Raw genomic sequence first — 72089 nt, 5'->3', positions numbered from 1 at the left:
GATAACAGTGGTCAAGCAGCAGCGCTAGTCCTGAATGTGTCCTGAAAACTGTTGTGCCTCTGAATTGTGGAAGTCTTGGGCTAGGGCACCCCGTTTAGTTGAAAAGATGCTTTTCTTGCACCTATAATCCCCTTGTGCTGGATAGTGAATGGTTCCAGGCCTGGATAAGCTGTGCTTAGAGACCTACAAGCCCACAAAACATTTAGGAACGTCACAGGACTGCAAGGCCCTGTGATACCTCCTTCCAGATACCTCTCAATTCAGCCCCAACTCCTACATCGCAACAACTATATCTTAGAGAATGTAAAGAAAGAGCTTTGATGTATAGATGCCCTACACCTGCATAAAACTACAGGTAGTAGGAAGTCTTGAAGTGATGCAATTCAAAGCATAGTCAAAGGTTACCCACTTTACTTTCTATGATCTAATAAAACAGAATTAAAATGAAGTATTATAAATAAAAAATGCGTGCGCCTGGATGAATAGAATGACATTTTTAAAAGGACAAAGGATTCTTCTGAATAGTATTTAAAGTTTAGTATTGCAAATTACTTGAATTAATAAAAATGACATTTTTAAAAGGTCAGAAATTGCTTTAAAATCGTATCTAATATTTAAAGCTGAGTAAAGGAACCTGCTTCTAACAATCACGGCTTTGCTGGCCCTGTGTGGGACTTGCTCAGAGCTGGGCTCTGGGAAGGAGGGTCTGCCTCTCTACCTGCAGGCTAAGCTGCCCCAGCTGCAGGGCAGCGCCTTCCACATCCTTCTCACTAGCGTAATGACTTGGTGAATTACTGATCAACTGTTGTTGATTTAGTGGTTTTGAAAAATCCACTGCTACTCTAAGGAATGAAAAGAGGGAAAATCATGGTCGCTGGTCTCTCCCTTGGGTTTTCTCTCACTTTATGGCTGGCTGTCTTTCCAAGAGTGCAGGATGTGTTGCAGCTGAGTGGGACTGTTACAAGGTTGGGGGGAAAAGCAGAGACCATCCTGGAGCAGATAGAATAGGATGGCTTGGAGCCCAAGACATCTTCCTTTTATGGCTCAGCATCTCTTACACATTAAATTTACATCTTGAATACTCTGCCTGTTTCCATTCATATACTTAAAAATATTTTCTGTATGTGGTGCTGTAGACAACTGGGTTTTATGCTGCCATATTAAGTTAGCTCTCTTGCATGACACTTCTTTAAAGCCTTACTGATTGAAGCAAATTGCTAATTGAGTTTAGGAGGGTGAAGTCTGGGAGACAGAAACGTGACCTTACAGAAGACCTTTAGTGGATGAAGTCATATTTTAAGTAGCCTTTTGACTTGGATTCTACGATTAGTGGGAATGTACCAGACCATTGGATGCGTAGCATTATGTTCATTTTGAAAAATACAACAAGGAAGAATCAAGGCAGGAACACAGCTCTCACAGAAAGCTGATTCATACTCTTCTGTCCCATCTTGTTGCCAAGGAGAGCAGGGCAATGGGGAACAATCTTTAGCTATAACTTATATAGGATTAAGCAAGGACCATGGGAGCATTAATGTTTCCTGTTTGGAAGAAGATTGTACCAGCTTCTGAGTCATTCTGGCAGAGAGGTGTTTCGTCTGAGACTCAGGCTTCCCAACACAAGATCTCCGCCTTTCTTGGCTCATATTTTGTTCTTTACATGGTAAATGATCGCCTATCTAGCAGAATCTACATAGGCTACAGTGGCCCTTTGCTTAGTGTTATCTCTTTATTATGTTATTGAAATTTTAGGAGACGGTTACAAGTGAAAACTCAATCATAATATTGCTTTAATGCCTGTTAAGTAATTATAGTTACAGAGATGGTATCAGCCTCAGTTGCTGTAAAGCTATTACAGTAGCAAGGCTGTCTTATCATCACCATCCTTTTTTTTGATAAGCTATCTTATCTTTAGATTAGTGCTGACTCTAAAGACACTTTTTGTGATAGCTAAATGTCTTGCACACTGAGCAGGCCTGGTCTGCATGTCTCTCTCTTGATGGAGAGTTGCTGTGAAATGTGGCTGGTCAGGCTGTGAAGCTGCAGTGACGAGAAACTCAGCAATCTGGGAAGACTTTGCACGGGCTTTTTGGCAAATTAGGCAAAATAGTCTTTGTGGCCTGATTGAAACAGCAGTTTTCACAGTGCCAGTGAACTTCCCTTTCACGAACTGATTAGAAAATTGCAATTTTCCTTGTAATTTTGAAGGCTTTCCCTTCTTTCCACCATCTACTGTTGTTTCTCTCTGGTTTTGGAGAGCTTGGCCATTATTGCCAGTATTTCTAAATAAAACAGTCTCAGCAACACATCAAAAATATTATTTGGAAAGTTGTTCTGTAAAGAGTTAAAATCAAGTCAGACTCAAGCTTTTATGGCAAATGTGTGTGTGGTGGTGGTGGGGGTAGTGGCAAACAAAACAAGAAAAGCATGGGAATGTACCTAAAACTCAGATTTTTTGGCCAGCTTCTCATGTGTCAAGCAAACATAGGCAAGCTGACCTTGGTACTCATCTTGAATGTTGACCCGATGTCAGGAAAATGACTAAAACTCACTTGCTGTTCTCACCCTGTGCTGACTGAGAAAAGTGAATTTGAGGTCATTGCATAATGCAGTAAGGCAGACTTTTTTTTTTTTCCTCTCTCTCCTCTTCCTCCTCCTTGCAATGACAACTTCTTTTTTTTATGTTCAGCTGCTGAAATGCATTGCTAGTGGCAAGTGTGAAAGTATACACAGCAATCTAGGGCTTTCACAAATCTTTGGTCCCACTCAGTGGAGGTTCAACAACAGTGAGTTCAATCCTGAGGATGTATTAGCAGAAGATCTAGTTAGATCAATTGCTAAACTGATCAGTTAATCTAGATGTCTTGTACACTGACCCAGGAACAGACGTACAAATTGGTGGCTTGTTTGTGAAGTAGCATCAAGGACTGATTTTTGTCTTCTGCAGACAGGTCTTAGATGAAGCACCCAAGTTTTGGGTTGCTCTATGTGTATGTTGTGCTGCAATTCTGGCTGGGACCCGCCAGTGCATGAGGAAAATATGAGGAAAATATGAGGAAAATATGAGTAAAGAGTTTAGTCCTGCTGATTATAGCTTTTTTGGGAATATCTTGTTGGGCTTGTTGGAATGCAGGCAACTTTGCATGGAGATGTGTGTGCCTGTGCAGGGATAGTGCTGATGTGGGGGAGCAGGGAGATCCCCTCGGGGATGCAGGCAGCTTGGGGACCCTGTTAAACCCCTCTCTGCCCTCAGCTGTCACTAGTCTCATCAGGGGGATAAGTCAGCATGTTTTTAATAGCACCTTCTGTACTGCAAGGTCTGTCTGTTGCTGAAGTGCCAGACACCCTTCGGTAAGTCTGGATTACTGGTGCGTGTTTGCTCTTGGGCTTTTCCAGAGTTGCAGAGGAGGAGTAAGTGGCTTTCATCCTACTTTAGATGTGCTGATGCAGCACAGTGCTGCATCGCTGCAGTGTCTGTGAGCACAAAGTCTGTGGCAGCCTAAAAGGCTTTGGGCTGTTGCAGTTTTGCCCTCTCCATGTTCCTCACAGCAACTTCCCCTCCCTCCCTGTGCCCAAACACCAGTTGTTCTCAGAAATTATCTGTCTGGAAATAAATAACCAGCTTTCCAGCAGCCTGGTGGCTGTGACACATCAGATTTGCATCAGTAAACATGCATGTAAAGGAAACTTCACAAACGCTTGCTGCCCAAAGGACCATATAAACTACCTGATATACAAACTATGCCCACAGCACAAGCATCCTGTCTCCCTGAGCATCCTTGTCCAGTATATGGATGAAGGTTTAGATGGAGCTAGCTGCAGTATAGCTATTTTCCATGAAAAGAGAAAAAAGAATAAGCTGCAGAAACAAGAGAACCTCCAGGAATTGGGAATTACTCCAGTGTGATCAAAAGCTAGGCCTGAGCTACCCAACCCCTTCAGCTCACGGAGGTTATCACCCAAATGGTTAAGTACATATTTTGTTAATGTTTTCTTGTGATGGAAAATGGGGGAGAGGGAGAAATTATACAAACTTTAGAATTCAGAGTTTGAGTGACATTTGGTAAATGCTAAATTAATTTTCAAGAGCTACCTGAGTGTTTTGGTGGGGGCAGAGGAGGAGGAGGAAAGTCAAAGGTTCCGCATCTGGTTAACACCGAGTGTGTGCATGTAAACAAAGTCCCTCAAGAGATCATGAATACATTTCTGCAGTTTCCAGTCTTTTATCAGTTAATGAATAATTTCTACATCTGACTTATTAAATAAAAAGCATTGTAGTCTAAGCTTGGAGGTGGAAAGGAAGCAAAACATTTAAAATATACCCAGACTTCAAGAGTTTAGAAAACTTGAACTCTCACAATATTATTTTCTTTTCCAAAAAGAAGAAACTAAAACAGCCCTAATCCTGTATTTTTGTTGACAGTATGAGCTCACTATTGCCTTGTGTGACTACAAGATCAGTGCTTACAAAGAAGGGAAGTTCAGAAAGAAAGAAAAATTGAAAGAGAAATTAGTATAGGCTAATTGCTGTGAATACCCTTAGCAGCCTTGTGTTTGGGTGCAGACCCTTGCACTCCATAGGCAATACGTATGAGACATCAAAGAGCCTACTCACTGGTTGCTCTTTCAACAAGAGGCCGTGTCTTGATGATAGTTCAACAGAAGCAAAGTCCTGGCACCACTGGCCCTTGAGGATCCCCGTGCTGGGGTCCCACTCCAAGGACTCTTGCCATGGAGCAGTCTCCCATGGTGCTGCTTGGCCACAGGCACTCTGGCATTTAAACAAGTGCAGCAGTGAAGGGTTTCTGAAGCAGAACATCTCAATTGCCACAGTGCTCCCATCCCTGGGAATGTGCTGAATATGATGCCTTCAGGAAGGATTAGCACCCAGTAATCTGTCATGCAGGAGAAAAGGAACGCTTGCCAAGCATCAACAAGGTAGTTTAGGCCTATTTTTCTTCCCTCTCTTTAAATCCTTCGCAAAATTACAAAAGCAGACTCAAGCAATCTCACGGTGGCTCAGCTGTAGAGCTATAGGCAATACATATTGCAGATTAAATGTACAATTGATAATATCACTGTACTGCTCCGTGAAAAAAAAAAAAAAGACTCATTTCCTGTTTGCTGTATGCAAAATACTGTAGGCAAAGATTTGCATCCAGACAACAGTTGCAAGGGGAGAATGGGGACAACAGCCATCCTCAGAAATGCTGAGACCAGCCCCTCAGTGTCCAGTTCTAGCAGTAAAATGATCTTTGCTGCATTGCATGTCGCATCAGGGAGGGAAGCTGTGCACAAAACCAGGATGGGACTGGATGTTTGTGCAGAGCTAATACGCAATGAAGGGAATGGAAGTTTTTCACTTCCAGCTTTTTTTTTTTTTTTTTTTTTTTTTGCCTGGAAATGTTATGACCACTGTATTTTTAATCTGGAACCCACACAAAGTTACAGTAACTGCAGGTGCTCTTCCTGTTCATTTAAGCATTTAATTAGTGTAAATCTTTGTGAACTATTCAGTGTTAGAGTAATGAATTCTAAAGAATGATATGTTAATTATAGCATTGCATTTACAGCTATTGCTTACTAGTGTGATTATGTTTGAATTGAATGCTCTCTGTTCTCTTGTTACGGGGCAAAATAAATAGGAGTGTCTGGTCTGCTCTGCATCTCTATACTATCTTTTTAAGGCACTGTCACAGTAACAAATGCTATGAAGGTGATTTTCAAATCCTTTCTTTTGTGCTAACTAAATAATATTGTATGAATTCCTGATTCCTTTTAAACTCAAAAGTAGAATTCAGATAAACTGCAGAAGAGCCAGGAGATCTCCTTCACAGTCCTGAAAGCTTCTTCCTGCTGTTCAGTTGTTGTGTTCCTCACATCTTCTGGCATACTCGGGATTTCCTGTGCCCTACTGAGGTGAGGTTATGAGTCTACTTTCTTCAGAGTGAAAGTACCATCTCCTGCTTTTCCTATGCCAGCTCATGTCTCTCGCCTGTTGATTAGGTATCAATGTTTTTGCATTTACTTTCCCCCAAAAAGAAGAATATAAAGATCTTGTGTATTTTTCAACCCTTTTATCTTTATTTTTCACTTTGTCTAACATGGCAAATTCTTGCTAGAACAGACAATGTGAAGCCATGCGGAACATGGCTTTGCTCTTCAAAGTGTTTTTTTTTGTTTGTTTGTTTTTTTTTTTTTTTTTTTTAGCCAATGAAAGGCTGTCGAATTACGTTTCTAAAGCATCAAGTCCTCAACTTTTCATTACATGGCATCAGGGGTGAAGAATCCAATATTTCTGATGGTAATCCCCTCCAGTAGCTAGAATCACATTTATATAGTGAAAGTGTTGACCTGATTGTAGACCTTGGCTTTATACTATGGTATTCAGGTATGCCTTGCCTCACTAAACTTAACTTTCTGGCACTGTGTTCTTAGCAGTGCCAGAAATTGTAAACTTGTTCTTGCTGTAAGCAAACTAGAATTATCTTTAAGTTCCTTAACATAGGAGACTTGCTTCAATCCTCAGATTTTTTGGGGGTCTCTGCTCACAGCCTTTCCAGTTTGTTCAAACATTTTTTTGAAAAAAAAAAAGATGTGATATTCTCCTCTCTGTCCTTACTATTTTGTATAGAGAACTACTGAACAAACACTTATTCCTTTTCACTGATATTCTGTGATCAGTGAAAGGGATCACAGGTATCACCAAAGGGATCTCCTGATCTCACTTTGGATGCTCAAGCAATCTTTTTTTTTTTAATTAGTGAGAATGATAATTAGTCTGTTTTCCAGCCATGGGGCCACCACACAGTATTGGTGGATTTATGAGGACTTGTAAGAGACTTGGAGACAGGGGTGGGAGCGGGTAGGGGTGGTTGGTTATGGGAAATCCCAAAATGGGAGAGAGGAAGAGGGGTTAGTATGCCAAGGTGTCATGCTGCAGCCCTGCTGGTAGCTGTAGGCTGCAGTAAACAAAATTTCCTGGGAGTCTGTTTCTACTAGAAATTCCTTTTTGTTCTCTCCTTTTGCACAAAGCTTTAAAGGACTTAAAAGAAGCTTTAAGATAGAAATGCCATTTCTGCCTCTACTTGCAGGTAGGGGACATAAAATAGCATGAACCATAAATCACTTTAATAGATAACAGCAGACGTTTCACAAATCCTTGTGATTCAAACTTCAGAAGAGGCTAATGTGGCAGCTCAGAAGTGGAGGACTGGAACACAGTTGTGGTACTCTTTGTGCTGCTAAGTGATTGAAAAGCTCATGAACTGAACTTGGCTAATCACCTAAGGGATGCCAGCCATTTGAACCGTGGTTATATATTTAAAGGGATTAGTGACTCTGTTGGTGAATGTCCTGTAACTTGGTAATTACCCTTGAGTTAATTATCTGAGCTACATTAGCTTTATGAAGCAGGGGTGGAGATGTAGGTGGCTTTTGTGCTTTGTACACCATATAAAGATTAACATCTATTGCTATATCATGAATCTTAAAGAGTGTGCTTCAGGGGAAGTGCTTTTATGTTGAAACTCACCTTTTGCTTGCATCTCCTGGCCAAAAAGCAAAGCACACTGTGAGCACACTGTGTCTTTTATCCGAAAGCCTTTCTTTATTAAAGAGAGAGATTGCAGAAGCTGTGTGGCTGTGGCCTTAGCCATAAGGTTGGCACAAGTGTGAGGGCAGTACCCCGGTGTGCAGCTGGCAGAGGTACCCAAACTAGCTCCATGTGTGCACGAGTGCAGCGTGTGGCCCATGACTTCTTGCCATACAGGCACAAAGGAAGCACAGAAAGGGTCACCCAATAATAAAGGGTTTGGATGTGGTTTTGAATCACAAGTACCTTGTTGGATGGGCTCTTTCCAGCCCCTTTTCTTCTCTCCAGATTGGGAGTTTAGACTGTAGCCACTTACCTGCTCCCCTCTAAGATCTGATGCCCCCAGGGGCTGCAGCTTTGCTTGCTGAGTGCGGAGAGGTGGCTCATCAGAGACCCTCCAAAGCCTCCACAAAGGCTCTGGCAACTGTGAGACTTCAAACCAGCTTTCAAAAGTTCATGGCTTTTGGTCACAGTCTGGGGCTATGGTAGGAAGTCTTACCGCGTTTCAGACATTTTGTGTATCAGGATCTCTGAAGCAGGGGAACCCCAACAGAGCTCTGATTTAGATGAGAGAGAGGCCTACCTTTACATTGCCTGTAACCTGTAGAGGTGGTGACTCTAAGCATACTTAGTCAGCCAGAAATGACATTATAACAGTGTTCAGACCATAAAAGTATAAAGACCATGCAATGTGAAGTCGATGTAATGTTCTTGGAGTACTCTGGGCCTCCACAGTGTTCTTGACTAGACTGTGTTTCCAGAGCATTTCATCTGTCACATGTGTTGCCATTTTATGCTCTTCCTGTCTGTAGTGTAATTAAAATCCATTAAACTTTTACTGGCTACCAGAGAAGTCTTTCAAGATATAAGAATGGCTTGTGCTTATAAAAAAGATGAAATCTTTTCTTTTTTCTTCTATCATCTTTCTGCCATGCATTTAAGCAATACCTCCTGGCCATTTTGTTGTTGTTGTTGTTTTTCTAGGTAATTCTGTGTCAATGCATGTTATTTTCTCTTAGATTTTGCTTCGGTGACCTGAAAAAAAAAATCTGCAATCTGGGTTTTAAATGTCAGTTTGATTTGAGATGGCAGTTAAATCAGTTCAATGCTGACTGAAATGGTGAGTGTACGCACGGTAACAAGGCCTCGTGTGCTCTTCTAGAACAGAGCCCAAAAAGCTGCTATTGAAACCAGAAAGAAGGGTCCTTCTGACTTGTAAGAGGCTTGGACTGGTCAAATAATATTTATTCATAACCACAAAGGCCTCCTCTGTCAAGGCATATTGAGATTCATGCTGCTTGATCCCCTTTTTTTAATAATTTTTTTTAATAAAAATTTTGAATTTTTTTACTCAAAAAAAAAGGAGGTGGGAAGGATATATGACTTAATTATAGGGACTTAATTGCTGTCAGGCTCTTGCAAAGTGTCCAGAGGGGAAGAATACTAATCTTTCATAACTATTTAAATAATAAAATTATAATTATATATGTTTTCTGATGGCTGTTTCCAGTTCAAAACAGCTCCCATGCATATTCCTTGGTAAACCGATGTAGAACTGGGGGATGTGGGGTGTGTGTCTACACCCATACATGTATACACCTTCTACAGAAGGTGATAAAGCTGTGCTGAGATGCGTGAGCCTAGATTTTGGCTTAGAATATAAAATAAGTTCAAATGTGTAACTTTGGGTTCCCGAAGGACTGTGATATTTCACTGAGGCCTTGTAGTAGCCTTATCAGCCATGTGTCTCCATACACTGCTAATTAGGCATCTCACCCAGGTCTTTGGGATTTGAAAGGAATATTTACTGTGGTGAAACCATATGTTGTGCTGTCATGAGTACTCCCATCAAAGAGTGCTCTTGTAGAAAGATGAGATAGGGTTCTGTTACTGCTTTTCACTCTTGGATGAAAGTACTGTGTAATAAATTTCACTTTTTTTTGAGTTCAGATGTTTTTTTCCAACCTTGCTGTGAAGTTGCAGCCCATGTGAAAGCCTTGGCATGGAAGAGAATACAGATGGAGAAAGAGGGGATCAGGCAGAGGTGGGAGAGTGAACTGGCTCCTGATCTCCAGGTGTTTAGAATTTGATGAAATTAAAGTCAAATCTTTGCTTAAATGTGTTCCTTAACCACCAGGCCATGGCTATGGTGAAGTTTCTTCCTCTTCCATTAGATCTGTAAGATTTTGTTTGCATATGAGAATCTTTAAAAACAAATTTCTTCTCAAAAGTAATTTCCAGTGTAACAATTTCAGCTTGACAATGCAGCTTCCCAAATGACTTTGCTCTCTGTAGCATGTGAACTAGCACAGCAGCAGGGTGTTCTCTGGACCAAATATTTAGAAGAATTGACTAGTATTCCTCAAAGAGTGACTACATTTGCCTTTTCCTGTAACTGATCTTTCATCCATGACACCTTGTAGGTACTCCTAAGCAGAATCACTTTTAGACTATTATTTAGGCAGCATATCAAAATTGAACACACTTCTGCCACCTATCTTATATCCACATAGATCAGCAATTCCCTTGTCCGTATTTTTAAAAACATTCTGTTAAAGTAATCCTTCTCTCTGAAATGAGGAGATTATGTCATGAGCGTTGAACGGGACTTCGTGGTATTTTCCTATTTCATCACTTTAAAGCCTTTTCTCTCTGTTAGGATCATAAGGTACCTTTTAGCTTTTAGTATTATCAAGGGACCCTTACTACTTTTAATTTTCTATGTAATGTATCTTAAGGGACCACAATCCTTTAAGTCAAGGACAGCTTGCTAATTTGTGGTAACATGTACTTTTTTCCCTTTGATAATAGTCCATACTGCCCAGGAGGTGCCATTTTCCAGACAGGTAGTGCATAAATGTCAGATTACTCCATCTTAATGACTTCTCTGTAAAACCAGATACATATGTGATTTAATACAACGGCAAGCTGTGTGGTGGCAAGTCAGTAGTATGAGCACCAGGTGACATCCTATTCTGTGAGACCCAACACTGCAAGTCATGGAATCCTGAGCGGTAAGGAAGGAAATAGGATTATACTTCAAAGAATAATGCTTGTGTAATTCTGCAGTTACCAGTTTTGGTTCCAGCCTGATAGTCTGCAGATAAGGAATGAAAGGTCAGTTGTTAGTTTGTAGCTTTCTAAAACCTGTGATGTGTCTTGGTAGGCTGGAAATAGGAGGGTCATGTGTGTACCCAAAGTCTTGCTTGTTTTCCTTATGATATCAGTCTAAAAAGATATTACCTCTCCAAAGAGCTGTTCCCCATTCACGTTCTTCATGATGAGGCCATGGATTTGTGTAGGTGTTACCATACCAGTTAAGGTAACTACCATGTCATTTTGTACCTGGCAGAAGCCATTTTGTACACCTAATGAGGGGTACCACAGGAGGCACCAGTAATGAGATGTTGACGTATCTGGTGATCTTTAGGTAGGATTCACTTCAGCTCTGGAGGAAATGCAGTTCTAACATATCTATATTCTGCATTTCTGTGTGTTGTCTTGTGCTGAATTGTCAAGTCCTTCTCCTTGGTTTATTGTTGTAGACTTGAGGTGGGACATCCACATGACATTGAGGACTTGCAGATTGTCCCAGCAGGGATCTCCTTACTGCACTGTTGTGATGGAAAAAGCATGGTCACTAGCATGATTCAAAAGGAGAGGGACTAACCTCCTCCTCTCACTGCCTTCACGCAAAAAGCTGCTGCCGAAGGTCTTTCTGTGCCTTGTGCTTAGACCTCAATAGATAGCACCAATGCAACTTAAAAGGGCTCTGTTTCCATAAAAGCTTGTTCCTAACCAACACAATGAAATTGCTAAATCTCATAAATTTATTATTCAAATTTAATCACAGTAAGTTTATTCTTTGGTGTGTGGGAGATAGTGTTGCAACACTATCACATTTTAAGTAGTTCTCTCCCCTCCCTCCTTCCCAGCAGCAGTAATAGCCAGCAGTATTATCTGTCTTCATCTTTTGTGATACCAATCCCATCAAGCCAAATTCTCAGATACTTCTGCTTCTTCTGTTTTGCGTTGTGTGGAGCAGTCTCCACAGGGGTTCACAATGACACTAACATGGTCCTAGCTCTTCAGTTAGATACGTACATGTGTTGGGATCATGTTAGCTCCCCATCGCCCCCCCACTTCCCAATGCTGTCAATAACCAGGCATCCTCTGATCTGTGAACACATTCAAGTCTTTCTCCTCCTCAGACATTTCCAACTACTGAGCTCCCAGTTTATTTATTTATTTTTTTTTTTGTAATTGATGGAATTAAATATTAGCACACAATATGGTATCTTTCATCACATTTCTGAAGATTATCCAGTTCTTTCTGTGGTGTTCAGTCTGTATTCATTTATACTGGTTTGATTAAATTTGTCAAATTTTAGCCCATTTTAATTTGCCTCACTTCTGTCTAAATTAACAGTTAAGCTTCTAATTATGTACCGCTCTAACCACCACAAGACAAGGAATCAACAGTGTCTATTTGTAAATTTATGTCTATGTTTGTGTGCTTAACCTTCTACCTCCTTATTTTATGAGTACTTAGAATGAGCTGCCATCTAAACATGACAAAAGATTATCTGATGAACCATTCAGCTATAATGCTTATCTAAATTGAATGCTGTGTAAAATAAATTGCAGTTTGCTATAGAAAGTGAAATGTATTTTACCTTGCAGTAAAAATTGCATTTACTCCCAAAATCAATCATGTTTGAAAAGGTTGATGAATATACTAAGTTCTCAGCCACTATAAGCAGCAGTTTTTTTATTAGAAGATAGAGGCAACTTTTTGGTAGTTCATTTTCAGTGGAGTGATTCCTCACTTGAGCAAAGGCTCCTGTACCAATGATGTATATATACATTCTTTGCTGTGCTTTTTGTAACATCCTTTTGTATCTTTTTTGTTCTCATCAAGTCTGTTCTCATCATTATCTCAAGATACTTGATAATTAATCAAGTTACTAATTATCAAATGATAATTAATCAAGTTATCCTACTAATTATCAAATACTTGATAATGGCTCGAGGATTACCTGCAGTCTGTGATGGGTAATGTACAATTCAGCAGGCAGAGCTGAATTCTTGAAGTTCTTGTGCAAAACACTTCTGTACAAGCAGCATAGGCAGTACTTTTTAAAAGGGCTCATAATTTGGGGCATATTGCCAGAAATAGGATCTTCAAGAAGCTTTTCTTAGGTATTTCAGATTGGTACTACCCTAAAGCTCTCTTCTCTTGAGAAATTCCCTGCCAAAGTGCCTTTGAAAATGTTCTTTTTTTTCCAAGTCATTTGTTCCTGTGCTCTCAGTAGGATCCCATTTTTTTTTCCATTTTGCTTTTGTAAAGGCAAGTAAATAATGTAAGAAATCTTAATAATCTTAAGGCTTTCTTTTATTCAAATAGGAGAGGTTAAACTAAATGAGTACTAGATTTGCTTATGCTTTCCCTGTTTCTGCAGCCTTCTTAGAGCCTGCTATCAGGACACATTTGCTACTTGCAATACTTGCATTTTTAAAACAAAATGCTACGTGACACAGCAAACTAAATGACAACACAGCAAAGGGAAAAGTCAGTATTCAAAGGAGTCACCCCAAAAACACCACTAGAAGCACAGTGCATACAGGGATTATGACCCTGGGTGCCTCCCCTAGCCAGTCAACAGCTGAGATGAGAAGCTACCCCTGGTTAGACAGCCCATGTGGGATGTATGTAGGATCAAACCAGTAAAAGAGTATGGAAGACTGGACTGTTTGCGCTCTGGATTGCACAGTTAGCTGCCCCACCTGCTATATTTCTTGACTGATCATACCTGCACCTCTGATCTACAGCATGCAGGAGGATGCAAAGTGCCTCCAGAGGCTGCGGCTTTGTTATTCTTCCATGGTTATAATATTGGATAAAATAACAAAATCACTAGAGTCTACCTACTCTAGGGCTTGAACACTTGATTTCATTGTCCTTCATTATTTTCAAAGTAAAAATAATAAATTTCAATGACAAAACTAGCCTTGCACTTTTAGTAACAGATGGAAATCTGACTAAGAGAGCTGGATTTTTAATTATGTCTGAAAATGTGCAAGAGCAGGTTAAAATAGCTTTTCCATTCAGATTTTATTGGCACCTGTCACAGAAAGCACACACTTTCTGTTCTCTTGAATTAATGTATATTACTTTGAAAAGTATCATAAAATTGTGCTGTTTGATGGGACTGGGAGTTATAACACTTATGTCTCTTCTACAGAGTATCTGATGTCTCGTGTATGACCAGGCAGCATCTTATGTCCAAACAGGCTGTGTGCAAGCAGTTATGGTGGCTGAAGGAATGTCAGAGGGGTAGATACGTCTTGAAATGCTGTAACTGATGAGAAATGAAGCTTACTTTGGGGACTCTCACAGGCCAGGCCCTTAGATGCCCCCTTTTTGTCATGTTCATAGTTTCTCTCGGCAGTCTCCTCCTGAGATTGACGTTTGCTGCTTCTCCCGTGGGAGAGGTTTTTGGCAAAACTCATCTTAGTCTCCTTCTTTCTACTTAGCGCGCTCTAGAATACAATGAAAATATGGGAGAACATAAGAACCTAGTCAAGTCCCATCTCCCACACAGTAAGAGGGGGAAGAAAACATGGTAAACTAATGTATATATAACTGCTTGGAAGGGATTAGGGCACAAGTGATGTGGCACCATTTAAAGTGAAAATTCCCTATAGGAAGAAGAGCATTCCAATTAGAGTCTCAGGAAAAATATAAAAAAACATGAAAATGATGCATAGTACAATAATGGTTGAAACAAAATGACTGTTTCTTTGAAAATGGTAAGAGTTTCACCTAAGGCAACAGTCATCTGCATATGCTTAATTGACAATTTTAATTCATGTGCTGACCCACCTGAATAATGTGTGTGAGCTTTAGAGAGGTTGAGGGCATGTTAAGTTTGCCAATCAAAGTGCTGCTAAAAATATTATACATATGTTTTTAAGATATTAAACCTATGAACTCTATTAGCTATTTAAATATGGACAGACAATGTATTTGTATTAGATGAAACAGTATGAGGCTTAAACTAAGATGTCCATTGGGAAAGTGATAAGATGCCAGCAAGGAAGAGAAGAGTCTTCTAGTGCTTACATGGAGTTTATCCAGTGTGGCAGTTGAGAAGCGTGGTGTAGATTCATGGTTTTAATTAATTTTGTACTAAAATTTATATATAACAATAATAGCAGGAGAAACCTTACTGATTTTTCTGAGAACATAAAGCCTCATAATCTTATCTCTCTCTTATTTAGAAAGAAAGATTGTTGTAATATAGATAACTAAATAAATTTTATTCAGTTCTTGTTTTGCAGGGAACAAACTCACTGTAAAGGATAATAATATAGAAAACCCATCTGAAACAGATTCTGCCCATGTAATAATGCAAAGCTTGCAGCAAGAGACTAGAGCAGAACATTTTAAATATTAGAAGATTATTATAATGCAGAGAGTAATACAGCTGGTTAGAGCATATTATCATGCAGACACTTTAACTTGCAAATAAACATTGAAATTGGTATAATTCACCCGCGTGCTAAACCTGTGTGAGTTCATTTCACTGTGGCAGGAGGATCCCCCGTGAGCACAGGGAAGAGAATACCCAGCTGGTGGGGGCACCAAAGTCTTGGCCCAGTGCCTGTGCTCTGTGGGCCCTAAGAATGAGTATATCACTGGGTCATTAAAAATAAATTTCTCATAAATACAATCTGAAATTTTCAATTTCACTTAGGCCTTTCTCTACCTCTTAGGTTCTCTGAAGACCTGTGTCATTTGCAATCATGATTATAGCGACATAGCGACATTTATTATGCAGGGTGTAGAACAATAAAATAATGATTGCTGGCCAAAACAGCAGCTTTAATTCCCTTGGGAAGTATGTGGACAGCAGCACTTACGGAAAAAGCATTAGTGATGCACAGGGTCAAGCAGGGAATTAAGTCCCTCTACAAGCAAGCAAGGCACCCTGCAAATGCAAACAGTGTGTGTATGTGTGTGCTCTTAATGTGCATTGACTGGTTAAAATCTGAGCCCTGAATGACAGGGAAGAGCTGAAGAGAAGGGCAGGAAGGGCCAGGTGTGAGCAATGGGGAAGGGCAGGAAGGACCAGGTGTGAGCAATGCTGCTGTGCACGGCCAGGGTGATGGGCAGCTCTCCTCGGCCACCATGAGGGCCGGGTCCCCCAAAAGGTTCCTCAGATCTTTGCTCTGGGAATCTCTGCACCACGGGGCTTGGTAAGGGTTGGTGAACAGTTTGGTAGCACAGTAGCCTAGAGAAAAGTAATTCCTGGGGTGTCGAAGGACAGTGCTGCAGGGGAGATGTGGTGCTGCAGATGCACCAAGGCCAGGTGGCAGAGACATCCTGCAAGGACAGAGGAGCTGGTGTCGGCTGCATGGTGGGGCTGGGAGGTGAGCAGGGCAGTTGTCCAGCCCTTTATTCCTTTTTTTTTCTCCAAGCACAGCAGTGTGGGTGGTGGTGTATGAAAACAAGACAAGATCATTGAGCCATGGTGGTGTGCAGGGAAAAGCACCAACGTTTTCCTTTTAGCTGGGGCTCTTCCACTGTCATGAGTCTTAAATCCTCCTTACCAGTTACTTGAGCAATGCAGAGTAGTAGATGGCTTTGAGAGGCCCCTTAAAAACAGAGGGCAGATTTGACAAGGCTCTGTTTACACTGGTGTTTGGCATGTGTGTGTTGTACGGCTTGTTTGAGAACAGGGAGCCAAAGGAGCTGTCAAAAACCATGCAAACCCTGCGTGCGGAGTGTGGCCACGCAGGGGGGACATCGCCGAAGCCAGGGTGCCACCAAAACGCTTGTGCTGCGGAGCAGGGAGGAGGCTGCTCCTCCCCATAGGTGCCTGTGCCACGTTCACCCACACCAGGCTTTGGAGGGGGCACCGCTCTGCCCGTCACTGCTCCCGGCGTGACCCTGGGGACAGCGTGCAGAGGGGACCGCGCTAGATGTATTCCGGTTTGGAGAGGACCTGCATCTCCTGCCCTGCTTCGCTTCTGTCTCGGAAAGTCCCCTCTAGCCTTCTTGACCTTCTTTCCCTAAGGAAAATAAGGAAAGTCAGAATTAAGACATGCAAAAAAAAAGGATAAGTAGTTGCTATAAGAGTCAAATAACAACTGTATTTATGTGCCTCCCCCCGCCCCAATCCCTTCTTAGAGGATAACAGCAGTGGTAGTAGAGGAGCAGTACTCGAAAGGAGGGCAGAGCCGGTTGCTGAAGATGCAGTATATGAGGGGATTGATGGCACTGTTTAAGGCCGGCAGGTTCTGGATGATCACAGAGGCATAGAAGCGTTCCTTGGTCTCGGGAAGTATGTTGAAGTTGTCCAAAATATCAAAGAGAAAGTAGGGGCTCCAACAGAGAACAAAGGCTGCAGTAGAGAGAATGAGAGAGCCATGGGAAAAGCTCGATGTTAGCTGCTGTGGCAATTTAGGGAGGTAATCACAACATGCACACACGACTGTCATAACACATATATATTTGTTCACACAAGAAATATCTCTTTCCTAGTCAGGGTCTTGTTTAAGGGAATAGTTATTAGAATATGTTTTTTTATTTGTCTTTATTTTTATTTTAATGCCCATAAAACATATTATGTGTTCTCCTTTAAGTGTTTAAAGTGCTCCCTGTAGGCATATCAAGGCACTTTTGAGCACTGCACAACTCATAAACTCATAAAGGGTAAATAGGTAGCCAGTTAAAGCATCATCAGTTATAGCGAAGAGCTCTTTTAATGGTCCCCCGAGTGAAGAGCCAGCCTAAATGTGCGCGGCACCAAAGTGCCGCTCTGTGGCAGTGCTGCCTGGAGCAGCGACCTGTTAACAAAATGCTCTGAAGCACCGAGCAGCAAGAAACCACCCTCTGGAGCAAGAAACCACACTCCTTCACACCAAACTGCAGCCAGCTGACAAGCAACTTTGCATGCTGGTTGCAGGCTGGGTATAGACGGAGCGTGCAGGAGGGTGCCCGAGTTGCTGTACTGTAGCTTGAGAAAAGAACTTAGGGAAGGGAAAAGACGACTGGGCTGTTCATAACCCTTGCTTCTGTTTGGAGGTGGCAGGTATGAAGAGGCCACCTTTGTCTACAGGCATAGAGAATGAATTTATGACTCGTGAGTTGTTGATCCTTTCACAAAGACTGTTACATAGAAACTCTGGGATGGAGAGCTGTAAGTCCACCTCACTTAACCAGTAAGCTCAGGAGTTGCAGATTACCTTTGAAATCAAGCATACAATCTCTCTGGGATCCAGCTGAGACAGCAGAATGACCCCATGTTTTATTTCTTGTTACCTTGAACAACAGTTCTGAGCTGGCAGTTAACTGGATGCTCAATGAACATGCAAGGAAGCAAACTACCCAAGAATGATAGGTACCATAATCTATTTACATGCCAGGAGATATGGAGCGCCTAATACGCTCAAGGACCTCTCAAGTGTTCAGCATGCAGCTGAGCTTTTGACATCTGATGGCATGGTGGCAGTAATCGCTCGTGACATGAGCTTGCTGTGATTGCTGCGTGGGAAAGCTCTGTCGTGTGCTTCGTCCTCTGAGAAGTGTGAACTATGCTGGTGGCTCTCGTGCTGCTAAACAGGGACCTAGGCACCTCACCGGCAGCTATTATCACAAAATCAATCCAAGTTCTGTGCAGAATGGGAGGCTGTTTTTTAATGGCAGGCAATGGCTGGCAGCCCCAGGGAGCAAGTTGCTTCGGTTGCCTTCCTGTGCGTCTCTGGTAGCTCATCATGAGCCCTGCGTGATGCTGCCTTTATTTATCGAGGCATAATGTCAGCCTCCTAATTCCATCAGGATAATGTCATCTCCCTGGGAGACAGGACACCTGCACTGAGTCATCTGCTGCCCTGTTTGGAAAGGAGAGCTCCTGCTTCCCACCGAGGCAAGCAGCGTCAAATGCAACTGCTCTGCAACCCCTGCCCCATTTCCTTTCCGTTTTCCCACCCTAGATGCTAATATGCCATATATATCTGTATATATATTCTCTGAATATAAAAGGCAGCTCAGTTGCAGAGTCTTTTGTCAGCCTGGGTTACAAGGAGACAGCCCCCTCCTTTGTTCCTTTTTTTTAGTAATGCCTGATCCTTTATTCTCCTGCATGCACACAATGGGCTGCTCGTATCACTTCCACCAAGATACATCAGATGCCTGAATTAGGAGCCTGTCAGGCAGCGGGGAGAGTGGGATGAGCTCAGGAGACAAGTCAGTGGTCTGAATAAAGCGTCTCCTCCAAGTCGTGCCCTGTACTTTGCATCCCTCCCGATGCTGGAGGGAGCGAGGGAAGGCTGCCCGCCTGGCTCCAGCATCCCCACCGGCGCCGGCTGCAGGGATGTTCACTCACCAAGAATGATGACGATGCTGTACTTGATCGCCTTCACCTTCGCCTTGGATATGAAGCCACGGTTGGTGTAGCTGGCAGAGATTTGGCCATCTGGGGACAGAACAGTTCATCTGGTGAAAGTGTCGGGGTGATGCAGAGCTCCATCAGTGCTACGGTTAGGACAGTGGCTCAGCGCTTTCCCAAACTGCAGATGCCTGCAGGTCTTCTCAGGCTGGATGCTCGCAAAGCTGAGCCATCCAAACTCAGAAGTGGCAGGGGAGGCAAGGCAAGTCTTCCTGCAGTGCTGGGGCACTGCGATCTTGGCACTCGGGCACACACTCAGCACAAACAGTGCTTCCGTGCCCAGCAATATCAGTTCATCTATGAAAATAATGAGCTGGCGAGCACAGCTACCAACATGTTACCACAGGGGTAGCCTAAGACCATTTTGATAAAGGAATTGACAGCTCTAATGATGGAAACGTAAGAAATAACCTGGCCAAATGGACTACCTGTTCACTTTAAATGCATCTCAATTAAAAAGATTTTAAAAGCTTCATGCTCCATTCCTTTAACCTTCCACACTTTTTGATGCTTTAGATAATCAATTGAGCATTTTACTCTTCATGTCGGCTCAGTAATGAAATAAGAAACGCTTTTAGACCAGCTTTTCAGAAATGAAGTGTGTATTGAATTGAGAAGGAAATGCTATTCTGTCTCACACCAAGGCTGGTTGATCTCATTTCGTTTGAAGTCGCATTAATGTTTCTGAGAATCAAGTTCTGTATTTGAATAACAGTACTAGTGTGATTGTAATAATATGCTTGAGTTCACAATTAATGTCAATATTCTGTTCGTGTTGCTATGTTAGAATAATGAGGTTCACCATAGTAAATATGCAAGAAGGTCATATTTATCAAAACATCTCTAAACTCCCATAATCCCAATTTAGGACTGGAATTTTGATGAATATCATCAGAAATAACCCTGTGTACGTAATTTTTTGCACCTCTTATATAAACAGTGCATCAAGGCTGTGTGATACGTGAGAAGAAAATATAAATAAGGTTAAGGAGAGCTTTTTGCCAGTGAAACGCCCCTCTAAATGCTTAAAAATAGTCCATTCTTCATATTCCTGGAAATTATTTCATGGCTCACAGACTAGAATACACCATTTGGGTGAGAAGACTGATTTGTTTTCAGGCCTTCTTGATACTGTTTGTGTCATCAAGGCAGGGTATTTAGAAATTAGTCCTGCTCAAGAATAGAGGAGTAGATTTTTGCAAGATTATAATTGACATTATATGTCAGATATGTATCAGGTTATGATGCATGGATACCTGAGGAGGTGCAGCATTACGTCAGGTTGTTTTATTCTCTAAAAGACATCCTACTAAAGGCACATAACAGCAGCAGAGTCATCACAGTTTGATTCATTATCACTCATCATTTAGGTAAAGTACTTGGTTGTCTGCACTGTCCTCTTAAAGTAAAATGCATTATTGTAACGAAACATACTCTTCTTTGCAGCTTCAAGTGTTCAGGAACATGGGACAAGGTTAGTTAACATGGTTCATTTGAGTAACTGTTACAACTCTGTTGTCTGTATTGTCTATTTGTGATTGCAGAACACCTTTTTGCATGAGTAAGGGTAGGAAAGACAGGTGTCAAGTGAGGCTCTTGAACTTGTTAGTGGTCTGTATTCAGATCCTCTAACTCATAAGTTTATGGTCTTAGGATGGAAATTATGTTTTGTTTTATTTATTTATATTTTTAGCATTCAGGAATTTGCTGTCTTGACCAAAATCCGCAGTTGCAAGGGCATGTAAAAGTAGAGCAAATTATCTAAATGCTTACTAAGCATCTGCTGAAATTTCTGTCTCTAGAAATGGGCAAATATTTTAGGCAGAGTGAAGATTTTTATCTTTCAATTCTTTTCTTGCAAATATTTTCAAAAGGGGTTTTAGTGTCAAAAGAAATAGATTAAACATGGTAGAAAAGAACCGTGGAACCAAGGAACAGTTACAGAAAACCTCTCCGCACTGCAGTGAGACCTGGGCCCGATGCAATATCAGGTATTCAGTGGTTCCCAGATTTGGTGGCACAGTCCCCATTGGCTTCACGGCTCGTGACCACATACGTGCTGAGACTCACCAGGGCAGCTAGATATGATGACAGCCTGAGCTTTGCTCTTCATCCAGATCGTTCGAATCACAATTGAGTATATGACACTGCAGTAAGGAAAGAGCCATTGATATTATGAAGCACAGAAAAACTCAGCTAACATCCCAGTCATTCATGCTCTGTGAACACGCGTATTTATCTGTACAGAGCTCATGGAGGTGACAGGACTCCATGTCGACAACAACAATAACAAACTAAATGTGACTCCCCTCTAGTACTTTGCACAAGCAAACCTGAAATGTTTTCACAGTGGGGGTTGTTATCGTTGTCCTGGCTTTACGGTTGTCACATCTGAGGCATGGGGAAATGGAACAACTGAGTCCTGCTCCCAGAGATGTTGTCTGTTGGCAGTTTCTAGCTCGCTGCAGACTAGACTAGGCACCCAATTTCTGCACAGAGCTACAAGTTTGTGCTGGGAGGGACAAGGGGGAAAATAGTCCTGAAATAGGGGATGCAAGCTGAGTGGCCACTGGCATTGGGAAGCCTGCTGTGGGTGGATATGAAGGTCTCTCCTGTAATTGCTTTGTGAATAGGAGTCTAAAGAATAAATCTGTACCTTGACTGAAGGAAATAAGACAGTAGTGGCATCTTCTAATGGATCTTGTAGTGCTCAGGTTTTGGATTAAGGTCCTGGGAGCAAATTTGAGGAGGTCAGAAGTAGCAGGTGGGTGAGAGGAGTTAGATGATACATGGCAGTTTAAGGTGATATATTAAGGCTTTTAGGATTTAGGTGATATATTAAGGTGATAAGATTAAGGCTTTTAATGATGAAAAGTGCTCCAGTCCACAGCAACCTTGAACAGCCATGGCCTTTTCCTGAGTGGTGAGAACTGCAGAATCATATGTATTTACTACAGAATGGGTGAAACTAATTCCTTTCAGCTCAAGATCTTTTTGATCCTACATCCTGGATGTTTTGTGTCCCTTTTGCCCTACAGCTTTGGACAGTGTACAGGTAAAATCACTAAGCAAAACATAATTTTGGATGGTGATTTTCTTTTTAGCTTGGTAAGGAAGAAAAAAAATATTTTGAAACATTTCAGCTAATGCATTGGGCTGCCATACATTCCCAGTCTGAAAAAACAAGGTCGTAGCAGAACATGGGCAGTTTTGCACTACGCTGTGGTGCTTGGCTGGTCATAGGGAAACCTGAGTATTTTTATAAATTTTAGTGGTGAGTCTGTGAAAAAGATGCAGCTCTGGAGGCTAATTTTAGATGTTCTGCAGAGACTAAGAGGTGTCCTATTATCATATGGCATTATTCTTATTGTTATTACGATATTCTTAGGAGGTTTCCAGGAACAGTAATTGAGAGCTGAAGGTTTAATGTGATGTCCAGACTGTGCAGCCAGTCCATAGCATACTTGCCCTGGCAGGATTTTGCAAGCATCTACATGGAAAAAGGTATGACAGTAGGAAATTCACTTGCTGTTTGGCAAGATGACATGTTTTTCCATTAGAATCCTTAATTTTCTGAAGTCCGGGGCAAAGTTAATCCGTGATTTAATCAAAATAGTTTGTTGCTGACATAGTAGATTTGTTTTGGTGTTTTTGCCTCAGTTCTCCCTTCTTTTCTCTTACAGCAGCTGGGATCTGCTTGGAGCCAGCCTTGCTGGGAGGAACCCAGCAGAGGTGGACACTGCTGAGTGTTGGGGAGAGGGGAGTCACTTGTCCCTCTAGGGACACTGCTCAGGGGCTGCTTTGCCAGTTGTAGTTGTGCCCTGATGCCTTCATCTCTCCAGGACTCCAGATCTCATTAGTGCCTAATCTTTTCTCCAGCTGTTGTGGCATGGAGCTAAAAGACTGGAGCTCCTACAAATGCTTCAGTTAAAGTTTAAGGTCATAGAAGGCATTTCTTTATGTATTTCAAAGGCATGATAGAGAGTAAACATTTAGGGAGGAAGAGTTGTATTTTGCTTTCAAGGGAAAAAGCAGTTTTCTCGCTGAATGTGCTTGCAGATGCTTTTCTTTCTTTAAAAGCTGAATAGAGTGGTGAGAGGTGGTTTGTGACATCTCAAAGGGTGGAGGGAAATTCCTGCTGATGGAAAATAAAATGGTAGGTCGACAAAGAATATAAAGGTGGACAGATGAGGTTGGTACTCAGATGGAGAGGAGTGTGTTCAGCAGCTGCATATACCTTTCTATCCCCTCAAAAATCATTTTTTTTCCTTTTAGCATCAAGTTACTTAGTATTTACTGTCAAGAGATAAAAGCATGCCATAGACACGTGTGGCAGGCCTATAATTGTAACAAAGCTCATTTTCTAACACACAGACTTCATAGTATGACTGTGCACCCTTTGTTGGATAGATTCCTGTTGGCATGGGAGATTTATGTATAGTTTGTTACATCCAGATTTTATCAGGTTTATTTGTTTTTGTATGTGACTAGTGCACTGCTCCTCAAGCCCTAGGTATGGATTCTTAGGGGCTATATGAACATGAGTTTAACACCATAGTGTTAAAATAATATCTGTGTTGTTATGGCCTATTATTTGTAGCTGAGGAGAATTTAAAAAAAAAAAAAAAAAAAGTAGGAAAGAGCTCAGGAAATAGTCAAATCTGACTGAAAATTATTCCAAACCTTTTTGTGAAGGAGCTGACAGAGCAGAAAGGACAAGCTCTTGATGTCAAAATACAGGGATTTTTTTCTAGCCTTGAGAAGATCATTATGCATAATGATGGTAGACAAATATAAGAATACACTTCAGACTGTGGATGTAACTCAGCAAATTGAATTCATTGCATCTCCAAAAGCAATTTAGCTTGATCCAGATTCTGAAGGACTGAGATACTTGTTCGTTGTAGCATATTATTAATTAATGACGTTGCTTAATTTGACTGCATCAGCAATTACAGCATCCTTGTCTCTGTAAATAAACAGCTAACTATTGTTTAGTCATGCAAGTCCTACTGTGAGTATTCCTAATCTATCTTTTATAGATATGTGTATATATATGTAGATGTATATAATTTTTAGATAAAGTGCTTGCTGGTTAAGCTAAGTATTGTTAAGAAATATTAATCTGTGCATTCTTTCAACATAGACATTTTTAAAATTCTACATTAACTGATTGCATTATGATAGTATTCCATTCAGCCTCAACATTTAATAGTAAAGTGAGCCTTTACAACAAGCCCAAAAGTATGCTTAAGCTCCCTACTAATTGTGTTTATCATCCAGCATTGATTATGATTCCTTGTATTTTATTTGTATAAAGCCATGCAATTCTGTTATGTTTTACGGTAATATACAGAATCATTTATCCAAGATAAAAATAACACATAAATTTATCTAGACAAATGATTGTAGGCCTGTATAAGAGATGAGTGATTAGATAGCCACGTATGTTCAAGACTGAGGCTTTTATTTGTAAGTGGAAATTGCAGGCAAAAATTAGAGGCACTAGTTAAATCAAGCTCAAAAATACTTTTTATATTTTTATTATTTTATTTGTATTCTTATTTAATGCAAAAGGCTGTCGTTTATTTCATCGCCTCTGAAGTGCATTGTTTTGAAGTCTGTATTTTTTCTTTTACATTTTTATGTTTTTTTTCCCCTTCTAGTTATTTTCCTCTGCTCCGATGCAAACATTCTCTTTAGAAATTTGATTTTTAAATGGTAGATGGAGTAGAACCTGAAGATCTATAGAACTCAGACTGATTCAGCCCATATATAACTTGTGTTCAGTAATGCCCCAGAGGTATTTAGCCTCAGAGATTTGCTTGGCATTTCTCAGTGCAGGTTAGAGCTGATGATACTTGTCCAAGCATGGGAGAATAAATTATTGTGGATTGCATAGTTCATTTTTCTGATCTTTTTGGTAGGATGACAGTGTGAACTGTAGAGTAAGTGGTAGTTTAGTCTAACCAAGAGGGTAGGGAGGGAGGAACAGGCCAAATCTTTAGATGCTTTTAGTGCAATAAGTAAAAAATAAATGATGTAGGTTATTTGGCTCTACACAACACCAAGGAAGGTGGTCAGCTTTTACATGAAAAGAGTTAATACTCTCTCCTCCTTTTCTCAATGATGCAACTACTGGGGTTAAAAATTTAATCAGAGCTTTTTGTTATCTTTTTGTTATTCACATCTTGTTCATTTTTATTATAGTCAGACATAACATTTGCCTCAGAACCATAAACCCATGATAAGTGATGGCTGAGACCCTGGTTGTGAAGACAAGGTAGGAACAAGTCTTCCTACAGTACAAGTCTTTCAACATAGGTTTTTTGTTTGGTTGGTTGTTTTTTATATCCTTTTTGTTAGGTAAATAAATAAAATGAATTAAAAGGAGCAAGAGACAGATTGTGGTTTTCTTATGGTTCACATTTTGGGGAAATGTAGAGGGTTTGCTCACATTGCGCCTGGGGGATTATCTCCTAAGTGGAAGGATTTTTTGCAATAAGCGTGAAGGTTATCAGCTAAGCAATTCATTTCATGTGCCTGCATATTATGAATGACCCAAGTTCCTGTGAATTAGCTGAGTGCTGTGTCAGGAGCACAGGGAATCAACTCTGCTAGGGGTGAGTGGCTGGGTGAGATGCTAGTACCTGGACTGCAGCAAGTGAAAACTGCTCAAAGTGGCATATTTAATGTACCATTAAGTTTGGCACCTTAAAAGTAAATTTTCTCTCTTTTCTGTGCTTTGGATGGGCTTCACCTGAAGAAAAAGTCCCGTCGTCAGTAAACTACTCAGCTTTGGACTGAAGAAGCTTCCTGCAGAACTAATTTAGCACTAATTCTAGCAGATGGTGGCCCAAACTGTGTCATGTACCGGCAGCGGAGTTAAGTGAGGATGCTGTGGGAAGAGGAAAGAAAGTAGCTGAGCAGACAAACCGAATGGGTACAGAAAAGGTCTGACTCTTTTTCGAGGTGCTACCTCCACTACGAAGCTTCACTTCCTCAGTAAGTGTAGTGCATGTTCTGACTACTACTTTGCTCTTATTTGCTGCTTCTTAGATATTGTTCCTTGATTTTCATGTGTAAATTTTTTGACTGCATCCCCATTGCTATGTTACGGAATTTTTAATAGAATCCTCAGGTAAATGCCATTAAGTTCAGCAACCACAAAATACTTTCTTTAATTTACTAAATAACACATTCCCTTTTTCTAGCTACCTTTCAGTAGAATAGCTCATAACCAGATTTTAGCTGGTATCTCTCTCACCCTTTAGGAACAGTGTCCTATTTGTAATCAAATTCACTAAGCATCTGAAAGAATTAAGCTGAACTGCAGCTTTGAGGAGAAATAGAGTTCCTGAATGTCAGCAGCCATTCCAGACCTACTTTAAAAGCAAACTGCCTGCCGGAGCATTTACATGCTGCAACCAGATGTCATGGATTAGTTTTAAACTCCAGGATTTTCCAACATTTTTAAAGGAATAGATGATGTGCCTTGGGGCTAGGCTGAAAAAATGTTTTACAGATGCATCAGCTGGGCGGTTGCAGGCTTCATTTGCATGCTTGGAAATTCAGAACTTGAAAACATGGCTTTGAAAGATTGCTGATTGTTTTAGATTGTATGGCATTTGTTGTTCTGCTGATTCTGTCCTGATTATAATTCTCTTTTTAAATGGTCTTAGTGCTCTCTATTCTGAAGAAAGAAAAAGAAAAACAAAAAAACACCACAGTATCACTGACATCTAGAGATAGATGGGCACAATAATCCTTCCATGATCCCCACTTCCCTGCTCCCAGTGCCCAGCACCACTTAGGGCATGCTAAGAGTTTGGCTTCACCTTGTTGAACTCAAAAACATGTTCAAGTAGATGACGAGCAGTGCTCTGCCCTCTTCTTTAAGTTCCCATCCTGCCATAAACTTCATGTGTGAAAGTCACTTAAGGTTACAGCTAAGGTTACAACCACAAAAATTTTAAGACGTTTTATTCATGTCTCAGCTGTCAGGGCAAATTCATGAAAACTTGCAGTTCCCTGAATTTGCCTTCCCCTCGTGTCACCATCGCCTTCCCGCTCCTGGGGACTTACTGTGAAATAAGTCACGGTGCTGATCTGGTTTGAATATCTCCTTTTGGCAGGGAGGATGGGAGTAATGTAATGTCAGCTTGAAAATCTGAAATATCGGTTGCTTGCCTTTCATTGCCACATAAAAGAGAGTGGCTCATCTGTAGTGACAAGTGTGCAAATCTGCAAGTTTTGGGGATGAAAGAGAGATTTTTATGCATCTGTGGAATGACCAATGAACTGATGGGCTATAGGCCTTTTTCCCTGAAATATTTTAAAATAATGTTTGCATTTGTTAATTGTTAGCCATTTAGGGAAATTCTGAACAAGACTCCTACTCAAATAGTTGCCGGCCTCAAGTTTTTCTAGAGTCATTTGTTGCACGCACTTAAGTTATTTTTGTCTCTTTTCCATGTTTATTCTTTCTACTGGTAAAAGTGGACTATGGGTTTACCCATATTCATCTGTTCCCCAAATTAATTTTTGTTTTATTTAAAACAAGGCTAACTTTAAGATACAGGCTAACCTAAGGAGAGGAATGATCCTGTCTAGGAAAGAGGAGCAATTGGATAATCTGGGAGGAACTTTCTTTGTATTGATATGATGCCCTTTGTTTAAGAATTTCTCATTTTTTAAATTGTTTGTATCTCTGCAATCTGATAGAAAAAAAAAAAGGGAAGTTTTAGCAAATTAATGTGTTATGAATAAAGTAGCAAAGTTGTCTCTTCACTCTAGGCAGCAGCACTGCTCAGTGCTCAGTATCAAAAAGTCAGGTAGCCACCCAAGTTTTATTCCTCCAGCGTTTTTGGTTCTACTAGAAATAAACGAGCTTCCTTCAGAAGCATCAGATTAAACGGTAAGAAACTTCAAGGCAGAAGTCACTTGAAAAGAAATGCACCAGCAGAGCAATGTGGCCACAAAAGCTGCCTGAGGGACCTGCAAACACAGCTCTTCTTTAATAGAATAAATTAAAAGAATAAAAGGAGGATAATAAGGGAAAGGAGAACATCTGGGCTGGGCCAGGACAAGCTGTCTCCGCTGGCAGCCCTGTGAGGTCCTTAGGGATCCTCTACAGCTGTTTTTGACTGCGCTCTTGCGTTGGTAGCTCCTCATGACCAGGTGTTCCTTGCTCCAGACAAAGTGGCTAGTGGTGGTGGCCCCAGACGAAGGCTCTGAGAGCCACAGGTCACGAAGCATGGACTGCCATATTCATTGGCCTCAGGTTAAAGCCGTATGCTGTTCCCAATTGCCTTTGTAATTTGGGGCAAATCGGTGCTAAATATCTGTGGTTCAGGTTTCCCCGTATGGAATGAGGAGGATTTCATTTGTTCACCTTTTAAAATGTGCTTAGCAGCCCCAGGTTATTGGGGATTTCTTCCAGGTCCTGATGAATAAGCACTCTTCCAGTACCACGATTCTTGAGAGCACTTTAAGTTAATTCTAGCTTAACTTGAATAAGTGCTGTTTCTGTTCTCTTATTAAAACTGTGCTTAGTCATAATGCTTTTATACCATATTTATAAAGCTACATTTCAAGCCTGAAGCTATGGAGATAAGCAGACACACTTGGAGATGCTGTTTTTGCTCGGAGAAAATCTGCCTATCCATTAACACTGTGTGGTGAGCACCCAGGGCATCTAGGGCAACCCAAACCAGAGAAGTCTTGGCGTAGGTATGGAAATGGAAAACAGAATGATCCAGGTAAACTAAAGCATTAAATCCAATACCACACTCCACAGCCTTCACCACACGCTCACTGATTGCAGCTTTCTGTACCTGATAATGATGAGGGGGATGAAGTACACCAGGAAGGCGACCACTGTCATGTAGGGGATCCAGTACGAGTCGTCAGGCCAGAGCGCCCAGCACTGCACTTCGCCGTTGGAGAGCTGCCGTTTCCCAAAAATAATCAGAGTCGGTATCGAAAACAGGAAAGAGAGGCTCCAGGCCACTCCAATAAGAACTTTCGCCTGCCTTTCTGTTCAACAGATTCAAACAGACCGTGTTAATGGGCTGCTGGCACCGCTGGCCCCTGTAGCAATGCTGAAACACAGGCAGGGAGGAGGAGGAAGCGAGGAAGAGGAAGGGTTTGCAGCCTGTTGATGCTGAAAAGGCTGCACAAAGAAGCTTCATCTTGGTCATTTTGTTATAGATGCCAAGGAGATATGGCCCCTGAAGGAATATCAGAGCCCAGGTGTCCCCTAGAGAGGTTGTCCCAGGGCACTCTGCAGCGTGGTGGAAGCACATCCAGCTTCTGCCAATGGCCACGTGCCCAAACTATGCCATGAGGGGTTATATGGTCCTAGGTTGATGCTCATGATCTCAGCCCTGTCTTGTTCATTCTTACAGGGGCTGCTGCTGGAGATCCTGCTGGACCTCACAGCAATGAGCAGGAGCTCCAAGGTGCCCAGATAGTTAGCACACCAGGACTACTCCTTTCCCTCCACTTTGCTCCCCTCTGCTGCAAAGCTGGAAAAAATAGAAGACAGACGATGCCTGATAGCAACAGTGGAATTCTCTAAAAATCAGCGAGTTGAAGGAAAATGCCCTAAAAGGCTCTCATGTTCCACAGTTCTGCACCTTCTGACTCAAATCCATGTAACTCTATCAGAAAAAAAAAGAAAAGGAGGAGGGAGGGGTGCAGGGGTGCTGGGCGTGGAGCACCTGTGATCCCCAGCCCAAGTTGTCCCTTCCCAGCTTCCCTGTTTGTCTGCTACAGGGACAGACAGGGACTGGTTTTAATGGCAAGTAACTTTGGCATTTTATGGTCCTATCTGCCTGCAAAGTACCTGGAGATGTGCATGAAAATCTAAAATCTCTTTAAAGTGTGCATTATCAAGACGAACGTTTTTCCTCCTTGAAGCTCAAAGAGCAATATGAAAGTAAATGGGAAAAGCATTCAGAAAGTAATTTTACGCTTTATAAAACATCAGTTGCAAATATTCATTTATCCCACTCATTTCTAAATGCTACTCATGTTCAGTAAAACATAGCCTTGCTAATCTAGGGCTTAAGGGAACTCTGAAAACATCTACCTAAGTGAGAGGATTAGATTAGGTCTATAAATATTGCACAGGCAGAGGAAAACTGTAAAGTTTCTTAAACTGTATCAGAATAAACTTAACAAAAGGAATGTTGGGAGCTAGTACTAAAAATATTTGCTGACAGAAAGGCCCTTCAGACTGTGAACTAGTGATTTAAACCACGCGCACAGGAACTTTAGCGCGGTCCATGTGTAGGGGAAAGGATTGTATTTGGGTAATGTACCTTGTATTTTTGTATGATTTAGCTACATCCTTAATTTGAAAAACATTGGACAGTTTGGGCTTGGCAAGAGGATTATTTTGTGTTTTATAAAACAGCTGAAATGTTCCAATATTCATTTATTCTCACCTTTAAATATTTAAAGATGAATTGATAAATAATAATAATAAATAGAATATTTTTTTCTTAGAAAAGGATATACAGGGAACTGATAACATCTACATAAGAGGATTTTTGTTTTATTTGATTAATGTTAATTTGCTTTCTCAAATTTTTTTTCATTATGTTTTTAATGAGTGCTCTAGTAATCTAACGCAACTAGAAAATCACATGACTGGAGCTAAGTAAAGTACAGATGGATTCTAATAAATAAATGCATCTCTACATACGAATTTCCGCTCAACCACTCTCATGATTTTTCGATGTTTTTTTCCTATTTATAAATACAGATGAGCATTTGCAAATGCAAAACTCTCGATACGCTGCAGTGCTAACCCATGCCCAGCACGCAGCACGGGAGCAGGCATCCCAGCCATGCCTTCTGCTCCCAGCATTGGCCAAGACCCTTTTAATGGACTCTTCCACATCACCATCCCCTTCGCTCCGCTTCCTTCACCTGCGTGTTGCTACAAAGGGTTTCAGCACATCTGCCTGTTGCTGGCAATGCAGGGTTGTAAGTCACCCCTGGGGCTGAGCCGTATCCCCTGCTAGAGCCAATGGCAACGCTGTGCAATCCTTCCGTAAGCCAACTGGCTTTCTAAAAATATTGGATTTGCTGCTCCCTAGCCCCTAGAGAGGCATCCCAGCATCTCATTGCTCCAGCGCAGGGCAGCAGCTCAGAGATGCTCATGGGACAGTTTACCCCTATTTGGGTTTTGTCTTTTGCTCAGGCAGCTCTATTGCCTTTGTTGTTTATTTTGTACAAGGTTTGTGTGTGTGTTTTAAATATTCATAAAAGGTCTTCAGCTCTCTAAATTCTAAGATTTTCTTTTCTCTCTCCAAGCTTTATTTTACTTCTTTTTTCAACAACTCGGTCGATTATTGAGTTAGAACGGATAATTCTTCTGCGCTTTGCACTTTCTGTGGTTATTTGTGTCTCTGGAACATGAGTATCAAATATTTAACACTCAAAGTTAATCTTTGAAGCTTTGCAAAATGCAGCTGCTTCTTTCCAATTGCTTCTTAACATAGCCAGGGGATGGTAATTAAGTCACAGCTTTGTTTTTAGAACAAATTGTTTGACATTTTCAATGCAAAGAGAAGGACTCAGAGCTGATGGCAGCTCCTCACCTCTGACTGGTGGCTTGGTGCTTGCTTTGGGCACTGACCCTGCCGCAGCTGACAGCAGGGCCCTGCGATGCTGCTTTCTGCAGTGGGGCTGCCCAGATCGCTGGGGCTTTGGTGAGAGATAAGGAAAACCAGGTTGGGTTCCCAGTCCTCCTAGGCTCGTTATTGCTTTATTATAAAATGTTCAGCTGACACAAAAGCCAGCCCTCCATCTGTGTGCAGAAAGGAATAACAAGCTGTGTTTTCTTTCACCTTTGCCAAATTTTACCTAGAAACATAAAAAAAGGTATTTATAAAGGTTTTGGAGTCTTCCTGTCCTGAACAAACTCTGCCTGCCTGCTTGGAAATACTCAGCTAAGCCTTGTGCATTTTACTTGAAGTTTTCAGAGCTTAACATCTGCCAAAGTTGCACTGCTCCCTGAGGCTGTGATTGATTCATAGTTTATTTAAGGCTAAAAAGGACTGTTAACGCAATGCCCTTAATAGAGTGGGCTGTCAAATGTCATCATTACCCCAAAACAAGAATGATATTTGTGTCTGTTTATATTCCATCTTCCAAGTGCTGTGGTCCCTGTAACTGCATCCCTCCTTCCCCACATGCGATTTCTGTTTCTTTACTCAAGGCAAGATATTAAACTTTAAACTTTTAAGATCTGTGAAAAAGAAATTATACTCTTTAAATGTATTGCTAAGCACTTAAGATATTTGAGTGCTATAAAAATAACAACCTGTAGGAGAATTTTAAGAAACAATAAATAACCCAAACCTGCTTTGTATAGTTTTTGCAGTTCTCTGATCAAACTGTCGTATTAATTCTCAGTACTTCACTCTCTATCTTATTTATTTTTAGTGTCAGTACACAGATAACATAGGTAAGAAATTCCTGCTGTAATTCCTAGAGTCAGTATAGCTGTGCAAGAGAGAGCTTTTCCCCATAACAGTTTTCTCAAAAAGCCAGAAGATAATGAAAGCCTCTATACTTCTTTAAATGTCATTTCATTCTTGCTAACACAATGCTTATAGAACTGCTGAGGGCTAAGTGCAGCTTAATAAATCTTGAAACCTCAACTCTATTGCCTTTTGGGAAACTAATGGAGTCCAAATATTGCTACAGCAGGAATCAATAATTCATGGCAACAAGGTTAATGATTTTGAAACTTTTCTGAGCAAATTGGAACTAGCCAATAACATCCATAACAGCAGCAAGGCACAGAAATTCTCCTACCTCCTTGCAAGAACTTCATTGGATAAACTATGGCATGGTAGCGGTCTATGCTTAGTGATACGAGGACGTAAGTTGAAGCGTAGAGAAGCACCACCTAGGGCAGAAGATTGCAAGAGAATTGAGCAGTTGAGTTTATAGCAGTTGAGATACATTTGCATAAAATTACATTAGCTATAATACTGCTCTGTAGTTAGTATTGGAAAACTTTTTTTTTTTTGGAAAGAAAATGAAAAAGAAAATAGAATTTTTCTTTTCACCCAAATCTTTTTGCTTTGCCTAGTCTGCAAAGCATAAAGGATCTTATATGGTTTAATTAAAACTTTAATTTAATTAAACTTTAATTTAAACTTTAAAGGATTATTTCTCGCATATAGCTTTTCTGTTGTTTGAAGACTCTCTATACAGCATTTTAGTGGGAGTTTCCTGCTATCACCTGAGCTTTGCCATAGGGAAAGGCAAGTGGCTGCTGTACCTGTAAGTAGCGGACAACTCTGCAGACGAGATCAGGGGCCATGAAATCTCCAGTGTAGCGCCAAATGATGTCCGTCATTATGTTTATGAGTCCTGTGAATGAATCTGCAATGGAAAGCCACTGAAAGCATGTTAACAGCAACAAATGTACGGCAGCATTTAGGTTTATGGCAGCAGGTAGTACCTTTAGGAAGAGCCAGCTCCTGCAGTCCTGATGGCAGCCCCTCTGCGGTGGGTCAGTGCAGGATGCAGGAAAGGAGGGAAAAACCTCAGAAAACACTTGCGTTTAGGGTTTTTGTTATCTCGTTCTTGTATTTTGAAACAAATCCCTTCAGACAGTAACTGTGAGATTATGCTTTGCACCTACGTGTTTGCAGTTGTGTTCTGTGTTGTCAGCGGAGAGCTTGTCACTGCCCTCTGGTCTGGGACATCTCAGACAAGTGCAATGTCTACCTCAGCCTTTTGCTGAGGTGGCTACGGGAGCACTCTGCTGTATATAGTTGTCGCTGTGCTCTAAGTCCTGATCTGTATTGACATCTGTCTAAAATTGGGATGCCTAAAAATGATACCCAAAATTAACTGAGATCAATTCCATCTTAAAGAACTTTTCTTTTTCTCTTTTTTGAGTGGAAAATCCTACTTGACACCATGTGCTGGGGCTCTGCTGGGCTCTGTGCAGGGGAGGGAGAGGCCCAAAGCGTCCTGGTTGCTGAAATCTATCTGAGTTCTAGCTCAGCTGGGCACAGCCGCCAGGTGATGTTGTGCCCAGTTTCGGTCAAATCGCTGTGTTGTGTCTACTTAACTTATGATTTTGTTGTTGTCACTCCTGCTGACCATATGTTGCTCTTGTTACTTGATGTCTTTTTATTTTTTGCTTATTGCTGTAAATCTGATCTCTCTTACTTATCTGACTGTTGGATAAATAGGAAACATCATAAGGGCCTCAATCTTAATGTTCAGTCATGCTTTTATTTCTGGCACGTGCCTAGGCCTGGACTAGCCCATTTGTCATTGACATACTGTGAGTACAAGATATTTCCCCCCCAGACTTTCCCTGATGTATGGATAATATATAACGTTGAAGAAGATATAGGTTAGGTCTAAATGTGTCAGCTTCCTCTCAACTGTGTCCCATACTGAGCCATCTAATGGCTGATTTCTCTTTTTTTTTTTTTTTTTTATTATAAAAAGAAATATGTCTCCTGAAAAAAATTCTGGGGTGAAGTACAGATGACACCAAAGTTGGTGGGAAATTTATCTGGATTTTATTCGTGAACATAATTATTTTATAGCCAACCCCACGCTGTCAGCTTAAAGTTAACCTGCTTGTGCCTGCATTTATACTGAAGTCAACATACACCAACATAAATTTACCTCAGGCCATTTTTCTTCTTCTGAGAAAATCTGAAGAGATATACTTCTGAACAAATGTGCATTTGTAGCTTTTCAAGTCTTATATTGGAATTACAAAAGCTATTGTGCACATGGGCAATAATAAGTTATTTTATTTAAAACAAAAATAATAAAGACGTTATCTCCCAGTAGGATGGGATAAATCTTTTAAGTGCTATAAAATAGAAAATTAGAAAATACGTATCCGTCTACTGTTCTCCACTTCAAGTAACACAGCATGTTTCTCTCCTTGTACAGCTTACCAGAATGGAAAACAGCAGGTTGGAAAAACATGATTTCATACAATTTGTCAAGACAAAAGTAAATGTTTTTTGCTTAAATTAGATATAACTTCAATCCATATTAAAATAATAAAAAAGTATAATGTTTTGTTTTGGGACCAACATTTTACATACTTTAAAACTGTCTAAAAAGTTTACTATGATAAGGTTGTCTAATCCTCAAATCAGTACTTTACCATTTGAAAATATATGCTCCTGGAGGCAAAACCTTTCAACAGTTTCAAAACATACTTTTTTTCAAGCAATAGATTATTTGAACCAATGTTTTCCTGGAAAAAAAAAAAAAAAAAAAAAAAGACTGTTTTGACAAACTGAGTTTCTTACAATCCTTTCGCATTTAAAGCTGCAGAAGTTCCAGGTACTTCTGTCAGGAACTAGTGATCTGAGTCTAGTGCTTTAGGAGAAGAAAATCTATTTTGGAGTGTTGGAAACCAGGATTTTTGTGTGTGTAGCTATTCATGACTTCCTCATGACTTCCTCTTTCCTCTCCCAGTGTCTCTCAGCACCTTTTTCTGTTTCTTCTCTGTTCCTCTGCCACAAGTGGGAGACTGAGCAAGAGAGGAGCTCCAGGAATCCCTTGCAACCAGGATTTTTATGTGCTCTACTCCCACAGCTGCTAAAGGCAGCATAAAATCATATACCTTGAAACTATATGTTAAGTGTTGCTCATTGAAAAGAATAACAGAGGTAAGAAAACCACTGTTTCTCTAATGAGCGTAGTGGTTTTAAGACTTTCTGGAAGAGACTGTAAGGACCTATAAGAAGTTCTTTGAAGAAACCACAGGGTTTGAATGTTTCAAAGTGAAATGTATACTCTGGCTGTGGCTGAAACGCAGCTCCTTCCCTCTCCTAACTCCTGAATTATTGATTCATATTCTCTCTCTCTAGTAATGAAATATGCACTAGTTCAAAGTAACATGCTCCTGACGTAGGTCTGCATCAGCTTTCCAATTTGCACTGGGGGTGCAATGCAGCCAGAGTCCTCATGGCCCCCACTTCTCTCATGGCACAGAGCAAGAGAAAATTGGATCCATTCTGATCAGGCTCAGGTTGAAGCTGTTCTCCATGGGACCACATCATGCACCGTGGATGCTACCTGGTGCTCAGGCTGAGGGGCCGCTCTAGAGCATAGCTGAAGTAATATCCCCCTCGAAGGTACACTATGTGGATATCATGTCTATCTTCTTCCTTTGCAGATCTGTTTCACTTGCACTGCATTGCCTGCCCATATACCGATAGCCTGAAGTACTTTGGGAGCTTTAAAGACAAGAAGAAAGTATTTTTCCCTTTAGAGGGGAAGGTGGTTCAAAGGGTTTGCCTCTTTGAGCAAGGTTTTCAGGGGACTGCAGAGGCTTTTAGGCAATGTTCAAACTTCACAGCTCCTTTGTGCTGCAAGCGTAGGCTGCTCTTACCCAGCAGTATATTTTAAGAGCTCTTTGTGCTGAGTTTTTGAATCACTGCAAAGTGCCCAGCATGTGTTCCTCAGAGTGCATGTCCCAACCACAGCATGCTCATGTGTGCTACACCACATGCACACAGCTGTGTGCATGCACCAGATTAGTCAGATTTCTTAATACCTTCTAATTAGAAAAGCACTCTCCTATGCCATGTCCTCATGCCCTCTGCTAGTTTCAGAAAGCTCTCTTGTCTCTTTTTGATCCCACCAACCACAGGACCTTTCCTTTTCTTTTTCCCCCTTGGTAGCCAGAAATACTACTGATCTCTGTGGTTGCTTCTTCCGGGATCTGCTCACTCCACCTGGCTGCTATCTCTTCCACTGCCAGCTCTGCAGGTACTTCAGGGACCTGCTCCACTCACTTCATGGTGCAACTGCACTGCAAGCTGCTCCTGAGGCTGCTGCTTCTCTTATGTCTTCAAAGACCCAGATTCACTCTGTGTGTCCCAGACACACAACTCACATTTGTCACACAGGTTACTTTACATTGGGCTACTGGGGAAACTAGTACACTTTGTACAGGAGGTCTGACAGTAGGCAAGCAAATACACTCAACCGGTAGATTATGAGAAACTAAGGATATTTGCTTCTGCTCCCATCTATACAGACTTCTCAGCAGCTGTTTCTGGGCATATTTTCTTCTATCCATCTATGTTATTCAGTCTCTAGTCAGCTAGTTACTTAGCACTTTATTAAGTGCGCACCTGAGCTCCATTGGTTGGCAGCAACACATTCTCTTCATGCTATACGTGTCCCACCTGGCATGTGTCTGTTTTTTGCTTTCTCCAGCCCTCCACTACCCCTGGGTCGCTAGTCAAGAGTTTTTAAATTATTTGGGTGATTTGGGCACTGAATGTGCTTCTTGTTACTTTATTACCTAATTGCTAATCATAGCTGTAATACTTCAGACTTTATATTTTTCATACCTTCCTACAAGACCTTTTTCACCCAAAGGCCAGCTACACTAGAGTCATAAATTTGAAACCCTGATCACAAATACCTACAGAGCTCTAGTGGGTGGTAGATGAAGCCAAGATGATAACCACATTATCAGCTTGCATACAGTTACAGTTCACAATGTCTTGAAATCCTTGTTCTTTACGTTATTTCATTTGCTTATATAGAGGTCAGCGTATAGAAGTCAGAAGGTTTCGGTTATATGACCTTGGCAGATCACATATTCAGTGTTGACAGCTGAAAATCCTCTATTTCTGTACATGATGCTAGATTATATTATCATCATCTTGAGTGATAAAAGTATCAGAAGCCAATCTAGACAATACATCTCTTTTAATCTCAATGTCCTCATTGCTGCTAATGTCCTCATTGTTCCTTACAGAATTGGCTGCTTGCATATTATTATTCTTTCAGCAATGAATGTTCCTAGGTCAAATGAAATCCACATCTTTGTTGAAAGCAGTGTTAATCAGCCTTCACTCATAGCTGTGTGCCATCCTTTCATCACCAGTTCTTTCTTAATACTTTTGTTTTTTTCCAAGAAGAGGATGTTTACTGTAAGCTCTGTTCCTGGATTGCTAGGCAACTGTATGATTATAATTTCATTTAATTTCTCTGAAAAGCAGGACAAAATATCACTTAGTGACTTATCTTTTGATGAAAAATAAAAATAAAAATACCAGCAAAGGACGTTTAACATCATCGAATGCATATTCACAAAATCATGCAGACAAAATGTTTACTTTTTAAAGGGGACAATAAAAATGACACTGATGTGATGGTGAAGGTAACATCTTGCTGTCGACAGAATGCAGAGTTTTAAAAAATGTATTAAATGTTGCACAAGAAAAACAGAAGCAGTGGGGAGGAAAGAGAGTGGGGTGCAGAGAGAGGGAAAAATTGGCTGTCAAGGACTACATGAAGCAGAGAAATCCATGAAACTATCTCAGAGGAACAGAGTTTCCCAAGTTTCAGCTTTGACCTCCCCATTGTCAATGCAACCACATCTAGCCCGTGATGGCAGAGCAGTACCAATCTTTAAGATCATGTTAATGTTTCAAAATGCAGCATTTTAAAACAATGTTTATCAAAAAGACCATAAAAATCACTGGGAAGGAGAGACAACATGTTCCTAGACAGCAATGAGACTCATTGAGTGTAGCACTACAGCATCTATAGCCAGGAAACAGAACAGATACAGAAACAAGCTGTGACTATCCAGGGCCCTAAAGGCTAATTCTTACTTCACTGTGCTCAATAAAGCCACTTTGTATTTTTATTGGTATAACCCAGCACCAAACTTGCACCTATATATTGGAGTGCGGGAAACATTTGGTTCATGAGGTGGCTACAGAAACTTGTGCAGTGGGCACTACATATCACTGAAATGCATAAGAATGTGAAGAACACTGCCCTTGGAAGGACAAATTTTAATGCAGATTGGCTATTACTGTGAGTGAGACAAATTTTCATGGCAACCCCCCACACACACAGATAAAAGTCCATTAAGGAGAACAAATGAAGGTAATTAGTGATGTAGCTTGGGAATACAGGCATGTTACAACTGTCTCAGTTAATCTTTTTATAGAAATTCATCGACTTGATGGTGTGGCCCAAGGGAGACATCTTCTACCGACTTTGGGATCTTTCTTCTGTTAGAAAGAAGAAACTTAAGGCAAGATTAAGTGCTAGGAAATATCCATATGATTTTATTATTAGTCCTGACACCAGTCTTCCTGTAAATCATTTCATCGTAAGGCTGCTGAAGATATTTCTGGTAGGAAGCAGAGAGCAGATTGCCAGAAAGCTGCTGCGATTTGAAAAGCTGTACTTGTCCTCTCAGCTGCAGTTCAGCTGTTCTTTTTCTCCAGTGAAAACAGTGCTATTAAACGGAAGGGGGCGATCCCCAGTGTTCTGATGGAGCCAATAGCCTGCCTTTTGCTTATTTAAATGTCACCCTCTTCACCCCCTTCTTATTCATAGAACGAGTCTATTTTACAGAGGGGTGTTTGCTCGTAGTTCTTGCAAGGAGCCTGAGTTAAGGGGTGAAAGCACCGGCCAAAATCAGTGGTGCACTGAGCTTTCCCGGGGCATGTGGCAGCATTCCTGGGGCATCTGGCAGCATTCCTGGGGGATCTGGCAGCATTCCTGGGGCATCTGCAAGGCTTTGCTCTGCCGAGGTGCTCGTGTGAAGTGGCACTGCTGCCACGAGTGCTAGCAAGGCAGTGCACTGCCTTTATGTGTATTTCTCCTTGGAGCACACGAGCTTGGAGTGCATCACAAAACGTAATACTTAATAGAAAATCCACTTGAAAATCTTCAAGAGGGAACCTGTTCAGTTCCCCAGTTGAACCTATGCGGAATTTTCCAGTGGTTGAATTGATGCTTTTTTTCTCTGTCTCAAGGGAAGTGACAGGCAGTTTTGTTGCAGTGGGTGAGCTGTTTACTTATTTATTGCTTTTATTGCATCTCTAGTCTCAACTTCCCCCTAGGATTAGGCAGGCTCTGTTATGCTGGAGGCTGTAAAGGCAAAAGGGAAGACATTCCCTCCGTCCTCCTTCCAGAGCTCAGCCAGGTTGAAATGCAAAGGGCTTAGAAAAGCTTTTAACACGCCACTTTAACCTCTTAATGAAGGGTGCTTATGGAGGAACTGGAAAACAGGTCCTTAAGATTTCAAGTTCAAAGTGAGCTTCAAATGCAAGCAGTGTTAAGGCTTTGTTAAATCTGCATCTGCTAATAACTCTTTTCTTAACATCGCTTCTCATCCATCTCCACACTGTGGGACTAGAGCAGGAAGGTCACGGAGGGCTGCAGTGAACCAAGCGTGTTGTGGAGGGTCCCAGGGAAAGCAACTGGAATAGCAGCAGCAGCCAACACCAAGAGTGGTAGCGAGTGAGCAAGAAGCATGGGCTGGCTTAGGACATTCAGTCATCCATGTCAGCAGGAGCTTCAGTCACTCAGAGAGCTGCTTCCTTCAGCCTATCTCGGGCAAATAGGATTATGGTGCAGAATGGAGAGCTGTTTTCCTGTAGCGTCAGGATGTATCATGAGCCTCTCAGAACTGGAAAGGCAAAGGATTTCCACACAAACACACCCCCTCTCCAGACCTCTTCTAATTCCATATAGGGACTGAGCAGGAGAAGATTAATGGTAATTCTGAGTGTTAGAATTACTGTTTCCCCTCTCTGTTTTTTATTTTTTCCCCAAGAAGATGAGGACGTGACCTGTCTATTTGCTCAAACACCATTTTTCTGCATGCAACTGTTGATTTCTATGTAGAGGGAAAAATTGTTTTTAGTTGGACTATGCAAAGGGTCAGCTGAATGTGATTTCACACTGAGGCCTGAACAGTGGACATTTGCAAAACCCATCTGCACAACAGGTAGTGGTGAACCCTACAGCACTGCATAGGCACCGTTAAGGATCCTGTCGTATTTGTTCCTTGCAGAGTGGCTGTAGGTGTAGAAATGGGAATCAAGTGTCTCCAGCTATACAAACACATGACTCGCTATGCATGCCTGAATTTGTAAGTGAGAGTTAAGCAAGAACAATTGCTTGCATAATGATTTAGCTGGTGGGCCAGTATGATTCAAATTGAACCCATTAATTTAACCCTCCTTCAGGCCGAGCAGAGCAGGTACTAAGAATAAACGCAGCAAGAGGGGAAAAATTCCTGTACACAGGAGGCTGAACTCGGTTACTATAAATGAAGATCACCTCCTACAGATCAGCTCCTCTCCCCTACACAGCAGAAAAAAAAGCACATTATTTTCAGAGGGCATGGAAATTAGACTGTTTGTACTTCATTGCCATTTCATTTATTTCAAGTAACTAGTGTAACTAGCATTATCAAGAAATACGCCATCTAAGGTATCAGGCAGCAAAGAGCTCCATTTTAATTCTTTCCTTTCCCACATCTTTTACATAGTTTCATTTGCTGTTTCCTCTGCATTGCCCTTTCTAAGCGTGTTGGGCAACACTTTACCTTGGGTATTTTAAGGACTGCACATCTAGACCTAGGTTGCAACAGAGGCTACATGATTTTTCTTGCATAAAAATTGTTGACTATCCTGGGAATAATTTCTCTTGGTGTAATTCAGGCACACCAGGGACCACAGTCATTGAATACCTGCTCTTCCTATAATACTTGTGCCACTTGGCCCAGATATTGTTGATGTATGTACTTAGACTAAAGTATGGATGGTAATAAAGCCTTCTTTTCTACCTCATGTCAAATGGTAAATCAGATTCCCCATTCTGAAGCAGTGATATTGCAAACTGCAGCTCAACATTTGTTTAATCACAGGATTGTAATTATAAAATAAGACAGTATTCATTTTTGAACCTGATTCTTGTACCTGCTCTGCCTACTCTGGTGTTTGCTGATAACATGAGCAAATGCATAGTGGTGACATTCTGTGGAGAACTGCCTTGTAAAAGCCACATGTAGAAAAGGTAGCCTATGCTGAGCTCTTTCCATTAAATATTTTTCAGTATTAGAGCACAGTGAAGATTTTTCAGCATATGGATCTCAGTCATGTAAATGAGGTGAACCTGGCCGGTTTGGTCCTCCAAGCTTTTGGTCTTGTTAGAACAGCTGAGTCTCAGTAATGCCACATGTGATGCCTTTGACGAGAGTTCCATAAATCCTGTTAAACCTTTATAAGCCTTATAAGGTATCCAGCCAGGCAATGGAGTTAAAAGAAATAACTCTCCATAGAGAGCCTTTGATACATGTGAATGTGAGTTGCACAAATCAGCAGGTTATGAAGTGCTGCATGAAATTGCTAGGTGTTTTGTCCTACAGCCCTTTAGAAAGACGGGAAAAAGAACAAACAGTTTTACAGCTGGTGACACAAAAGTGTTCTAGCTTTGGGTGTTGAGTAATTGCAATTCTTTAAATCTACCAGAAGGGAACAGTAAAAAAAAAACTATCTTTCAAATGTAGCTAACTATTTTCAATGCTTCTTAATGCCTGCAGAGGTTCTTTCCAGTATAATTTCTGTTGGATTGTAGTTAGAAATGCGGTTGTGCAGATGCTGGAGTAGAAGGTGTTAGTGGTGTCTAATGTCACATCTTTTAATGGGCGGTAATGAGATTCTGCATGATGATCCTGAGTAAAGTGCACCCGTTACATCTGTATGGCTGGCACCACTGTGATATACATCCTGCTCAGGCACCCTCTCATGTTTATCACCAGCATGCAGAGAAGCTTAGCAGAAAAGTCCATATTCCTGCCCACATTTATCAGCAGAATTCACTCTCATGCACAATAACTCTGTAATGTGAGTGTCCCCTCTGTCAGATGACAATTGTGCTTTCAGCGGGGCATCAGACAGGAATCTGTCTTATTTGGAGGCATTATGTTTTCCAGGCAATTCAGGAAGAAATCCGCTTCCTCCTTTATGCTGAAATGTTGGACCCAGAGGATCATACAGCTTGGTTGTGAGCACTTTTGATTAAGAATAAAAACAAATGCAACAAAACTGTCATTTGGATGTGAACGTCTGACATAGGCTGAAGGTAGAAAAGCCATAATCAGCCCTTCAGGACAGCAGAACAATTGTGAAGCTGTCAAAACAAGAATTAAGCCTTCCTATAAACTCCCATAAACTGACAGAGCACAAAGAATACTGCTGCCAAAGTAAAAAATACACAGTTCATTCTCTTGGGTGCTGTGTATTTCTACAAAGCATAAGAGAAAAGATTGCTAAAATATCAGCCATCCTAATGTCCAGTTTTGCTCTGTTTCCCCTCTGTGTCCTTCACCTTTTGCCCTTAGTTCTGTTCTGCAATGTGCTGAATGTGATAGGGCTGTTCTTGCTCTGTCCAAGTTTCCAAGATCCAAGTTTCCCACCATCCTAAGAGTATTGGGATGACACATTATATTAAGTTAGTGAGCAACTTATGCAACTGCTGCAACCCAATCACAAACCAAGCTGAAACCACAGCATGCCAAAAACATGAAGGAAATCAGTCCTTTCAAAACATCTGACTTCCCTTCTTGACCAGAAAGAGCTGGGCAGGTTCAAGAAGGACTCCCAGAAGACTGCAGTTTCACCAAAGAAAATTCATTTTGCTGATGAGAGTAGAGTGTAAGCAAAAGCTCTCATTCAAAAACTAACATCCATTTACTTGCATCTTTTCTACATCCTCTCTCAGCCTGTATCCCAAAGAAGTTCAGAAACTGGAATGTTTTCTGAAATAGTGAATGTATATGAATTTTTGTATTTATTAACAATTCGTATAAGAAAACTAACTGTGGAAAAAAGCTTCGCCCTGAGCAAACTGAATTTCTCCACTTGGGGAGCAATGAAAAGACAAACAGTAAGGAATATGAGCATTTTTACAGTCTCCCAAGAGAAACAGGCAATGTAAACCACTGACTGCATAATTTCAACAAGTTGATGAATTTCTAAAGTCACGACCTCTTTGAGAACTGTTTCTGTAAAGTATAAAAGACTACTTGTGGAAGCATTGTTTGCTAAAACCACTAACCTGCCAAAGCACTGATTTAAAAACATATTTGATATGCTAATGAGTGATGCATAAGGATTTGGCAATATGACTGGAAATGCATAAAGCTATCTAGCAAGAGTAGGTCGTCAATTTATCTGTGACATTTCAGGATAATCAGATTAGTCCTGAGCAAGAGTGAAATTTGTTTGTGACATTATCTACCTATACACAATAGAGCTAAACAGAAAAACTCAAAATTGTTTCCTTTCTCAGTTCTTACACTGGCCTTTTAAAGCACATAAGTGAAGCACAGAGTTAATTAAAAGAGTACCTGTAAGGAATATGTTTTTGAAAGCATTTCTTTGTTTTTCAGATAGATCCAGCTGAATCAATTTTCTATGGTCTATTTGCATTAGCTGTATAGAGTATTCACAGAATGCAATTGTGTATTGTAATTTCACCTTGATCACAGTCATTTTCTTTCTTGTGTCATCCAAGCAGTCTTCTAGAAAATACAGCAGTAATAGTATGCAGCACTGGATATTGAACTGCTTGCAAACCACTCAGGCAGCTCATAAAAATATTATTAAAAGGCAAATGCCCTTTGTGTTCATAATTTCTACACTATGCAAGCTGAAGTGCCTTAATACTTCTAATACATTGTAGTATATTGAAATGTGCTCTGTTTGAGGCAGTTGTGCTCTGTTTGGGGCTCAAATGTGCTTTGTTTGGGGCTTTCTAGCTCACAGCTTTGTGCTGTCCTGTCCTCACCTGTTTGGTCTGACACAGACTCTCCTTCCAGATCAAGATGTCAGACATCTCCGTGGGGTTTCCTGGGAAGCTCAAGGAGAGGTAGGTGGGCGGCCAAGCTGGATGTGTGAGTCTGTTCCCAGTAGCCCTGGAGAGCTGTGGAGACCCTCTGCTGTGGAGGGGAAGAGTGTGTGAGCTTTCTATGGACTGCTGGCGAAATACGTGCTGTGAGCCCTTCACTTGGTGAAATACTAATGGAGCTATTTCAAAGGCATCCCTGCTGTTTGCTGGGGAAGCGGCATATTGCTTTTATTTCTGGATGCAGTAAACAGCCTTCGTTGCTGCTCCCTGAGGTCATCCCCTGCTTGGCTGTGTCTGTGCTCGTTATGTTCAGACGTGCGAGTTCACTCCTTTACCTAAGCACTGGGAGAGCATCTGAGGACATGAGTTCTCGCAAAGTCCTACGTAGGCAGCCTGCAGCTTTCCCAGGGCAGAGGAGAGCAATGATACTCGTCACAGATTTTAGCAGCTGAAGAAGTATTGTCAAATCTCATAGGCCTAATGGGACCCTTTGCTCCCTGCATCTATCTTGGATTTTTTTCTGTGTTTTGCCTTGATGTAGCTTTTGTTTGGTGCAAAGTTGACTTGTTTGGTCAAAGTGAGCATTTGACCATGACCCTGAGCACCCTGAGGCACTAGCATTGTACTTGAGGCAGCCACTTCCTATGGCCCAAGGTGCTTCTCCTTCTCCTCTGAAACACTTTGTGTTTGCTGCCACCAAGGCTGGCTGCTGGACATATGATGCTGCTTCAGAATATGAAGCTTGCATCATTTTTCAGGCAGGTTTGTTGCACTGAGTGAATGTCAATGCTTGATTTCCCATGTGCAGAAGAGCTGAGCTCAATTCTTGAAATATACAGCTTTCCGAGAAAACAATTTTCTACTTGGAGGTTCATGGCATTAAGAGAGAGGATACTGGAAATTTTAGTGAGCCATGGCTTGAGCATTTACCCCAAGGAAATGTCTAATTGAAATTGCATTATATTAGAACTATCTTATGGTTTAAGATTTGCAGTACAGGTGCTCAAGATCTGCGATAGTGAAGTTCCTAACATCTTTTAATAAACTGGGAATTTGTCTTCATTTGTCTATCTTACCTATTTCTGTCATAAGCAGAAATGAGGCAGCATTAACTTTATGTGGTCTATGAGGTTCAGGTTTTGTAGCACCAGAAGTCTTTCTGTAGAGTGCAGTTATAAAATATGCAGGACTGGTATAGCCAATATGAATTTGCCAGTATGTAATTTATTTTTTCATGCAGTCGCAAGATTTTTATTACAAACAATTTCTCTATTGGTAAGTGACCAGGAAAAAAAAAAAAAAAAGCTTGATAATCAGTAAGCTGTATTGTCTTCTCTTTTTCTCCTCTCTGTTGTTCTGTCCCCCAAATCCCACTCCCCATTCTAAATGCTGATATTTGATAACTCGATCGTTTTGATCTAGATAGGAGAAAAGTGTTCATCCCAGAAAGATCACCTACATTGTTTTTTAAAGGTGCAGTTTCCATCTCTGTCTTGCCTAGAATTAAGTAGTATACGATGCACTAAACTGAACTTAGTTACTCCATGCTGTCTCCTTTGGGGATAGCGTGTGCCTGCTTCTTGAGAATTCAATATATGTTTTTAATGTCATTGCTGACTGAAAATACATGTTTTAGATAGCTTCCTCTAACATTCCCCCACAGACACAGAGTAAAACACTTTCCTGCTGATTTCCAATTTGAGCCTATTTGCTCCAAAGCCACTTTGAACCTTTGTCCCAACTGCTATGAGACCCCTTGTTACCACAGGTGCTACCTGCACCCACAGCTCATAATATCTACTCCAAAAAGTTATTTCTGTAGAAGAGGTACGATACATAATCTGTAGGATAATAGTCTCTGTTTTGCTCTTTTTTGAACAAACCCAAGTGACTTAAATACTGTGCAGAAAACAACCAGGCATTTGGCAGGGACTTTAGAAAAATACATGTGTGGTTTGTGTGGGGCTGCTACTCCTTACCAAATTCCCAGTACTATTTACCTGTGTGGAGAGACTTAGAGACAGTCTGCATTCGTGGTCGTTGCCAACAGAACTCTCAGGTTGTTCTTTGCAAAGGCCTAAGTATTTGAGAGATATATTTTTGGGGTACAATATAATGAGAGGAGCCTTCAAAGAAAACAGGCTGAGGTGCATCCCATGTTGTTGGTTCTTATTCCTATTGGATTAGCTACCTGTACAAAGCAAACATATCAGCCTTTTGTTCTGTATTTTATGCATTAACATTACATATGTCCTGATTTGGAGCAATGAGATTTGCCACCAAAAACTCATTGATAACAAAAGCCTGATTTAGTGTATTATAGGGAATTTTAGTAATTTAGACCTATAGAAACTCACCTCAGAAGACCGGCAGAGATTCAAAATGTGTGTTGCACTAGTGTCCCAGCACTACAGAGCAGACTCTGCAGGTCCATTGCACCCAGGACTGTGACACTTGCTCCAATTGGGCCACGCAGACTAACATGCCTGGTATTTAACATGTGTCAGTGTTGCACTTGATGGGTTTCAGGGAGCTATAGGAACCCAAATTTAAACTGACTCTGTAAAAGAAAGATAGAAAAGCTGAGTGGATGTCCTCCTGAACAAAAAGAGACCCCAAAGGGCTCTATTATATGGGAATCTTCCACTGGCGTCCATGAGCAAAGGACTGTGGACTTGCAGTTGTTTAAATACTGAGTAAAGGTAGTCAGGTAAGGAAGACCTCTGCTTGATTTTTTAAATAGTTCATATATTTCCATGAAACAAAGAAGAAAGAGTGATGAATGAAAAATTATTGTACCGCTTTTGGGGTACCAGGCACCAGGCTTAACAGATACAATTTCACAAGGAGCAGTGTGAATTGACCACATATAATATATCTTGGAGTGGTTGTCTGGACCTTTGTCTACTAGTAACATAGCAGTAACCGCAGTAACATCATAACACATTAGAAAATCTGTATTATATGATATGCATCTCTGAAGCTTTGGAAGCATTTTCTAGGTAAGATCTCCATTCAGTCTACATGTGGTTCCCACTCATGTTTTTTTTTCCTGCCTATGTGAGCCAAATATTTAAAAAATGATAGAAATCAGAGCCTGCATTCAGGACTAGAAAACTTCTATCCATGGGACAGCACCATCTCAAAATGTAGAGGTTCTTAGTCTTGTGTTCTTAGTCAAGGATATACAAAAATTTAGTAAAGAAAAAGGTGTCTCAGTATTAACGTTATTCCTTTAGTTCCTGAATGACTTGGTAAAAATATTCTGTAAATAAAATATTGACTTTTCTTTTTAAAGGAAATAGTTAAATTTCTCTGCTTCCTGTCTAATTTCTTTGGGTTTCTAGAGCTACAAAGCAAACAGTTTTTTTCCCCAGAACATCTCTGGTCCTCAGGCTTCTTTCATGTTGGATAATATTTCATCTGCACTTCCCTTTTTTGATAGTTTGCAATGAAAGTATAAACATCTTGCAAGAAAAAGATATGCCTAATTATTACCAGCAACCTCCTGGTCTAAGAAATCATCCAAACGAATCCCCTGCTTCTGCTTTTCAGTGCTATTATCCCAGTAACTAAAGTTGGAATAAAAAAATAGCCTAGGAAGTTAAGTGTATGGAGGGGTTGCAGAAATGCAGGTTTCATCCTATTGTAAACATTCCTTTCTTTGTGGTTAAGCAGATTTTACTTCTGTTCTTCACTCATCTCGCTTTCTAGCTACCACTTACGTATTTATTCCCTCATGAAGAATAAGCATAATAGGAGCAGAGAAATAATGTGATTTACCTACAAATGTTTTATGTATTGCAAAGTTTGGGCAGTGGAGTTTAGCTACCTCAGTTTAATACTGTTAGAGTTTGTGTGTGTGTTTTCAGTATGTGCAGAAGCAAAATGAGATGCTAAAATATGTTCATACTTGCACTATATCCTTTGGTAATATCAAGAGTTTCCTTCTGCAAGTGGAGTGGGACATGGCAGTTAGCTGCAGGGCAAAACTTAGATTTTGAGGTTGATCATGCAGGTGTAGTGATAATGCAGAGGTTTGGAAAATCATTTACTATTTAAGCTACATTTTTTTCTGGACCCCACTTGAATAAATTGTCTTTTGGGCAGAGCCCAGAAAAGTTTTGTCAAATTCCAGATGGCTGCTTAGAAACATAGCTGAGTATAAAACAGTAATTATGTGTTTTCTATCAGGTAACATATCAATATGCTTTGATGTGCCTAAAAATAATTAATTAGATAAATAAATAAGTACTGAGAACAGCTTCTCTATAAAACTTGAGTTGCTGGTGGGTTTTGGGTCTTCTGAGGTTTCACTCCAATGGTAGAGGATTAGATTTTTAGTTGTAAAAAAGTTGTCATCTTGACATAGTTAAGGAACTTTAGGATCTAAATTAGGAATTTACTCTTCCTGTACAATTAGTGAGTCTTATCTTAGGCTCCTCTAAACGGCAATTCAGAGCGTCTGCCTTTCTTGGCTACAAATGGAGCATAAAGAAAGGAGCTTCCTATCTTTTGTATCTAAGAGAGGTGCCTAAAATAGTTTGTGTGAATAGCCTCTAAAATGAAAACCTGTGTGAGAAGATGCAGTAATAGAGTTTAATCTAATTACTTCTGTGACACCTGTGGCTCACTCTGGTTCCCAGAACTGAAGCTAAGTTGTAAGATTTCTGCTTCATGCTGCTATAAACATGATGACAAGCTAACAGAGCAGGTTCCCGTGTCCCTCGCGTCTAGTAATGGTGACATCTAACCCCAAGGATGTAGAACCCTGAATAACAGCAGTACTAGGAGGAGAGGAAGATCACAGATTAAACTCTGTCTTGCTCAAAGACATGCGAATGTATGTTGTGTCCAGCATGCTCAGCTACCTACAGCAGCTATGAGAGAAAGCAGGTGTCTGAAGGTACTTGCATAATTCACACTAAACAGGTAAGTTGCTAAGATCAGAATTTGGTGGCTGTTTTGTTGATTTTTTTTTTCTTTGAAATATTGTGTGGTCATTTTGACATATGCACGTAGACCATAATGCATTTTTGTCTCACAGCCCCTGAAAGTGCTGTAGTCAGCCCACCAGATCTTTATAATCTGGACACGCTTACTCTAGTATCAGCAGAGCTGTGATGGCACTGTAATTTAGCTGCCCAGTGCGGGACTCAGCGCCGGGTTAGAGAAATTGCATTGGCGGTGAAAGGAACAAAAAGAAGCTATTAGCAAAGTCTGGCTGAAAAGAAATACTTTCATTTTAGTCACACGGATGTCTAGTCAGGAAAAGCATTATTAAATAATGACAGCTTTTTCAAATAACAGAACTGGTTAATGTGGAGCTCCTGTGTGACAATCTGTAGGTGGGGGAGAGGAATCAAGCATGGTCTGTGTGCATCTGCTGCAATGAGAAGATGGTACCTTTGTATAAAGGTAGGGCATCAGAGATTCGTTCATCATTTTTTAATCCTTTTAGAAATGACTTATTATCAAGGAAAAGCAAACAGTGCAACTGATTCCATTTTGGTTTAAAAATGTATGATCGATGCATGAATTTTAAGGGCCAAGATTGTCACAGTCGTTTCCACTAACGTTATTATTTCTATTGCGGGGATGTTTAAGTGCCCTGTGCTTTAGAATAGGAAGGGATCTGTGGTCTTAAGACTACTATGTATATAAAGGTTTTTCAAGGAAAGATTTAAACTCTTTGTACAGGATTCTATACCTCTCTTGAAAATATGTTACAGCTTCAGAAAAGAAAAGAAGCAAATTAATGCTTGAGAAGTATGGCAGGGGCTGCTGTGCAGGGCATCCAGGTCAGTTCTCAGGGGTGGGTCCTGGGTGATCTTGTGCAATGTGAAGAATCCACGTTGCTGTCTCTGACCTGGCCATTGGTCCTGGAGCTATTGGCAAGCAAGGAGAGTGCTTCAAGCATCCTGCAGTTGCAGGATATATAAAAAATTATATCATTGGGTGTTGTGAAAACCCCACTCTGAACACTTCTGTCCCCTTCTGGGGCAATTTAGCCTAGGATTTAGATGCTCTAGTTGGAGAAATAGGAAAGAAGAGGATTTTTCATGAGTTATCCTTGCCTGTGGGTACTCAGTGCTATGCCTGGTTGCTGTGCTGCAGTGTGGTTTTGGTACCTGTAAGGCATAGGAAGACGAGTGTGCAGAGACAACAAGCTGAAAAATGCTGCTTAAAGCATGTCTGCCTCGTGGGTTGTGAATGCATTAATTATAAACCAGGAATCATGAGCATCTTGTTCCTGCACTCATAAGATTCAAGTAGGCTGTGTAAATAACAGTCATTACAGGCATTTTAAGGGGGTGACCGTACTTACTTTCAGTAGTAAACTTGGAGAGCTCATTATCTTTATGCTTCCACTAATGGGAGGGACATTTCATCTGACCTTCTACACTTCAGTTTTTTATATTTTAACCCTTGTGTTTCATATGGGCCAGCACTATTGTTTCCTACTACAGTGAGCTACAGTGGAGCAAACAGCAAATATACTTCATGTATCCAGCCTTGGGTTTTCCAGTGAACCTTTAAGAAAGCTGCTAAATATGCTATTACTTATTAAATTATACTCTTAATATTATATATTATTAGAATATTTTGCGTTTGACAGATTTTATGCTCTGCAAGTTTAGATCCAACATGGTATAAAAATGACTCTGAATTCAGTGTGAAATTTGGGACTTAAGTGAAAGAAGTAATTTTCAACAGGTCTACAGCACATTTCTGTGCTCTCAGGAAGTGTCTTACTTCTACAGAAGCTTCCTTGTTGAATGCTTGATATCTTGTTTTTAGCAGTAGTTTATTCTAGACCAAAATTTTCTGCCTCTAGGCCAGCTTAATTCACTGCTTCTTTCAGCATATGTCCTTGACTCCGGTTCTCTCTGCATAGAGAGCAAATGCAGTGCAGCTACCCAGGGTTATTGCTAGTCCACCAAGAGCACTGACACCAAGACTGGAGCCAGTCACATCAGAGCACAACTTTATCTTTACAGAACAGTTAAAGGATACAATATAGACATTCTGCACAGTTTCTTTCACTCTAAGATACACAAGGAGATTGTATAACTAGACAGAGGGTCTGTGTCCTATTGCCTAGTTCATTATTCTTCCTATGCTACTGGACTATTTCAGGATTGACAGTGGTCATGCCCATTTAGGATGCTAGATTCTCAGTGCTAGGTCTTTAGCTTCATGTTTTCATCTCTAAAAACATTAAATACACCTTGTTTTGCCTGATTGTTTTCCTTTGGTTTTATGACTAAACACAGCGAAATAGAAGTCCCAACTCTTCCCAAGAAACTAAGTCCCGTCATAAAGCTTCCTTTCCTCTCAGTTTTGTTGCTAATGCTTATACAAGGTTTCCTTGCCTAACTCCTGGAGATACTCCATTTCTTACCCCATATACCGCAATCTTGGCTTTGGAGAAACTGTTTTAATGAAGATGCGTGTACTGGATACTCTTTATTTTCCCCAAGGAAGATTGAGACTTGTGTTGACTGATAATACATGCAGGCACAAGCTGTTTACATACAGACATACAGGAATGTTCCTGGCTGTTCATATAAAAAGTTGGAGAGTGTAGCAAAATATGATTCACTATGTCAAACTGGAGCTGTGTAAAGTCAGAGTACCCCAGTATTAGCAGGTAGGATACTATGACTTGTCTTCAAATGTGATTTGGATGAAGAGTTCAAAGGAGAGTTCAAGTTACTCCTTGGTGGCTTTAAATTGCCAGAAGTCTAAATTAATGGCAATAGTTACCGAATCTGGTTTTCTATATGCTACTGAAAGCTTTTGTGAGTAGTGACCCCATCACTTTCATATCATCACCTGCATTATATTTTGTGGACATTGCTAATATGCACCTAATTTAAAGGTAAGTTTTGCTTTGTTTTCCATTGACTGGAAAGACTGATCCTGTTGGATTAGTCTTTTTGGCAGGATGAAGAGGGATAGTTAATTCTCCAGGTATGTAATGAAATCATACAATGAATATTTTTACTCCCCGGCTAGAAAACTGAACATAGTTTTGCGAGATGAACAGAAAAATAACATTAATATGGCTGTGTTTATTCCCTGAAACCATTTTTTTGCTCTTGGTAAATTGATATTTTGATATAACCCATTTATTTTGAGAATGGAAAAATGACAGTTTTCCTAAGCCCTGTAGCTGCTCTGGGCTGCAGGGAAAGGTGGATGTAATCTACTTCTTTCCCTGTTATTCAAGTTGTGTATACACTAAGGTTGTTCGCAGAGTTGTTAGATTTCTGCCTACATATTCAGAAAACAAGCCACAGTAAATGAAGACTTTGGCGTTTTGTTTCTGAATGGGGAAATTTGGCCCCTATTGGGAATTCAAGTGCATTTCAACGTAGAATATAAGGGCATAAATGTCACTTCCTTCTCAACTCTGCCCTATAGACAATACAACATTTCATGCAAAGCACAGACGATCTGTGATCAGAGACTGTTTTCTTACCATATGTTAATTAGTGTTTCAGCATATTTTACTAAATAATAAATATAAGAAATGCAGTATCTTTCTTTTGGTGTTTTTGATGAATGTACTGTATAATCATATCTTCCTCCAACTTTCTTTCCTGCATGTTGGATACTGAAACATTTCCTTAACGTAAAATCAAATGAAAACCAAACATCTTCCCCTTTCCTCTGACCTCTTTTTTCTTTTTTTTCCCCAGCAAATAAGGGCATGAGAAAGAGGAGAAAGCCACAGGTGTCTGGGTATTTGTAAGATAAATGCTACTTGAGTTCAGGATTCTGCACTGTGAGTAGACAGCAGGTAAAGCTGATGGCAAGCTCCATCCGAGACCCAGTTGGGGAGCTATACATTTGCCAATATAGCCAGGAAATTTGTGGTCTTTTTGGTTTGCCAGCAGTCCACCTTCATGAAGGTGACTTGCTGAGTTAGCCACTAATCACTCAATGCAATTAACTTTCAATGCTCATAATCACTGCAACGCCTAAAGTACTTGCAGCACTGATACGTTTGTACTTAAAATTCCTCTGAAGTGATGAAATGCTGCAAGTACCATTTTCCAGATGAAAAGCTGGAGCAGAGAGAACTATCTGTTAATAGTGTTCAACATGTTAATTTTGGTTATGATCTTTTTGTGTTGGTCAATGTACACATCAGGGAGTAAAATGTTGTCCCCATTCCTTAAAGTCCCATAGACAAGAAAGAAGAACAATGAAGGACAGTCACAGCCCATGAAAGCAGAAAGCTGTGGTTTGTGAGTGAGATACCAGAGCTCCTTCACCACAGTTTTATTCTCCAAATTGTTTTGAGTGATCACATTTGGAGGAGATTAGGGCAAGGGACCAATCAGGAAAAACAAACCAAAAAAAAATTCAAAAACAAAGAATAACAAAGAAAAGACAAATTCTTCTTGAGAGCAACTGAAGAAGATGGAAATGATGTGAAGAGACATTCAAAAATGCCTCCCTGTCTTTCTAATATTATTTTTAAATTATCTCTGAATTATCTTATTTTTCAAATGATCACAGTATAGAGTGTAGCTAAACATTTTTGCAGATTTTATTTGTTTTTCTGCTTGTAAGTATACTACAATAGAAGTTAGCTGACATGTTTTGTGTTTCCTTTTTTCATTATGTCCACAGTAATTCCTTAAGTGAGCATGTATTTCCAATGAAGTCTCTAGGCCTAGGGTGCAAAATTAGCCATGTTGTCAAGCACCTGTCTGTATTTCTACTTATGGTAATAGACAGGAGCCTGCCACCATTCTTAAGGTATGGATTTCTTCTAAGTGTTGGAATAAAAAGGGAAATATCATAGAGATAATGGTCATGACATCTCCAGCTGTAATATTCCAAATGTTAATTTTGAATAAAAATTAAGACTGTGCATTGGCATATAAACTTTTGGTCTCTAATGGGAACTTAAACACTTTATTCTATCACTAATAGCTGAAATTGGATGAAAAATACTGGCAAAAAACTTCTTAACTGGATTTTTTTATACATTTTTTGATCAATTTTGGAATTGGTCAAATTGTAAGTTTTTTAAAAAATTAAAAGCATTTAAAGCTTTTAATTTTTTTTTTTTTTAAATTAAAGCATAAATGGCATTACTTGCTGTATGGTACTTGAACAATGCCATTAGAAATAGAGAAAAGAGATGTTTAATTCTGCTCCTTTTACATTTCGAGAGGGGGGAAATGACAGCCTTCATCAGATAGAGCTGGATAAAATGATCTAAATGGAAATAATCATATGGAGAAACCATGGTCTCTGAATATAACTGCTTGAAAATTTCCTGTGTAAACAGTGTCTGTGAATTTGTCTCTCTGACAGACACCACTTTTCATTTTGAACTTGGTAAATTCAGCCAGAGGCAGAAGTTTTAAGGACTCCAAAATATGCAAGTTATGTGAAGTGGTGTTGTGGAGAGGAGGGAGGGCTGAGAGGTTTGCTGCTACTAAGGGCAGCCAGACCACAGGTCGCATCAAGAAAACTGTTTGGGAGAAGAGTTTATAAACTCCCCTAAAAGGACAACGTAAAGAGCTGATACTTTCTGAGACATTTAATTGCATTGGATGTATAAAAAAACTGTAGGAAACTGCCTTTACTTTCAGTCTTCACAGAATACTTTGTTTCTAGAAAAAAATTTAGAAAAAAGAATATACCCAAGGCAAGTTGAATGCAAGACAAACATGGCAATACTGCTCTTTCTTAAATCAGCTGATGTTAATGATTAGTACTATTGTTCAACTCGGCTGTTAACTTGTAGCTGATTTCTCAGTGCTTAATTCGCAGATAATTTCAAAGGGATTTATGCATGAGCTGAGTTAAACATAGGCTTGAATATAGTATTTACATAGGAATTGGATAGGCATAGATTTAATATGAAATACTTTCTGAATACAGGCTTCAGGAAGGGCTTTAAGTACACTGGAATTGAACTGATTATTCACATTCCTAAAGATCACTGCAGCCTCTTGCACCATGTTGAATTAGTGTAGAGTAGGGGAGACTTATCTGTGAATTGGCGAAGTGGGTCGCAAAGCGGGACCATTGAATTTGGCAGTGGTGAAAGAAACCTCATTAGTTTCTTCTCCTCTGCATCTGGCTTGGCAGCAAGTCAAGAGCAACGACGGTGTTCATTTCCTATTTGTGTATTATGCAGAATTTGTTTTGAATACCTTGTTTATTCTAACGTGAAGGCTATATTTTCATTTTATAGTAGTACTACAGTAAAGGAAATGTGTGAGAACTGAGGCTTCTACTCAGCTATGGAGCCACAAATCAATAGAAAAAAAAAGTTATAAAATGGCTTTGAAATGCATGCATTGATAAAGCTATATCCATTCTTCTTTCTTCTCCTGCTGGGCAGAAATAATAAATATTTTAAAAATCCAGGAATAGATGGAAGAAGTAATACTGACTAAGCAGAAACGGTTTGCCAGGAGATTAGGCTTTAGTGGGGAAGATTTAAATATGTCTGGCATGTCAAAGCAATGTGACAAGGCAGTGTTTTCATAATGTTCTGCGTACACCTCATAACTTGTTGTAAAAGGATGATGACTGTTGCCAGCTTGCTTTGTTCTTATTAATATTTTTGAAGATAAGAAAGTGAAATGGCTCCATTTCAGGAATTAAGTCATTTTTTTGGTGCCAGAATACTGACAGGAACTCTTGGGAAGGAAAGATAAATTAGAGGTCTGACTCCTGCATCTCAAAAGCGAACTCGACATTGCTTGAAAAGAGCTTGGCTGTTAATTCTTTTAACACTGCAGATGTGAATGTCAAACAAGTTTTCTGTGTGAGTTTCTGTAATTTTAAATGGAAGAGACTGATGAACTCAAGCACTTAAAAGTTCTGATTTTGGAAGTCAGGGGCAATGTTTGGAAAGGAGAGGCCAGAAAAATCAGCAAGTGTAGCACAAAGAAAGATCTTAGTCAATACAACAGTATCAGCTGCAAAGCACTATTTGCTGCCCTCTTCTAACAGAATATGAGCCTATTGACAAGTAAACATCCAACAGCCTTGTTAGATGGCTGCCTCTGATTATTGCAACTCCCTCCAAATTGCGCAAATTGCACAAATTGCACTTTTAAAGCATTCTGCTCCCTTAGTGTAGGCTATATTCAAATCTCTAGTGAATAGCTATATGCCTTCATTTTGATCCTAAAGGTCAGCCTTTCCAGGGGTTCCAAAATGCCAAAACTCCCATCAACAATGGCAAGAGTAACCTCCTTCCTAGTACATCTCACATGGACCAGCTTTCTCCTGATCTGTCCTGATCAAGGCACTTTAGTTCATTTCTTGCTTCTCTTCACCGGCTCTTTCTCTGCTCTAGTAAATCCTTCTCTTACCAGAACAAGGCCCTTTGCTCTCTAGTTTCTTTCTTTGTAGTGGGAGCCTTCTTCTATTACCACATCAACGATGCCTTTGCTGCATCAATGACCCAACTGCCCACTGTGCAGCCCTATACATTGTCATTTTCTTCACCATGGTGAGGTAGGGGATAAATGGGCTGTGACTACCTGGGTTTAATCTTTTCCAATACTGCTGCTTGTTTGTCTAATTTTGCCATTTCTCCCATATTCATCCTAGAGTGGGCATGCTTTGGGCAGGGATTGGGCGATTTGGAACTGATGTGAGTGCAGTAATTCTTGGTCTCTGACAGACATTTCTAAACTGAACTGTGAGACCATATTGACTTGTCTTAACTATATTTTCAGAGAAAGGGACAAGAAAGTCCACAGAGATAAGGAGTGAGAACTTCAGGTAGGGGTGACCCAGAGGGAAATCTGTCAGCATTTCAGAGGAGGAGTCACATCAAATGTTTGCTTCTTCATCTTGCAAAAACTCTTAAATCAGCTATTGGTAGTTTGGGCCAGGCCCTTTCCATCATTTTGCACATGCTAGTATATCTGTTCTTAATTGCAGGGTAGTATTTGAAATTGGATGAACTCTTGGGCAAGTACAGTAGAGACTGTGAGCAGGAGTTCACTCACCAAGGGCACATATATGTCGAAAACTGAGGAGTCTAGTCTTTCACTTTTTCAGGGTAAACAGACCAACAGCAGACATCAAAGGAAGACTCAAAATTGCTGAGAAAACACTCTCTTTAGCAGAATTGTGTTATAATTCCTCCGGTATCTCATGAATAAAAGCAACAGACAACATACACTAATGATACTGCATAGCTTTTTCATAAGCTGGGATTAGTAGCAGGACTTTGTTATAGACGTAGCGGATGTTTTCCTCTGGGAAACTACTAAAACTGCACAAATTCAGGCCAGAGAGAAACAAAGTGCTTTTTCTGTTTCCGATTCTATTCTTGGTTGTTGAGACTGTCCTTTTACAAACCATGTTTCTGTATATTTCAAGATATTCTGTATATCCTGTGCATATAAAATGACAATGTTCTTGTATCAACTTCCCTTTCTCATTCAAAGAAAAATCCAAAATGCATTCGTCTCAAGATTCATATTTTTGTATCTACATTACTTGGCCAAACCAGATGACAGGAAGTTATTTTCTCCTTACAATGCATGTATATAAATTGATGTAGCAACACTGTTATGAGGTAATTTAAGAAGTTTTGTGACAACAGCTGGGGACATAACTGGTTGAAAATATGGATGTAAATTGAGGCTGGAAGATAAGATTCAATGAAATTAGTGAGTTGCAGCTGCTGTTTGACACAGATATTATATACAGTAACATCTTTTCAGATCAGAGGCAGACAGCCCTAAGATAAGCAGTCATTGATCTGTCTTGTGACAAACCGCAGACAAGATAAAGACATTAGGTGGCAACCGAATTTTCCACTGTTCACCTTGAATCTTCTCATTTATGAAAACACTTTCTGTCATTTTGATATGAGCAATGTGCAGTTCAGAAACCCCTTTCCCTCCCACACACTACCTGTGATTGCCAACTGTGTGACAAAGAAGGTCATTCGAGATTTCCGCTTCCTCTTCCAGGTGGAGAACAGCACGATGGCATTTCCAGCAATTGTGACGATAAAGAGAGTCCAAAGGGTCACCAGCTGCTCAGTCTGCATTGGAGAAAAGAGAAAAAAAAAAAAAGCATATAGGTAGGTCAGTGGATAGTAACTTGGGTTAAACCAGTAAGTGAGCCTTGGGAAAAAAAGAGTTAAATGTGAGTTTTGCTAATTGTTTTTAATTATTTGGTCCGAAAGGTATTCATTGCACGTATTTCCTTTCAGAAAACATTCGCATGCACTGCAGATGTTGATATTTGTTCCAGTTTTATTTGCAATGTCTGCACATCGCTTCTATTTTCACAAAACCACTAGAAGCATCTGTGTTCGGCACTTAGCACTAAAATGAGAGGCAGTCTTCAGCTTTCTTGTGTTGCTCCAGCAAACTGTGAAATAACCAGCTGCCTCATTTTGTAAGGAGCACTGACAGCTTGGCTCCTTCAGATAAATTTGGGGAAATAACCACCGCAGTGGATATGGAAGGCAGTTTTGACAGCAACTCCATGATCTAGATGTGACCAAGATCTCAAAGCAAGCGCGACCAACTGCAAGGAAAAGCAAAACTGGAGGCGAGCAATACGTGATGACCAAACGGCCCCTAGTGGCAGTGCACGCGATGAGAAGAAGTAGGAAAGTTGCTCGTGTTTTCAAAGTATCTGGGTTCACTGGAAGCAAGATTAGGGATGTACACACGTGTGTTTGCTTCTGTGGTATGAGCACATGAATCTTATCCCTCCCTGGCCTGCTAAAAGCCACTTGTTCATCTTTACGCACAAGATGATAGATATTTTTTCACTGGCTACTCTGTAGGCTTCTCCTGGCCGTGCAGGACTGCAAAGTCCCTGTTTTGTCCTCATCAGCTGGACAGCTCTGATGCTGAGCCTGAAAGGCAGGGAGCACGGACGGGTTGACCTTGGCATTTCTACATTTCTGCAGACTTCTCGCTTAGAAAAGCTGTCCTGTGTGAAACTACATGTCATGGCACAGAGGAAGTCAGATAGCTGCTCTTCTGCAAAGACAACTGGATAATTCATAGCAATTACGCTTGAAGCAGTTTTGTTTGAAGAGCATAATGTAGGGGAGGTCAGAATGAAAAAAAAAATCCTGATGTACCAGCAATAACATGTACATTACTATTATTTTGTTCAGTCCATGAGTGAAAAAATACACACATGTCTCAGCAGAACTACTAGTTATGAAGGTAAAGCCGTCTTTACCCCGTCAGGGTCTACATGCATTTCCTCTCCCAAAGGCTGCTCCGGCTCCCTGTTTTTGGCAGACTCCTGCTTTTGATGATGTTGTATGAGGAGACAGGTTACACCAGGTTCCTCTGGAAGGACCACGAGTCTCCGGCTCTGCCTCCTTACAGCTTTCCTGTGCCTCAACGGCATGAGTCGCCTGGCTTCACATCCTAGCAACAGGGCTGAGATGCCGGATGTGCCAAGTCACTTGTTTGGGATCTCCGTGTTCCTGCCACCAATCCCACACGGAGGGGGCTGGAGGGAAAACAGGAGGGGTGAGATGAGGGCTGCAGCGTGGTCTGTGCTCCGTGCCTGCTGGCCCTTGGGAAGAGACCTTCACCAGCGAGGAGCTGCCCTGAGCAGGTGGGAGGAAAGGGGCTCTTGGTGTGACCTGTGAAGCACTTGCTGCATTGGGGAGCCAATAACCCAGATGGGCTCACCCAGTTCCCATCTTTGGGAAGGCAACTAAAGAGAAACATGTAAGATTTTTACATCATATTTGTCCTTGAGATTGGAGGACTCTCATCAAGGTTTTCTTTGTTTCCATTTAAAAAAAAAAAAAAGATCTTTTGCATGTGAAAAAAAAAATGTAGGGAGAAGTTTAGCTCTGATTTTCTCTGATATGCTCTGAAGTGCTCTGAAGAGAGCATTTTCTTGAAAGAAATCCTGTATTCCTATATTATACTGATAAAGGTTAAAACAGAACCAGGCTCTGACATTGAGGTCTTACAATTCCCACAGAAGGAGTACCTCTGGAGAGACAGAGGCTGTGGTGGGGGGGTTCCACACCCTAGGGACAGCACATACAATCTGTTTAAAAAACATTCTTTTCTTTTTTAAAAAAAGACCATTGCTTAACATTTTAGTGGTTTTAGGCTCTATGGAAATGTACTATTCAACCAGCCTGCAAAAAAGAACTATAAGGTACAAAAGCTGAATAAAAAAATGATATTTTTGAGAGGATATAGACAAAAGAATAAAGCTAGGGTTTCTATTCCATCTGTTCGTAATGGCTCCCAGTAAGAGAGAACGAAAAATATCTCATTGTTCGGGATTAAGGAGGTATAATAACAGTGAAATCACTGCAGCCTCTCCAAGGCTGCATGAGCTTGCAAGTGAAATGTTCTGTGGTTATAAATGGGATGACCACACTGATAAAGACTGTCATAACAGCTAGGATTGAAATTCAGAATGATGTTGATGTAGTAGAAAGGTGTACTGGAAAAATCAGGACGCAGTTTGACAGAGGACGAGTGTTGGGGTCTACATTGAGGCAGCTGTAGTCAGCTTGAGTTGAGTAAGACCTCATCAGCAGCAACAGCAGCAGGTAAAGTAAAATAAGGTAAAGTATCTTATAACTGGAACATTAATTGAATTAATAATGTTGTGATACCATAGAAATGACCAACACCACCACGGGATCGACACCAGGGCAGTGGCCCTCTAAGCCATCCACTGTAGCCCACTGCTGAACTGTGGCCCTTTTTGGGCAGCCTCTTTCAAGAAGGACACACACCAATGTATGGCAATATACAATGGCAGATGACAGACAGACAGACAGCAGAAAAGACTGACTGACTAAAGTTGTGTAATCTAGCAAAAAGTGGGCTGCAGGAAAATATGATTGCAATCTTGAACAGGCAAAAAGGCAGCTGCCAAAAAGGAAGGGAATAGTCTCTTCTTCAAATTCACTGCAGATTAGTCAAAAATCTGTGAAGCAAAATTATAGCAAGGAATTCAAGTGGACCATTAAAAATGTATTGATATAAATTGATTGAGTCAGTGAAGCCTCCACCCCTTCAGGTCTTAAAAATAACTATTAGATTAGAGATATAGCTGGTCCGTCCCTGAACTTCAGATGCATTTTCTGTAATTCTGTTATATTTCTCACATTCACATTGCTTAAACATAGGAGTGTTTCATTTCATATCTTATTGTTTATTAAATAGATTTTTTTTTTTTTGCAGAGAGATGTTTAAAAAATTGTTGTTTAATAATATCTTGCACAGACACCACAGGTGTTCTGGATAAAAAGAAAGAAATACTGTCTCCCCAAATTCTGCGTAGAAGCTGCTGGCAAGGGGTGCCTTTGCAACGGTATTGCTAATTAAACCACACAACACTGAATGGTTAATATCATACACTAGTTCTTATAGATTAGCAAAACTAAAAATGCTGATGACTGATTGAAGGTCCCAAAACAGATTAGAGTGAGGAGGATTTCCCCAGTGTGATTACAGCTATTGCATACACTGCTAGTCTGTAAGACTGCTGTGTTCAGAGCATGGAGGTGCTGGACATGCAGAGCATATATGCATGTTCTGCTAATTTGCTTAGCGATTAAAGCCAGTTTTTGCACATGGATCAAGTCTTCATGGAAGAAAATCTACGCCAGTAAAGCCTCTCTGAAATTGGTGGGCATTTTTATTCGCTTGTAGAAATGGCCTGTTGCTTTGTCTCTGGGAAAATTTCTAATTCGTCGGCTGCAATAAGTCTAGCATGAGGTGTTCTGTGCTTAATACTTGAAAAATCATTTATGTGAACCTTGTGTGTCACCCTCTCTTGGCTCATAAATCATCCATAGACAGAAGGGATCCGTCTGGGTTGTAGGAGTGTTTTATTTTACCATCTCTTGCATCTATCTAACATGAATGAAACTGTTTTCCTCTGAAGTCTGCGTGCAGGCTCTTTGTACAGTAACTCTGGCTTGCTCCAGTGTGGGGAGTTCTGTACTGGGAAATGTTTAGCACCATAAATGCCTGAGTATAAGTTAACTTTGGATTTTTATCTCAGATTCCTTTTCATTTTGCTGACTGTGATGGGGAAAGTATGAAATTTGGCATTCAAGGGAAAAGCACTCTCTGAAGATCAGTAAACAGCAGAGGAGGAAAGCATGCCCTTGTGACTGGGGAGCTCTGCCTTATGGAGCAGTAAAGAACAGAATGAACAACCTTCCCAGGCAAGGCCTGATGAGAGATACCAGCCAAGGCATCTCATACTCATCCAGCCCTGGCAGCAAAGAGTAGTTCTGGTGCAGTAGCTTCAATTAAGTCACAGTAGCTAAATCCTTTCGAGAGCCATGTGGAGACATTTTGGTACCGTGCTGCCCCTCCTTCCCATTCTTCCCAACCATCCTCGTTGCTCACTTGTTTCTTAGGGATTTACATCCCTGCTGTTGCACAAACCAAAATAATGAGAGGGAGGTGCACAAAGGTCCTTAGGTAACTGGCTGACCTTTTCCTTCACATGAAGAAAGGGAGGATTATAGTAAATCCTAGTGCTTGAAGACGGGACATCCTATTGCTCCATGTCCCTAATCAGAACATCAGAATGAAGAAAAGGGTCCTTTCTTTGATATCACAGGGACTTCTATAGTTTGGAGGTGACTGAATTCCCTGAACATTTTTCTTCTTGCTAGTTGATTAAATTAAGCAAGCAGTCTGACCACTTGCCTTTGGTTGGTATTAAGAAAAATTTTCCTAGTGTGTTCCTAGTACTGTAGCAATAGAGACATAATAATGACGAAATACAAATAATTTCACAAATTCTTATCATATATATGAAATAAGCACATAAATCTGCTTGTTAGGTTGGAGACCATGCTTATAATCAAGTTTGCCCTAGTAGATTATATTGCACGTTCTTAAAGTAAGCTAATGGATTGTACAGTATTTTGACCCCATTGAAGAAAATTCAGAGTCTTCAACTGTGACTGAATACTGAATATGTACAGGAAAGATTTGCAAATTTAGCAGCCCCTGTTTAGGATGTCATGAAAGATTTTTTTTTAAAACAATAAATGTTTTTGTTGAAACAAACAGGTTCTATACAGCTTCCCTGATCCCAGCTGGAATTCAGTCAGTTTACCTCTCATTGCTCTTTGGATTGTGACATTGAAAGAAATTAAAGAGAGACACCCTTTGGCACAATTTAATTAAAGAGTCTTAAAAGTACTGCAACAATCTCTGACATATTTCATAAATTTTGTATTAAAAAATAAAAAATAAAAAAAATGAGGGCTGCAATTCATGGGGATCTTGACAGACTGGAGAAATGAGTTATGAGAAAAATCACAAAGCTTAACGATAGCAAATACAAAGTCCTTCAACTGGGATGGAATACAGCGCAGTTGGGGGCTCAAATGAATGGAAAGCAGCTTTTCAAAGCAGGACTGGGAGTGTGTAAGAAGGACAACCAGTATTGAGCTATATTAGCAAAAGTGCAATGAACACTTTTGCAAGGCCAAGGGATGTGATTTTTCACCCTGCACCTGTTATACTGTGTTATAGACTTTGGGGCTCCCCAATGTGAAGAAAGACGTAGACTTGCTTGAACGAGTCCAAGATAGGGCTCACAAGATGATCAGGGGCTGGAGTGTGCGCGGTACGAGGAGAGGCTGAGACCCAGGCTGGATGAGCCGGGAGGAAAGGAGCCTCGAGGGGACCTCGCTGCCACCACGACTGCCTCGGCAGAGAGTGTGGAGAAGATGGAGCCAAGCTCTGCTCAGAAGTGCACAGTGAAAGGATGAGAGGTGTTGCATCAGGAAGATTTACAACATGGAACATCTGGATTAGATATTAAGAGTAAAAAGTGTTCGTCGTGAGGGTGGAATGGGACACCTCAGTGGCTGTGGGATCTCCATCTCTGGAGTTATTCAGAACTTAACTGGACACCGTCCTGAGAAACCAAGTGTAGTTTATACCTGCTTTCCACAGGGTGGTTTGCCCAGATGACCTCCAGACGTTCCTCCTAACCTAAATTATTCTATGATCAGGGCATACCTACACACAGAAGAAGTATGGTAGCAGACCTATTTTCTTTGAGAATTAGCCTAGACAAAAACGTATGCAGGCAAGTATCCAGGTGAAAACTACGCACAAGTTGCATGTTATACAATTCATCACAGAAACAAATTCAGATGTTTGGGGGGAAAAGTATGTAAAAGAGTTAATATATAAAAGCTATCAGGGTGGGAATGACACAGTCAGTCAGTCTTGGGAAAAGTAACTTGAAATGTAACTAGGTGGCATTTGTGTTATGTGGTGCTCTGAGATGAGGGATTTCAGCCAGGATGTGACCAGGTTGAAGGCTGAGCTGCCAGGAGAAGGGTGGGATGCCAGTGAAGGGATTATGATTACACTGTGGCAGGCTAAAACCACAATAAAGATTCTTTAATATATATATACAAAATGAGACTGACTGTTAAAATGACACCTGGTAATAAAGATATTTCTTCTTGTGCTGAAACATCCCTAGGGCTGTGGAAAAAATTAAAACAAAACAAAAACAACAAAAAGCTGTTTGAAGATAAAGTACACAGTGAGAGAGTAAAAGATACTTTAGTAGTGGATAGCAGATCTGACTGTCAAAAGAGAACAAAATTGAGCCACAAATTAATTTATACAAAACAGGACAACAATGGGAGCACTTAGACTGGAAGTAAACATTACAGAGTAAAAGTCAAGTATCTGAATGTGGAAGATCAGATGGTTAATTCAAGTTACTTCCTAAGGCTCAAGAGATCTCTCAGGAAAAAAAAAAAAAGTTAAGGAAAATTCATGGAGAAAATGATACAAGCTGCTCATACAAGGTGTTCCTAAAATATCTGGGAGGGCACCTTTATTGACATCAGAAAGCTCTGGATAAAAGAGGCTGAGAGAAGTACAGGTTCAAAGTTAGGTTCCATACATTTTTTTTTTAGAAACACTTCTGAGGTTGATTTTGAAAAGAGTATGTGGGCAGGTAACTGGATGGTGAGAAGGTTTTTTTGTTTGTTTGTGGCTTGACCTGGAATTGAGTCTGATTTAAACTTTGTGGTCAGTAATTCAGTTCCAAGTTTGTCTCTTGGGCTGAAGGAAGGACACTGCTGCAAAGGGCCTGTGCTTTTCTGTTTTGTTTCATCAAAGAAGAGGTTTTGTTCTATTTATTTATTTATTTATTTAGTCCATGTTGTGTAGCACTTTTCATCTGTGATTATTAAAATGCTAGAGGAAAAGCTGTAACATTTCCACCCTTTTAGGTTTAGGCAAACAGGCAGTCTAAGGAAGCATATTCATTAAAACATTTCTCGCAAGAAGAGGTTATTTTATTACTGATATTACTCTCATTTCTTTTTGAAATGTAACAGAACTGTATTGACCATTTTGGGAGAATCCCCTGTTAAATATATATATATTTCTTAGCTCTAACTTCACCATCAGACTTGAGATAGAAATTTCATTGTGTAGCATTTAATGCATGTGAATTGCTGAGATATCCTTTGAAATTTTCAATCAATAACAAAGAGTAACAACTCAGTTTTCCTAGAATATAGTTCACATTACTATTCTGCTCTATTTTGGTACAAGGTGGATAATAAAGAAAGAATCTGTTACTCTGCTATTGTATTTTTCTTTCTATTTATTTATTTATTTTTACCCATTGTAGCCTAGGAAAAAAGGAGAGAAAAAGATTTTCCTAATTTTAATGTCATCAGTAATATTTTCAAGATATACCTATCTTTTTTTCCCTAGCACATCTACCATGTGAGGAGACAATACAAGGTCACTCAACAGCCCAGGTGTAATTGTACAATTTTCATAGCCCAATTAGGACTGTGAAACATTCTTCCTTCTCAATCATAAAGAAAAAATAATTGTAGCTATGACTGTTTTTAAAATGAAAACATCTCCCAAACTAGAGAAGTCTATATTTTATAGGCATGTGTAAATAAGAGAGGCAGAAAGACTCAAACCCCATGGATCCTGCGGACCAATGAATCAGGTGTATGAGGGATGCTAGTATAAAAGTGCTGCTCAGAGTGACAGCAAGTCAAGGAGTCATATAGCCAGATCACTTCTGCATTGCCTTTAAGTGAATAGATGAGGCCAGCCTGGCAAGATGCTCCAGAATTGTTTTTTAAGATGATCAGGTATTGTGTTTTTCCATGTAGCATCTCAGGAATGGCAGGAGTCACCATGGTGTATTACAATAGCTGCATTCAGGAGTTCAACAGTGTCAACATCTGGCCTGCTGGCTGAGGTCCTGTGTGGCCAACAGGTCTGAGTGCCCAAACAACCTTGTGTGTAAGCACCAAAGCCTTGGTGTTTCACTTCACTGGTGAGGGTTCAGCAGAAAAGAAAATAAGAAAATCCACTGGAGTGCTAGCATGCTCTCCTGGGAGACAGGAGATGCCGGTGGCAATACCAGTCCATGGAGAGATGCTGGGATTTCTCTCTCATTGGGAGTGCTCTAATATTTTTTCTATTCCAGGGAAGTGAGGCAACTTCCCCGGCATTCTGCTTCCCAATAGGTCTCTTATAAAAGAGATGAGCCCTGCTCATTTCTATGTAAGAAATGAGCACATGCACCTGCCCTCAAAGAAGGCTGGGGGCTGTTGGATCTCTTGACATGGAGAGCAGCTCCCAGTAGCCTTGATGGGGACTCCCAGCCCTGCTGGCTGCCTAGAGGAGAGTAGGGAAGCCTTCCTTCCCACCATGTCATGAACCTATCCTGAGATATCAGTGTCTCTCCACTTGGTGTCGGAGGTAAACACTTAGGTTTAGATAGTCTCGGTTCTCTTTGATCACTCCATTTAGCAGAGGACAGTTGACACTCACTTAGAGCCTCTTACATGTGGATTAAATACATATGGGGGAGTTTGGAATGGGATAGAATGAGCTCTCCTACAGACTGGAATGGAATGTAAGAGCTGTAATTAGTACCAATTTGCACATGTGTTATGAATTTTGTGTGGATACAGCCAGCATCCCTTTTAGTGCTTGTGGTTTAAGAAATCTAACTGCATATGTTACATAAGGGAACCTGAGAAGATAAAACTTGTCTGTTCATGAAAAATAGACTGCAATGCAACAGCAAGACCTGAACGTAGATGAGGATGAATCACTTTCTTGTCCCCTTTGGGCGGTGCTACCCGATTTTACTGCATGGCACGTGGCTGTTCTTCCCCCCAAAATTGTGCCTTGGAGCTCTGGACTTGAGGTCTGCCTTGGTAGAGTGAAGGGCCCCAGCTCCACAAGCAACGCTAGTGTCCAGCCAAGCAGATACAGTAATGACTGCTGGAGAGGAAACGCACATTGCTCCAAGTGGAAGAAATGCTCATTCTATCAGCCAAAATGGAAGGGAACTAACTGAACTGGCAACAAAACTGGCAACAAAATTCCATCTAATTTCAGGTGGAGAAGGTTTTAGTTGTTAAGCTCTGAAGAGGAATGGACAGAAATTCAAATGCTTCTGAAAGGGGAACAGGAAGGAATTCAGAATTAAACCCCAAATAGGACTGTTTGCCACTGAAATGCTCTGAGTCATGTATCAACACAACATGATCCAGACACTACCTGGTGGTGGGTACTTTGTCCCTCTTCAGGAAGATCTCCTGGCCAAAAGCACCCACTTAACACAGTCACAGAATCACACAATGATTGAATGGTTAAGATTGGAAGGGGCCTCTAGCAATCATCTAATCCAACCCCACTGCTCTTGCAGGGTCACCTAGAGCACGGGGCACAGGGTGGCATCCAAGCGGGTTTTGAAGATCTCCAGAGAAAGAGAATCCACAGCCTTCCTGGACAGCCTGTTCCAGGGCTCTGTCACCCTAAAGAAGTGCAGCGTGTATTCACTAGGAGAAGTATTTCCCTAGTCAGCAGGGAAATACTGAGAGATAGGACTGAAAACACACCCACGACCTGGAGGTAGTGCCTTACAGGATCACAGAATGTTCAAGGTTGGAAGGGACCTCTACAGATCATCTAGTCCAACCTTCCTGTTCCAGCAGGCACACCTACAGCATGGGGCACAGGGTGGCATCCAGGCGGGTTTTGAAGACCTCCAGACAAGGAGACTCCACAACCTCCCTGGGCAGCCTGTTCCACTGCTCTGTCACCCTCACAGGAATGAAGTTCCTCCTCGCCTGGAGACGGAACTTTCTGTGCTCCAGCTTATGGCCATTACCCCTCATCCTATCGTTGGCCACCAGTGAAAACAGCTTGTCCCCTTCCTCCTTGCATTCTCCCTTCATGTATTTATAGATGTTAATAAGATCCCCTCTCAGCCTTCTCTTCTCCAAGCTGAACAGGCCCAGTTCACTCAGTCTCTCCTCATACGAGAGATATTCCAGTCCCTTAATCATCTTTGTAGCTGGACCAGCTCTCCACTGGACCCTCTCGAGAAGCTCCACGTCCCTCTTATACTGGGGAGCCCAGAACTGCACCCAGTACTCCAGGTGCGGCCTCACCAGAGCTGAGTAGAGGGGCAGAATCACCTCCCTTGACCTGCTGGCAACATCCTCCTGTTGCAGCCAGGATCTCATTGGCCTTCTTGGCCACGAGGGCACACTGCTGCCTCATGGTTAACTTGGTGTCCACCAGGACTCCCAGGTCCCTCTCCATGGAGCTGCTCTCCAGCAGGTCGACCCCTAATCTGTCCTGGTGCCTGGGATTATTCTTCCCCAAGTGCAGGACCCTGCACTTGTCCTTATTGAACCTCATGAGGTTCCTCTCTGCCCAACTCACCAGGCTGTCCAGGTCCCTCTGGATGGCAGCACAGCCCTCCGGAGTGTCGGCCACTCCACCCAGCTTGGTACCTTACTCTTCATGGTACCATACTCTTGGTACCTTACTCTTACTCTGCACCTTACTCTTGGCTGTCACGCTTTCCTCCATGGCGTGAAGGTCACTTCAACACTCATTCCTTCAGTGCAGGAATTAAAGTCAGTAATTTTTTTTTATACTTTCTTTCACTGACCCAGAGTGTCTTATATTACTCTAGTCAAAGCTGAATGGCTTTATCAGATCAGAGAGAAAGCCTCAGAATAGCCAGAAACTGGTAAGAAAAGCCTGGAAGCCAAAGGTGGCTGGGAATCCCTGAGGACCATGAAACACATGGAGTTCGGGCTTTTCTTTTTTTTTTTTTTTTTTTTTTTATTTTCCCAACTAAAGCAGAAGAGAAAAAGAAAAAAGTTAAAGCAAGAAGAACCAGCCTTTCCCCTCTGTGCTCTTTGCCATGACCCACTCTGTATTTACCGAATAGGAATACATGGATGCCTGCGCTCTGTACTGAAAGAGCAGGTGGCGAGTGTGACGAGTTGAGGACCTGTTGCACTGAAAACCCTGAGGTCTGGCCAAAGTCCCATTTACATCTATGCCCTGACCTCTGACTCCTTTTGAATCCACTGACCTTTCATTGCTCCAGCCTCTCAACCTGAACGTCACTGCTCTGAAGGGGCAGGTTTGTGTTGGTGGAGATGGGGGCCAGGACACAACCCACAGAGTGGGCAGCCCCGGTAGAGGAGGCAGCAGAGACTGAGTCTCATGAGAAGTTCTCTTCTAACAGAATCAAGCTTCCTTTAGCAATGGACAAGCATGCGTGACTATCCATGCTATCCTAATTAGTGTAATTTACTCTATCTCCCCTTTTGTGGAGCGTTTTTCTGCCTGTGGTCTTTTCTAATCATGGAATTGTCACTTTTGCCATTACAAAATACTGGTCCTATGACATTGTTCAAATTCACAGCTCTGAGTGGTGGAGAGAAGAGAGGAGATAAAGTTTTAAAAATTGTTTTGCCCACTTCTGCCTTTTCCAAGAGCATTTTAGGAGTTTAACATACATATGAACAGATGCAGTTTTCATTCTTAAAATCCCAGATGAAAATGTGCTGTCTTGTCAAGACCAAAACAAAAAGAAAAAAAAATACTGCTAGCGTGTTGAGAAATCCTCATTAGTTAATTGTGGCACTACAGATCAACTTTTTCTTTTCTTAACAGAGTGGAGACCTGTTGTAATTCCATTGATTTCACTACATCAGACTAGTAAAAATCTCTCAGAAATCAAACCTTGTCTCTGAAACATATTCCTTTATATTCAACATTGACAAATGATCTGAGTGCCTGTGTTTTTCTGTCTGAAACAAATCTGTTCAGCCATGAAGTCTAGAAGGAATAGCAGGGTACTTCTTGATAGACATTTTAATAATTCAAACAACTTATACAATGTGCTACAACGGCGATGTGAAGTGACACATGGCACATAGGCTGCAATGAAACAATGACAACAGGCACAGAAATCTGTGCAAAGTTGTAATTCTATATCCCTTTCATCCTTTCCCTACATCTATATACTGTAAGTAGGAAGTTTATTTTGGGAGAAGAATGAATACACTTCTTGTGTCATTCAGCAGCATTTTCCGCTGCATGATGCATCTGATGATACACTCTTAAAAGCAGCTTTCAAGAGACACTGACTCCCCCCAAAGTTAAAAGCAAAGAAACCGACTAATTAGAACCTGTCCTTCCTCATTTAAAGAAATAAAAATAACTCTCACTTGTGTACAGTGTATGTTGTAGCTGAAAAATTGAAAAATAAATCCCGTATGTCAAGATGATGCCTGTTACAAATTACATAAATGATGTATTAAACTAATAAAAGCCTTTGATTAAAGTAAGATTAATGTATAGCTATAATAACTCTCAGGAAAAACAATACCATCCCCTATTGGAAGTAGATACAGTTGGCCAAGACCTGTAAGTCTGAAGTCCAAATCCGATAGTGATTTTTTTTAACCAGTAAATGATTCTCACATATTGTCAGTTATCTTTACAGAAATACAAAAACACAAATATTCAGGCAAAAAGTTCTATAATCTGAGCTGCCTCCTTGCAGAGGGTGCTGAAAATACACCAAAGCATGTGAGAAAAGTAATGCATGCTGTCCATACCTTAAAGGAATAATAAAAGGATCCCCACTCCTCTTCCTCCACCACTTCAGTGAAAGTCACCGTTTCTGTGCAGGTGACAAGGGTAAAATCCAGCCAGTCCGTACTTCCATGGGAGCTGCTGCTGGCTTCTGTGAAGGCAACATCCATCACTGGATTTTGCTCTAGTTGTCTAGGTGCTTGTTTTTTTAAGCGTTAATGCAGCCAAGCTTCTCCTGTAAGAGCACAGCAGCAAAAACAGCTTCTCACTGCTCCAGTGCTGGCTACCAGAGGCATAAGGCTTTAGTGCAGCTGAGTGATGAAAAAAAAACAGGCAATCTGGAGTCGTTCCTTTGAGCTCTCCTTTGGTACCACTCTGACGACAACTGTCCACATGCTCTTTCCA

General features: G+C 40.8%; 1 protein-coding gene across 1 annotated transcript; it reads right to left on the bottom strand.

The window, feature by feature from the left end:
• Positions 1 to 16562: 16562 nt before the first annotated feature.
• NPSR1 (neuropeptide S receptor 1) lies at positions 16563 to 71854 on the bottom strand. The gene is made up of 9 exons (XM_026052324.1): positions 71708 to 71854; positions 58678 to 58810; positions 33359 to 33462; positions 32887 to 32980; positions 28887 to 29088; positions 21121 to 21197; positions 18988 to 19077; positions 16824 to 17004; positions 16563 to 16672 (listed from the first exon to the last, which is right to left on the bottom strand). Exons 1-9 carry the CDS (start codon positions 71852 to 71854, stop codon positions 16579 to 16581), a joined length of 1122 nt encoding a protein of 373 aa, XP_025908109.1. The 3' UTR covers positions 16563 to 16578.
• Between the last annotated feature and the right edge of the window lie 235 nt (positions 71855 to 72089).

The sequence above is a fragment of the Nothoprocta perdicaria genome, unplaced genomic scaffold, assembly GCF_003342845.1.
Source record: "Nothoprocta perdicaria isolate Ctin4 unplaced genomic scaffold, notPer1 scaffold_87, whole genome shotgun sequence".
In the NCBI taxonomy this organism is placed as follows: domain Eukaryota; kingdom Metazoa; phylum Chordata; class Aves; order Tinamiformes; family Tinamidae; genus Nothoprocta; species Nothoprocta perdicaria.
This window is presented reverse-complemented; position numbering and strand designations above follow the sequence as displayed.

Bases quoted from the DNA above. Each gene is read 5' to 3' on its own strand.
- NPSR1 (XM_026052324.1), bottom strand. From the start codon at position 71,854: ATGGATGTTGCCTTCACAGAAGCCAGCAGCAGCTCCCATGGAAGTACG. The intron at 58,811-71,707 runs GTATGGACAGCA...TCTCCAATGCAG, and splicing joins CCTTTTATTATTCCTTTAAG to ACTGAGCAGCTGGTGACCCT. The intron at 29,089-32,886 runs GTAGGAGAATTT...TCTGTTGAACAG, and splicing joins AATGAAGTTCTTGCAAGGAG to AAAGGCAGGCGAAAGTTCTT.